This window comes from Canis lupus, chromosome X (genome assembly GCF_003254725.2).
Source record: "Canis lupus dingo isolate Sandy chromosome X, ASM325472v2, whole genome shotgun sequence".
Lineage (NCBI taxonomy): Eukaryota > Metazoa > Chordata > Mammalia > Carnivora > Canidae > Canis > Canis lupus.
In genome coordinates this window covers 74986585-75044773 of record NC_064281.1, presented here as the reverse complement: position 1 = coordinate 75044773, position 58189 = coordinate 74986585, and the positions used below count along the sequence as shown (strand labels likewise).

General features: G+C 40.6%; 1 protein-coding gene across 1 annotated transcript; it reads left to right on the top strand.

Annotated features, from left to right (window-relative positions):
• The first annotated feature begins 19999 nt into the window (after positions 1-19999).
• XKRX (XK related X-linked) lies at positions 20000-37304 on the top strand. Its single transcript, XM_025431722.3, has 3 exons — positions 20000-20345; positions 24489-24757; positions 31830-37304. Exons 1-3 carry the CDS (start codon positions 20011-20013, stop codon positions 32573-32575), a joined length of 1350 nt encoding a protein of 449 aa, XP_025287507.1. The 5' UTR covers positions 20000-20010; the 3' UTR covers positions 32576-37304.
• Positions 37305-58189: the final 20885 nt, after the last annotated feature.

Genomic DNA, 58189 nt, shown 5'->3' with positions numbered 1-58189 from the left:
TACCATGGGAGTAACTTTTTAAAGAAATATTTTATTTAAATTCAGTTTGCCAACATATAGTGAAACACCCATTGCTCATCTGAGGAGGGAATATTTGAAGTAGACCCTAAAGAATAGGCATGATTTATATGTGCAGAGAGGAAATGGAAAAATGTTTCAGGCTGAGAGACTGGTATATCAAAGGCTGCCATTCACAAAAATGGGAAAGTTATGTTGTGGTGGTACAGGAAGATGAAGTCAGTTTTATTTATTTATTTATTTTTAAAGATTTTATTTATTCATGAGAGACACAGAGAGGCAGAGACACAGGCAGAGGGAGAAGCAGGCTCCATGCAGGGAGCCCGATGTGGGACTTGACTCTGGGACTCCAGGATCACGCCCTGGGCCGAAGGCAGACACTCCACTGCTGAGTCACCCAGGTGTCCCATGAATTCAGTTTTAGACGTGTTGAGTTTTGGATTATTATAGGACATCCAAAAGGGAAATACCCTGGAAGTCATTGACCCTCATTCAGTGATAAACTAATGGAGTTTAGCTTTGTCCAAACAGTAGTCTGTTTTCCTGGCTTGGTCAAGGTTCTGGTTTGGATAGTATTTTGGTTGAATATATGTGTCAGAGATGGTATACCAGATATCTTCTGATTACCCCTCCAGATCCACTCTCCACCTACTGTCTGCCCTGGGAGAGACTAATCTACATGGATTATATCAGTGCGTTTCCATCCCTTCTTGGCTTCTGGTAGGGTTTAGGTGGTAGAGATACCTGGCCTGACATCAAAGGGAGGGAAGAAACCAAGGTTAGGGTTTTATTCCTGGCTTCTGCCTTGGAAGATTGCTGTAGGCTGAATGCTCTCTTAACCAAAGCTCACAGTTTCTCTCAAGAGGACCCCTTCTGTGCCGCATTCTTCTTTTTCCTGCTATCTGTCCCTTCCCTTCATCATTTTGGGTGTATCGGTGGTAAAACAGCCCCAAGTTACTGTGCTCTGTATCCCTGTTGGTTTTCCTACACTCTGCCCATACCTTTGTAGACAGTCCTTTTGTTAAAATTTCCACTAATTTTACTAATTTGAGCATGCCATCTGTTTCCTGCTAGGACCCTGACTGATACAGATGAAGTCTCAACTTTCAAAGCCTTAGAATACAATAAAATAAGCCTAACATAAAATATTACTAAATATGATTCAGTCTGTCTTTCTCTGATTAATCTAGGCTCTTGTAGTGCTTCCAGATAATCATTCTGAACCCCAGTCCGCAGAGTATCATAGATGTGTAGAAGTGCCAGTTCATGGAATATTAACAATAGCTAGCACATATTAGTTACTTATTCTTTCCATGCACTGTGCTAAACATGTTTTACATGTATTATTTTATTTAACCTACTCAGCAACCCTATGAAGTAGGTAATGATTTTTTAAAAAAAGTCTTTTTATAGGCGAGGAAACAAAAGCTCAGAGAGATTAAATAGCCTGTCAAAGATTTCACAGCTAAGAACACCACAGCCCAGAGAGCTGGGCTGTAAACTCAGGTCTGTGTGACTCCATGGCTCATGTTCTAAACTCAGAGTGTGATCCTTAGATCAGCAGCATCTGAGAGCTTGTTAGAAAAGCAGAATCTCAGGTTTTACCTCACAACTCTTGGATCAGAGTCTATTTTAACAAGATCCCCAGAGGATTCACATGCACATGAAAGTTTGAGAAAGCAGCACTCTAAACCATGTTCCTCTGCAGCCTGACTACTGTAGAAAGTCATATTTTACTTGTGCTGAGCAGAAAGAATATTTACTCCAAAAAAGTGTGTGGGATACCTGGGTGGCTCAGTGACTGAGCGTTTGCCTTTGGCTCAGGGCGTGATCCCGGGGTCCAGGGATTGAGTCCCACATCGGGATCCCCATGGGGAGCCTGCTTGTCTGTCTGCCTGTGTCTCTGCCTCTCTGTGTGTGTCTCTCATGAATAAATACAATCTTTAAAAAAAAGAAACCAAAAAGGTAACTGTGTGAGGTGACAGATATGTTAATTATCTTAGTCGTAGTCATCATTTCACAATGTGTGTGTGTATATATATATATATCTCAAAACATCATGATATACACCTTAAATATATATATATATATATAAAACTTTATTTTGTCAATCATACTTCAATAAAGCTGGAAACAAAAGAATATTTCCTATTCTGCACTCTTTAATACTGCTTTCCTGGGATGCCTGAGTGGCTCAGTGATTGAGCGTCTGCTTTTGGCTCAGGATGTGATGAGGGGTATAGGGTTTGAGTCTCGCATCAGGCTCCTTGCAGGGAGCCTGCTTCTCCCTCTGCCTATGTCTCTGCCTCTCTCTCTTCTGTGTCTCTCATGAATAAATAAATAAAATATTTTTTAAGATTTATTTATTCATTCATTCATTCATTCATTCATTCATTCATGATAGAGAGAGAGAGAGGCAGAGACACAGGCAGAGGGAGAGAAGCAGGCTCCATGTTGGGAGCCCGACGTGGGATTCGATCCCAGGGCTCCAGGATCGCGCCCTGGGCCAAAGGCAGGCGCTAAACAGCTGAGCCACCCAGGAACCCCCAAATAAATAAAATCTTAAAAAAAATAATACTAATATCCTATTGTCTTCTAGCCAGAGTCTGCAAAGCCATTGCTATCATTTTGATGGGTGGCATTGAGATCCAGTCGGAACCTAACCTGGTGAGAGATGGCAAGAAGCAGCTGGAACTGCTGCTGTTGTAGAAACGAGTGTTTGGACATAGGTTGCTGCCAGGATTCTTTTATAGTTGGACTTCAAACATGTTTTACATATACTTTTATGTGTGCCTTTACAGCATCTGTGGCTGCTGTTCTGAAGAGACTCCTGAATCTGTATATTCTTGGCTGGTCCTCAGAAAAACTAGTCTGCTCAGAAAGTCTGATTTAATGCCCTTAGGTTCTCCTTTCTACAGTGTTTGCTTCCCACCCCCATCCCTTAGTCACCACCCAATGTCTTTCTTCTTATCCCTTTCTTGTCCCTGTCAATATCTGCTTTAAGAAAGCCTATCAGATCATAAACCCATGAGATGTGCTCTATCTCATTAATTATCAAGGAAATTCAAATTAAAACCACAAGATGGTGCACCTGGGTGGCCCAGTCAATTAAGCATCTGCCTTTAGCTCAGGTCATGATCTCAGGGTCCTGGGATGGAGCCCATGCTAAGCAGAGAGGCTGCTTCTCCCTCTCTCTCTGTGCTTGCTCTCCTTCTGTGTACTCTGTCAAGTAAAAAAAAATAAAAATCTTAAAAAAAACCCCACAAGATATGACTACACATCCATCAGAGTGGCTAAAATGAGGAAAGACTAATAGTACCATGAATTAATGAAGATTTAGATCGATTGGAACTTTTGTCCACTATTGGTGGTAATGAAAATTGGTGGGGCGCCTGGGTGGCTCAATCAATTAAGTGTCTGCCTTCAGCTCAGGTCATGATCTCTAGATCCTGGGATCAAGCCCCACGTCAGGCTCCCAGATCAGCAGAGAGCCTGCTTCTCCCTCTCCCTCTACCCCTCCCCCCACTCATGCTCTTTCTCTCTCTCTCTCTCTCAAATAAATAAAATCTTAACAGAAAAGAGAATTGGTACAACTACTTTGGAAAACTATTTGGCAATATCTACTAAAGTTGAACTTATGAATGAATGCCCTATGACCAAGTAATTCCACTTGTGGATTATTTATTTATTTTTAAAATTTCAAATATGTTATTTAAAAAATCTTTACCATCATTTACAAAACCCTAGATACATTTCAAAACATCTTTTAGGGACACCTGGGTGGCTCAGCGGTTGAGCATCTGCCTTTGGCTCAGGACGTTATCCCTGGATCTGGGATTGAGTCCTGCATGGGGCTCCCCACGGGGCAGGGGCCTGCTTCCCCCTCTGCCTGTGTCTCTGTCTCACTTTCATGAATGAATAAGTAAAATCTTTTAAAAAATCTTTTAATTGCAGTACCTAGAGAAAGGATTTTACCATCTTGCCTCACTAGTGATACAGACTGTCATCAACAAAGGTCTCATGGTTCACTCACGGATTTTTTTAAAAGATTTTTTATTTATTGTTTTGAGAGAGAGATAGAGACAGAGAGAGCACAAGTAGGGGGAGTGGCAGAGGGAGAGGGAGAAGCAGACTCCCTGCTGATCTGGGAGCCTGACGTGGGGCTTGATCCCAGGACCTAAGGATCATGACCTGAGCTGAAGGCAGACACCTAACCATCTGAGGCACCCACGTGCTGCCCACTCATGGATTTTTAATCGAGAGAAACTCTCCCACATGTGCCCATGCATATACAGATGTCCACTGAAGAATTTTATTTGTAATAGTAAAAAAAAGGAAAACAAACTAAATGACCATCAACGGAATGAATATATAAATTATGGTGTATTCATCTGATAGATTTCCACAAAGCAGTTAAAATGAATTATAACTACATGTAGAACGTAGAACTCCAGCAAAATTTTATCAAAAGCATACTGTTGAGGAAAAATTAGCATAAAACTCCATATTATTATATTTATGTCAAATATAAGAACACAAAACAATATCCTAGAATGTTTATGGTATATGCAATAATAAAAAGAGAAAAGTCCTCACTAAATATTTGCATGTACACCCCCTACCTACCGCCAGAGCCATTTACTTGTATAACTAGGATGAGAAGCCAGTATTCCTTCTGCTTTTTCCTTTTTTTCTCTTTATTTAAAATTTTATTTGTAAAAAAAAATTAAAAAAACCTTTATTTGTAAAGCAACTTAATGTTCACAGTAAAATTGAGGGGAAGGTACAGAGATTTCCCATATTCCTTATTCTTCTTTAAGTTAAGTAATGGAGGCCTCAAACTCCAAAGGATCTATAGTTAATAACGTAAGCTCCCTGTCTCCAATAGCTAGGCCTTGTGTTGCTGACACTACATTATGGGAGCCTAGTGAGTTTGAGAGATCTATAGGGTTGACTATCTCTTAATCCATGAAGGCAGGGAACAAAGTTGCAATAGGTTTTTTCTTCTGCATCCTCACCCTCTGTCTACTGGCCACAAGTGCTGAGTTTGACCTGCTTAAGGGTATCAGTAAACAGCGTAATGTGAAACACTAATAAGTAGGTGACTGTTCCAACCTCAAGCCGAACTCCTCCAGCATTTTACTTGCCTTATTTGACTAGCTCTGGCAGTAGCTACTGTACACAAAACCCAATCCAGAGAGCAGAAAAGCTATAAATACTCTCCAGTGTAATTAAAATGAACTATTGACAGAGTACTTGAATCAAAATCGTAAGGCCTGAACAACACAGGTTTTAATAGTAAGAGCTTACAGGGTATTTAGGAGAAACAGAATTCATGAAAATGGAAGGCAGTACCTGGTCCCTGTTCTCCCTGACCTACTGTGGTTACTTTTTTTCTCAATTACTTAGTAATTGGCTTTAAATTCCCCAGGCTATTAAGACCTTGAAAATCTACCAGAGGGGTATATGAGATAGAATAAGATAGAGTTTTAGAAGGGCAGGGAAAAAAGAAAAGAGGAGACTCTTGAGTAGGTTAATTTCCATTCTTTGATGTTGGAATTGACAGTCTGCCCTGCCTCTTTTGGGTATTTGATCTAGTAATCTTAAGAAGAGCCTTAAAAGATGTGGTTGGGTTCTAGTCCCATCACCACCACTTACTAGCCTTGTATCCTTGAGCAAATTAATTTCCTTTGAACTTCAAGTACCTCATCTATAAAATACTACTGTTTACTTAATATGGTCATTGAGGTATGTAAAGTGCTTAGCTTGGCCCATGGTAAGAGCTCAATAAATTAATGATGACCATTCTTGTTCTGACAGCGTCATGGAAGCAAAGGAGGAGAGCATTTCTTGTAGGAGAGGGAGATCTGCCCTATATAATGCCAAATGCAACAGAGAGGTCAAGGAGAATGAGAATTGAGAAAAGCCAAGGATTTTGACTATTAGAAATGCAGAATTAGGGACACCTGGGTGGCTCAGCGGTTGGGCATCTGCCTTCGACTCAGGGTGTGATCCCGGAGTGCTGGGATTGAGTCCCACATTGGGCTCCCTGCATGGTGCTTGCTTCTCCCTCTGCCTATGTCTCTGCCTCTCTCTGTATCTCTCATGAATAAATAAATAAAATCTTTAAAAAAAAGAAATGCAGAATGACATGTACACTTATCTTCTGAACTCCTTTTACTCAAAATGGGAATTAGTTTAAAAAGGAAATCTATCACTTTTTGCAGTCTGGATACATATCTACTTTAACTTTAGAGCAAACATTGCTTATAGGGAGAATATATAAGAAGGCAGCTGTGACAGCCATAAGCAGACTCTTGCCATGCTGTCCATTAGAGTTTTCTGTGATGTGGAAATGTTCTCTGTGGCTGCTGAACACTTGAAATGTGGCTAGTGTAACTGAGGAACTGAAATTTTAACTTTATTTAATCTTAATTCGTTCCAACTTAAATAGTCACATGTGGACAGTGGCTGCTGTCAGTCTAATTGAGGAAGCAAGGCATATACTCTTGAAACCATTAAATACCAAAAGGATTGTGGCCAGACAGTAGAGACTTAATTATTCAACAAGAGATTGATACCTTTCTGGGATGGAGAATTTAAGGAGAGTCTTATAGAGTAGGTGAAACTTGGGCTTGACCTTGAAGGATATATAGTATTTGGATAGTAGCAGGAAAGAAGGCAGGAGGTCACTCCAGATGGGTTGGAGGGGGTAGGCAGAAATTTAGAGTTAGAAATGCCTCCTATATGAGAAGTTGGAGGACAGTGGCTATTCTACAATAGAGCTTTTATATTAGGAGTTAGGTGGGTTTGGGCCAGGTCATGGACAGCCTTGAATCCTATAATAAGGTATGTGGGCTTTGTCCACATAGGCCAGTGTTTTTACAAAGCTTGCTTAAAACATGGATTCCCAGGCCCCACCCTGACCTACTAAATCAAATTTTCAGGGTTTCAGCTTAGGAAATCAGTATTTTAAGCAAGCTCCTCAGGTGTGTATGCTGCACATTCAAGTTTAAGATCTATTAGGTAAAAAAACAATAAAAAAAATAAGATCTATTAGGTAGGCAGAAGGGAGCCCTTGGGAACTTTTGGTCAAAGGAGTGATGTGATGACAGAGGTATCACAGGAAGCTTGATAAGGTGGGAAAGTGTAGGATATAGAAACTAAGTAAGGAAATCAGTTAGGTGACTGTTAAAATAGTTCAAATATGAATTTCACAAATGCAGACTTCTTTCTGGCTTGTATCTTTGGAACTGTGAAATTGATCCCTAATATTTCCTATATTTGAATTTTCCACACAATTTGTTTGCTGTTTGAAATGACTACGGCCCAGGCATCAGAGCCTGACTTCCTGGGTTCAAATCCCAGCCCTAAAACCTAAGCTGTTTTAGCTTAGAGACACTCCTTAATTTCTCTGTGCTTCAATGTCCTTATTCATAAGCTGGAGATGATCTTAGTGCCTATATCATAAGTACATTGTGAGTATTAAATGAGATCATAAATAGCTTACAACAGTACCTGGCATATAGTAAGCACTCAAAGTTGGTGTTAATATTATTTAAACTAAAAATTAGCTCTTTTAGTTTATTATGATTTGTATAATAGTTAAAGCCAAACAGATGCATCTCACAAAAAAGTGTCAAATTTGCCCACTTACAATATTAAAACCAAGCCCTACACTTTTTGATTATTGAGTTGTATTTCAAAGCTTCATTCTTCACTTAATTTAACATATGGTCATCCTTCATAAAATAAATCTAAATAGATGACAAATTGTTCTTCTCACTGAATGTGTTAATCTATGGTTAGTTCCTGGCTATGAATTATATATATCTTTTTAATCTTTGTACTTTTTTAAGTCGTTGCTAGCTTTCAATGAATGCTGTTTATAATATTTTTTTTTTTAAAGATTTTATTTATTCATGATAGTCACAGAGAGAGAGAGAGAGAGGCAGAGACACAGGCAGAGGGAGAAGCAGGCTCCATGCACCGGGAGCCCGACGTGGGATTCGATCCCGGGTCTCCAGGATCGCGCCCTGGGCCAAAGGCAGGCGCCAAACCGCTGCGCCACCCAGGGATCCCTGTTTATAATATTTATTTGAGAAAAAGAATGACCTCTATTTGTTCTTCTAGGGGGCTGATGATTAAAATAAAATTTGGTTTCTTGGGCAGCCCAGGTGGCTCAGCAGTTTAGCACCGCATTTGGCCCAGGGTGTGATCCTGAAGACCTGGGATCGAGTTCTGCATCGGGGTCCCTGCATGGAGCCTGCTTCTCCTTCTGCCTGTGTCTCTGCCTCTCTCTGTGTGTCTCTCATGAATAAATAAATAAAATATTTTTTTTAAAAATTGGTTTCTTGTCTGGGTATATGGCCTAGTATTAGTGACCCTATGATGTACTGTGACATGCAGCAACAGCTTTTTGAAGGAATGAGAAACTCTTATGTGCCTTACTTGGTAGTTTGTGAACTCCTGGCTACTGTGAACTTCTGGCTTCACTTTTCTTTCAGGCCTCACCTGAACAGAAGCTTCTCCTAGGCTCTCCAGTTTCCTTTGACAGTTAGCTGCTTGAAGCAACTCTCAAGATACACCTTCAAGTCTTGAGGGCAGAGAGGGAAGCAAACAGTAAAGACCCGTGATAACCACCTAAACACTTCTGAGACAGACTGAGCAAAAAAATTGCCTTCGACTCTTCTTTTTTCTTTCAGAAACAAAGTCACTCCTAACTTTGTTCACTTAAATTCTGTTAGATGGTTGAAAAAGATAGGTCTGGGCACATGGGTGGCTCAATCGGTTAAATGTCTGCCTTCAGGGATCCCTGGGTGGCGCAGCGGTCTGGCGCCTGCCTTTGCCCAGGGCGCGATCCTGGAGACCCGGGATCGAATCCCACATCGGGCTCCCGGTGCATGGAGCCTGCTTCTCCCTCTGCCTGTGTCTCTGCCTCTCTCTCTCTCTCTCTGTGACTATCATGAATAAATAAATAAAATCTAAAAAAAAAAAAAAAAAATGTCTGCCTTCAGCTCAGGTCACGATCCCAGGGTCCCGGCATCAAGTCCTGCATCGGGCTTCATGCTCAGCAGGGAGTCTGTTTTTCCCTCTCCACCTACCCCCTGCTTGTGCTCTCTCTCAAACAAATAAATAAAAATCTTAAAAGAAATAAAAATAAATTTAAAAAAAAGAAAAAGATGGGTCTGGGACATGATGGGCTAAGGTTCTTTTTGTGTTTTGAACAGATAAATACATTTTTTTCTCTATCTCCCTAGTTGTACATTTCCCTTTCCTTGAGTCAGTCAATGCTACCAGTTTTCTTGTGTATCCTCCCAGAGATACTCTATGTATATTTGTTTACACACACCCTTAATGTTTATACAAATCATACCATACCATAAATACTATTCTGCACCTTGCTTTTTTTCACTTAACCTATAGAATACTGTTTCATAACAGTACTTAAAGAGCTTCCTATGGCTGCATGACTGCACAGTATTCCATACTTACTGTAGATATAGCAGAATGTATTTAAGCAGTCCTTTGTTGGTAGATGTTTAGGTTTCACTCAGTCTGTGGCTATTATAAACATGCTTATATATATTATATTTCACATGTGAGAGTACATCTCTAGGACTCTAGGAGAAATTGGTCAGAGCACTTTGGTCATTCATTGGCTTGTTCAGTTGCTTGATAGCTACAAAACCACAGTACTGTGTGTGGAATCAGAGATTCTAGGAGGCCTAGCCATGCCTAACTACACCAGTGTCACAGGATGGTAAGCTAGAAGGGATCTTAGAGATCCTAGAGAGCGCCAAGATCACACAGAGATTTAGAAGCAGATCCAGAATTAAAACCACAGTTTTTGACTCTAGTCCATAATGTAACTCTTTTTTTACTACACACTGCTGTCAGCTTTGGCATGGCCTGATTCCTGTCCTAACAGGCAGGACTGTGCATTATCTGGCCCTCTGTGATTTCACTAGCCTGTCTTTACCTGACTTCTCTTTCCAGGGTCTGACATTGCCAGCCTAATTTACCCTACTTTTCCTGCTGCTGTGACTTCTTCCACTAATAATAATTCCATCTTATAAAAATTTTTAATTAGAACTAAAGTTTTTTTTATGGTTTGGGGACTCTTTAGAAGTAAAGCCAAGTAGGAGAAGCAAGAGTGCTGGGAAGGTAATCTGGCAGTGGCACTAAAGATTCATGATCATAACTGTTGCTTTCTGCTCTTAGCTTGTCCATTGACTCATCATATAGTCTGAGGTGGGGGGCTCTTTCTCCTCTTGGCCCTGTTGGAATATCTCCTTTCCTTGGCCATAAGGTTGAACCCTTCAAGGTCCAACAAGTGCATAATGTGCCCAGTAAGAAAGAAAATGAAAGTGTATGCAGATAGTTTAATTTTTATTGAATTGTACTAAGGAGCAAACTACAGGTGAGATTTTTGTTTACATGTAAGTACCATATGATACAGCATTTTACTTACATATATGTACCCTATGTGAATTAAAAACACAGGTTTATGCAAAAATGTGTATATGAATATTCCTAGCTGTACTATTCATACTAGCCAAAAAGTGAAAATAATCCTATGATGGTTAATTTCACGTGTCAGCTTGGCTAGGCTATGGTGCCCAGTTGTTTGGTCAGAGAGCAATCTAGATGTACTGCGAAGGTATTTTTTTTATATGTGATTAACATCTAAACCAGTAGACCTTGACTAAAACAGATTATCCTCCATAAGGTGCATGGGCCTCATCCAATCATCTGAAGGCCTTATGAGTCTGCCTTCAGATTGCAACATAGGAATTCTGCCTGTTTCTTTGAATGACACACTGCCAGATATATTTAACAGATATATTCAGAACATTCCATCTTAATACAGCAGAATACATATTTTTCAAGTGCACATAGAGCATTCTCCAGAATGTTCACATATTAGACTACAAAATAAGCTTCAACAAATTTAAAAATATTGAAGTCATACCGTGTATCTTTACTGACCACAATGCTATAAAATTAGAAATCAAGCACAAGAAAAAATCTGGAAAGACCACAAATACATGGAGGTTAAATAACATGCCACTAAACAATGAAGGGGTCAACCAAGAAATCAAAGAAGAAATAAAAAATTACATGCAAACAAATGAAAATGAAAACACAATGATCCAAAATCTTTGGGATGGAGCAAAAGCAGTTCTAAGAGGGAAGTTTATAGCAATACAGGTCTACCTCAAGAAGCAAAGAAAATCTCAAATAACCTAACCTTACACCTAAAGGAGCTAGAAGAAGAAGAATAAACAAAACCCAAATCCAGCAGAAGGAAGAAAATAATAAAGATTAGGGCAGAAATAAATAATATAGAAACTTAAAAAACAATAGAACAGATCAGTGAAACCAGGAGATGGTTCTTTGAAAAAGATCAACAGAATTGATAAACCTCTAGTCAGACTCATGTGAAAAGAGAGAAAATCATCAATGAAAGAGGAGAAATAACCAATACTACAGAAATACAAATAATTATAAGAGAAAATTATGAAAAACTATATGCCTGGGCATATAGTTGGGCAACATAGAAGAAAGGGATGAATTCCTAGAAACATACAATCTACTAAAGCAGAAGCAGGAAGAAGTAAAAAAAAAAATTGAAAAGACCAATATCCAGCAATGAAATTGAATACATAATTTAAAAACTTCCAACAAATAAAAGTCCAGGAGGAGACCGCTTCACAGGTGAATTTTACCAGACATTTAAAAAAGAGTTAAAAAAAATAAAAAATAAAAAAGAGTTAATACCGGGATGCCTGGGTGGCTCAGCGGTTGAGCATCTGCCTTTGGTTCAGGGGGTGATCCCGGAGTCCCGGGATCGAGTCCCACATCGGGCTTCCTGCATGGAGCCTGCTTCTCCCTCTGCCTGTGTCTCTGCCCCCTCCCCTGTCTCTCATGAATATAAACAAACAAACAGTTAATACCTATTCTCAAGCTATTCCAAAAAATAGAAGAGGAAGGAAAACTTCCAAATTCATTCGATGAGGCCAGAATTAACCTGATTCCAAAACCAGATAAAGACCCCACAGAAAAAGAACTACAGGCCAATATCTCTGATGAACATGGATACAAAAATTCTCAACAAAATACTAGCAAATTGAGTCCAAAAATACATATAAAAGAATCATTCACCACAATCAAGTGGAGTTTATTCCTGGGATACAAGATTGCTTCAATATTTGCAAATAAATCAATGTGACACATAATAAGAGAAAGGATTAAAAATGATCATTTTAATAGATGCAGAAAAAGCGTTTGATAAAGTACAACATTGATTCATGATAAAAAAAAACCTTTCAACAAAGTAGGTTTAGGGGAATATACCTCAACATAATAAAAGCCTTATGTGAAAAACCCAAAGCCAACATCATCCTCAATGGGGAAAAACTGAGAGCTTTTCCCCTAAGGTTAGGAACAAGACAAGAATATCCGTTCTCACCACTTTAATTCAATATAGTGCTGGAAGTCCTGGCCACAGCAATCAGACAAGAAAAGAAATAAAAGGCATCCAAATTGGTAAGGGAGAAGTCACACTTTCACTATTTGCAGATGACATGATACTACATATAGAAAACCCAAAAGACTCCACCAAAAACTGCTAGAACTAGTAAATGAATTCAGTTAAGTGGTAGAACACAAAATCAATGTACAGAAATCTGTTGCGTTCCTATACACCAACAATAAAGCAGCAGAAAGATAAATTAAGAAAACAATCCCATTTACAATTGTACCAAAAATAAGATACCTAGCCAAAGTGTAGGTGTACAGTGTAACTGTACTCTGAAAACTACAAAACACTGATGAAAAGAATTAAGATGACACAAAGAAATGGAAAGACATTCCATGGTCATGGATTGGAAGGACAAATATTGTTATAATGTCTACACTACTCAAGTAATCTACAGGTTTAATGCAACCCCTGTCAGAATACCAACAACATTTTCCACATAAGTAGAACAAATAATCCTAAAATTTGTTTGGAACCACAAAAGATCCTGAATAGCCAAAGCAACCTTGAAAAAGAAAAGCAAAACTGGAGGCATCACAGTTCCAGACTTCAAGTTATATTACAAGGCTGTGGTAATCAAAACAGTATGGTACTAGTACAAAAATAGACCCATAGATGAATAGAACAGAATGGAAAACCCAGAAAGAAACCCATGCTTAAATGGTCAATCTATTACAAAGGATGCAAGAATATTTAATGGGAAAAAGTCTCTTCAACAAATGGTGTTGCAAAAACTGAACAGCTACATGCAAAAGAATGAAATGGGACCACTTTCTTATACTACACAAAAATAAACCCAAAATGGATTAAAGACCTAAATGTTGAGATCTGAAACCATAAAAATCCTAGAAGAGAACACAGGCACAGGCAGTAATTTCTCTGACATCAGTTATAGCAACATTTCTCTAGATATGTCTTCTTTTTTTTTTAATTTATTTTTTATTGGTGTTCAATTTACTAACATACAGAATAACACCCAGTGCCCGTCAACTGGTGCAGCCACTCTGGAAAACTGTGTGGAGGTTCCTCAAACAGTTAAAAATATACCTGTCCTACGACCTAGATATGTCTTCTGAAGCAGGAGAAATAAAAGCAAAAATAAACTAATGGGACTACATCAAAATAAAAAGCTTCTGGTCAGTGATGGAAACAACAAAATTGAAAGGCAACCTACTGAATGGGAGAAGATATTTGCAAGTGACAGATCCAATGAAGGGTTAATATCCAAAATATATAAAGAACTGATAACAACTCAACACCCAAAAGCAATCCAATTAAAAATGGGTAGAAGACATGAACAGACATTTCTCCAAAGAAGACACCTAGATGGCCAACAGACACATGAAAAGATGCTCAGCATCACTCATCATCAGGGAAATACAAATCAAAACTACAATGAGATAGCACTTCAAAGTGCATTTGTCAGAATGGCTAAAATAAAAAACACAAGAAATGACAAGTGTTTGCAAGGATGTGGAAAAATAGGAAAACTTGTGGGATGGTGGGAATGCAAACTGGTATAGCCACTGTGGAAAACAGTGTGGAGGTTCCTAAAAATGTTAAAAATAGAAGTACCCTATGATTCAGTAATCACACTACTGGGTATTTACCCCCCCAAAACAAAACAAAGACACTAATTCAAAGGGATACATCCACCCCAATGTTTATTGCAGCATTATTTACAATAACCAAATTATGATAGCAACCCAAATCTCCATCATAGATGAGTGGATAAACACACACACACACACACACACACACACACACACACACACACACACTGGAATATTACTCAGCCATAAAAAAGAATGAAATCTTGCTATTTGCATCAACATGGATGGAACTCAAGAGTATAATGCTAAGCAAAATAAGTTAGAGAAATACGCGATTTCACTCATATGTGGTATTTTAAAAACAAAACAAATAAGCAACAGAAAAAAGAGAGACAAGCCAAGAAGCAGACTTAACTATAGAGAACAAACTGATGGTTACCAGAGGGGAGGTGGATGGGGGGATAGGTGAAGTAGGTGATGAGGATTAAGGAGTACATTTCTGATGATGAGCACTGAGTAATGTATAGAATTGTTGAATCAGTATATTGCACACCTGAAAGTAATATAACACTAGGTTAACAATACTGGAATTAAAATTAAAAACTTAAAAAAAAGGTCTGCCTGTTTGCAGCCTTTGTACTCAAGACTGCAACATCAACTCTTTCCTGAATTTTGCATCATGCTGGCTTGCCCTGCAAACCAGCCCTTATAATTGTGTGAGCCAATTCCTTAAACTATCTCCCTTCCCTGTCCTCCCCTCCCTGTTCTGTTTCTCTGGAGGACCCTGACTAATACAAACCCTGATGTCCATAAACTGATGAGTGGATAGACAAAATGTGATATATCCACAAAAAGGAATATTATTCACCATAAAAAGAAATGAAGTGATAATATATGCTACAAGGTGGATGAATTTTAATAAAATTATGCTAAGTGAAAGAAGCCAGATACACAAAAGGCCATTATATGATTCCATTCACATTAAATGTCCAGAATAGACAAATCCAGAGAGATGGCAAGTAGATTAGTGGTTTACTAGGGTTGGCGGTGGGGAGGGGGAATGGGTAGTGAGAGCTTAATGATTATGTGGTTTCTTTTGGGGGTGATGGAGATGTTCTAGAATTAGGCAATGGTAATCTCTGCACAACTTTGTGCATTCTCCCATGCTAGGGTAACCAACTTATCCTAGCTCAGCAAACCTAGCTCCTACACTGAACTGTACCCTTTAAGTGAGTGAATTGTATGGTATGTGAATTATATCTCAATTTAGCCATTATTTAAAAAAACAAGACTTAAACCAAAAAATATATACTATCCATCACAGTCCTATCTCCTAGGACTGTCTCTCCTCTCTACAAGGCAATGTATTTTTTTTATTTTTATTTATTTATGATAGGCACACAGTGAGAGTGAGAGAGAGGCAGAGACACAGGCAGAGGGAGAAGCAGGCTCCATGCACCGGGAGCCTGACGTGGGATTCGATCCCGGATCTCCAGGATCGCGCCCTGGGCCAAAGGCAGGCGCTAAACCGCTGCGCCACCCAGGGATCCCTACAAGGCAATGTATATAGAGCTTTGCCATCTGCCTGGCAATACTCATCATCCCCAAATTCCATGCTGCACTTTGCAATAGCCCTTCTTTTCCTTCAATGCTAATTTAGATGATCATTTCAACCAGATTTTTAAAAACAAAGATGCTAGGGATAAGGGCTGCAGGGAACTCACTTGTGTTTTGACTCCAGGCCCATATCCCTCCTATGGATATTACTGATGAGGGAGTGGTTCAGAACAGGATAGGAAAAATTATTCGTCCTCAGGTTGCTTTGCAGTGAAAGGAGAAGGCCAAGAGACTGCATAACTGATTTTGCATTCAATATCTTTTAAAGATTCTAACAGTTCAAATTGAGCATTCTATAGAAGGAAGCCATTCTTTCATCCTAGCTATTGATTCTCTGGGCCTTGCCTATCATCTCCTACCAGCTAGTGTTCTGTGACTACTTTCAGCCACTTGATGCACATTTCACTCGTTCCTCTCCTCTTCCTTCATGCAGGCCAGTACCTGTTACAAGTCAGCTCTGGCTTCAATCCCTTGAAAACTTAAACCTATCTTGGGAGCTGTATAGAGTTCAGAGGTGTTCTGAATGCTAATAAAGATGTCAAGTGCTTTTAGATTCATTCTCTATTCTGCTGAGTATGGGGTTGGAGGTGTTGCAAGAGAGAGTCAAATCTTGGGTCTCCCTCTCCTGCAGAACTTTGGTTCTGCAAGAAGAAGAAATTGAACCTGACACTATCTAGTATTCAGGGGGTAGCCTAGATATATCACCTCAGTTGACTAGTCTTTGAGAGATAAGTGGTCTTTAAAAAAAAAGATTTTATTTAAAGAGAAAGAGGGGGCAAGTGGGGCAGGGAGAGAGAAGGTCAGAGGGAGAGAGAGAACTCGAGCAGAGCCCAACTCAGGACTTGATCTCAAGACCCTGAGATCATGACCTGAGCCGATTTCAAGAGTCAGACACTTAACCGACTGACCCACCCTGGCACCCTGGGAGCTGAGTGGTCTTAATGAGGAAAGGGTTCCTAGAGCTTCAGTGGTCTCACAACTGTCAACATTTCCAGTGTCTCTACTAAGACGAGTCAAGGGCTGAAGCCTCAAGATTGCCTGAAAGAGGAAAGAGAGTTGGACAGAAACAAGGCAAATTCTTGGTTTCTCCCAGCAGGGCAAAAGGAACAGGGAAATAAGAGACCACAGGATTTAGTGACCTAAAGCGCCAGAGAGTCCTAGGGCTGAAAACAGAGAAGCTGGTAGGTGAGGGGGATCAGATGGCAGGAAAGTTACAGGTATGTATCAGCCATGGGGGAGTTCAAAAAAAAGTGTTAACGGTAGGGGATCTGCCTTTAAGGAGCTCGTGGTAGGTAATGTAGCTGTGGAAGAAAAGGTAATACACTTGAGAGAGTTTGTAATTTGGTGCTAAATTATGGTATTGACAAAAAAAATAAACACGTGCCGTAGGAGCTCTGAGAAGGGACATACCATGTGGGCTGGCATCCTCTGTGAGCTGAATGATTGACTGAGGAGGTGGGTGTCCCAAAGGACTTTATGCCCCAGCTACAGTGGCTATAGCTTTTCTAGAGATGAGTGTGCCTGAGTCTTGCATAGCTTCCTGGAGGAAGTGTGGGGGAGGAAGCTTCATCACTGTCACCATTTTTTAATCATTACTGTCATCAACAAGAACCACAGTAAACATTAATTGAACATCCCTCCCTGAGTCTACACTTCTGTGAGAGCGTGTGCCAGTAGCACAAAGACAAGGGTTGGGGAGGTGAAAGAAGGGTTCTTGGAATAGGTAGTGCTTGAGCTGACCCTTGAAGGAAGGTTAGGGTTTGGACTAATGGAAAAAGAGTGAAGGACACTGTAAATGACCTCCACAAGGCACAGAGGTGGAAGTGCACAAGGCCAGTATAACTAATGAGAAAGTTTGCTGGACTGGAGCAAAGGGTGCGTGGTGGGCTAATGCAGATGATGAAGTTAGAGAGGGAAGTAGTGTGGTGATCATAGAAAGCCTTTAATGAATGGCATCCAGAGGGAGCCGTTTAGGAACAAAGTAGGAAGGCCTTGTAGATAGATTTGTGTATCTGGGGAGTGCCGAGGGCAGAAAGGGAAGGGAAGAAAGGCTAAAAGAATTGGGATTCTACGTTCTTCTTAGCTTCATTCTCCCATGCTAGGGTAACCAACTTATCCTAGCTCAGCAAACCGAGTCGGCTACTTGAGATCCATCTTGAGAACAGGTTCCTAAGAAGCCCTGAGAAGTTCTCCACTGTTGGTGGAGAACCCTGTGCTAGCTGAAAGCCCCAACCAATTAACACCATTGTGTGAAGTGTTCTCAGACAGTGTTGACCTGCCTTGTGAAAAGGAAAGGAAGGATAAGCCTGCTAATGCAGCTACTAGCCCGGGTGCAGATTGAGATAGTGTGCCTGCTTTAAAGGCAAGAATGTTTGGAAGTTGATTTGTCACTGCATCAGCCATGGGGAAAGGAGGCAGCAATTGCTGGAATCCGAAAAATCAACACAACAGCAAGCCTAAGTCTTTCTCCAGGCCGTCATTTTGCAGGCTGCTGGTTGGCCACTCATCACATAGATTCTTTTTACTGACTTCCTGCAGCAAAAGGAGATTGGCACAAGCTCTGCTACATTTATATTATTACCAGGAGGCAGATGTTTTCTCTTTTTCTCTGGGGGTTAGAATTATGCAAATGAAGGCATGAAAACAAAAGCTCAGTGAGGTGGGGGAGGATTGATCTTAAGAATCCTGGCAATTTTCTGAGCTCTTTAAGTTATCCCTCTCAGTTTTTACTAACAGCTCTCTTGGCTTCTCTCCAGGCTATTTAGAATTTGGCACCTCTTCTGAACCTTCCAGCCAAAGACCTGGAAGTTCACTCTAAAGTTCCTATCCTGGCCTCATTTTGCAAGTGGGGAAATCAAGGTATATAATAAGAGCCTTCAGTGCTGACCTTGAATCTTGACACTCCGTGCCCCGCATCCTTTTCTATCTTACCTCTGCTGAATACAGTCTTGTTTGGAAAGGAAACTATGGCCCAATTGCCTCTCAGGTCTCCTCCCCCCCCCACCCCCCCCGCCCTGGTAATTATCTGGAGGGCAATAGGACCTAGGTAAGTTCAACCCTGAGGCCGAGGGAGACATACCTGCCTAACCGCGTGGGTTGAGCAAGGGTGCCAGCTAGCTCGCTCAGGAGGGCGGGGTACAAGTGGGCGTCTGCTTCTTTGGGGGAAGAGGAAAGCTGTGGCTTCCTCCGGGATCCTGGGGTCGTGGTGAGAAGCCATTCCGGAGGCTAGCCCAAGCTTCTTTGTGTGGCGCCCCCCCGCCGCCCCCACGGAGCATCTTGGGGCTGCCAGCCTTGGAACCCGCAGGCTGGGTTTGTTTGGCCCCAGCCGTCCCTCCCCTCTCGCCCGCCCCGGTCATCAGTGCCTTAGTTCCTGAAGCCGCCCGACCTCTCTCGCAGCTGGAACTGCAGGCCGGGGAGGACCCCAGCAGCAGACGACGTCTGCCTTTGCCCTCCCGGGCTGGCGCCCCACACGTCGTGCTTCTCGCTAGCAAAGTTTCTCTGTGGAAAACAAGCCCCTCTAGCTTTCTCTGGCTCCGTAACGCGCGGGCGCGCGCTCCCGGCCGGGGCTGTGCCTTGGCTCCTGCCCCCGGCCGGCGGCTGCGGTGCGGGCGGAGCTTGGGGAATCCAAGCCGCCGGCTCGAGAACCCGCGCCTCTGCGTGGGCGCGGAGGGAGCAGCGGCGAGCCGGCGAGCTCGCAGCCACAGCCTAACGACAGCTAGGGGACCTAGGCACCGGAATGAGCCCCCGAAGGGACGCTCAGGCTCCACCCCCTCTTCTGCCCTAGTTCAGTTTTCGGCAGGGGTGAGAGGGCATCGTGGTCAGGACTCCTCGGAAGGTGCTGCTGAGTGTTGGTGCCCGGGTAGAGGGGCTAACCCCCTTCTTGCGGCGGGGGGGTGGGCATCCTGCGAAAGGGGAAGCGGCCAAGGAAACAGCTGTGTCCAACCTTTCTCGTGCCTGAAACTGGACTCCAGACCGAGCGCTAAAATGCTTGCTTTGGCCCTGTCCAGGTTTCACAGCACGTATATTGACGATTGGAATCCTGGGCCAATGAAGAGTCAAGTTCAAAGTGGTACTCCTGGGCTCCCCATCCCATACTCCAACAAGTGTAACTGGAAACTAGAAAGAGGGGGTCTCCTGCTCTAACTAGCAGATCTCCGTTCTGGAATTGTACTTGACAGCTGTCTTCACCAATACTTGGACTGCAGTGGCTATAGGGTTCTCTTGGGGGTGGGTGGGGGTTGCCCTGAAGACCAGACTCAAGCACTCAGAACCTCGACAATGGACCGAGTTTATGAAATTCCGGAGGAGCCTAACGTGGATCCAATTTCATCTCTGGAGGAAGATGTCATCCGTGGGGCCAACCCCCGATTTACCTTTCCATTTGGCATCCTCTTCTCCACCTTTTTGTACTGTGGGGAGGCTGCATCTGCCTTGTACATGGTTAGAGTCTATCGAAAGAATAGTGAAACCTACTGGATGACATACACCTTATCCTTCTTTATGTTTTCATCCATTATGGTCCAGTTGACCCTGATTTTTGTTCACAGAGATCTGGCCAAAGACAAGCCGCTTTCATTGTTTATGCATCTAATCCTCTTGGGACCTGTTATCAGGTGAGCAATTTTTAATTTCTACTTCACCCCCCCCCCCCACGGTTTGTGCAGAGAAAGATGAAGCTAATATTTACAAGACTGATAATGTGTCTCTAATCAATTCTCCCATTCCCTCCCACTCTTGGGCTTACTTGCCTACCATCCAAAAAAATCTTATCTTAAATATTTATTGCCACCAGAGTGAACATGTGGCATGTACTTGTGTTCTAAAACCATATATGGTACCATTGATATGCCTTCATTACTCAATGTTTGCTATTTGGATTCGAGTTGTGAAAATTGCTATAGGACCAGCTTATGTGGTGAACTTGTGTAAACAGGACATAACTTCAGAGTGTGTTATTTTGATCCTGTCTTTTGGACACTCTATTAATTGGATCTCACATTTGGTTTCTTTACACTGAGCTGCTTGGGCTGGTGGTGGTGCCATTTTCAAATTTTCCAGAGTTCTTTGACATCTGGAAAGTATTTTAAGCTATTTGTGGTCATTCAGTACCTCAATCCATCGTAGTTCATTTTCTTCTTTTGGTTCATCAGTCTCCTGTTTATCTCTTTGTATCTTTCTGCAATAAAGGTACAAGGTTAGAGGGGGCAAAGGAAGATAGTCCATCTCTCCATCTGGATGCTGTAGCACACTGTAATTAAATATCAGTTCTTTCCATTCAGATTGCCTTGAAAGGATGAGAATGTGCCTTATCTTAGGGAGACAGGCATCTGTGTCAGCGGTCTTATCTGGACACTGTGGGATTTTCAAGTTAGGGAGATGTTGCAAAACTTACAAAGTCAGGAGGAAGGAATGGACCAAGTTTGTCTTCATTGCAAGAGAGGCAGATGCACCTGCAGTCAGCTGAAGAATATGTGTCAGAGTGTTGATGTTGTAATTGCAATGGGGTAATATTTATTCCTTAGAGAAATAACCACAGTCTGAAACTGGTTATTTGAGGACAGAACTCCCCTGCCTTAAAATTTTTTAAATCAATAAGTGTTCAAACAAGGAGGGATTGAGTAGGCTCCATTGGAGAAAATATGGGATATCAGCAAAAACAGCCTGGAATTCCAGTGGCCTGGAGTCTAGTCCTCCCTCTGTCATTGACTAGTTGCTGGGCTTTGGTGAAATCTATGAAGATGTCTTGGGCCCTAGTTTCTTCATCTGTATGATAAGTGGGTTGGGCCAGCTCATGGGTCTCAACTCAAACGCAAACGCTTACAGCGGCCAGGCAGGTCTCATAAATGAGTGAAGCGGGCCAAGTATGAGAAAACCAGTAGCTTCATGTGTGATGATAAATGAAAATTAAGTCTCAGTGTTAGAGAAATGATGGAGAGTAGTGAACAGTGTGGTAAGCTAGAGTCTGCATGATTTGCCTAAAGGAGGCAACTACTCTACAGTTCCAGCCCATTGTGTCACTCTTGGAACTCAGACCCAGTATTGCCAGATTCCCCAACTTTTCAACAGAAGCTTCCAAGACAAGATTTGATATGATATATCATTTAAAATTTTGGCAACTTGACTAATTAAATAACACAACTTGGACCAAACAAACCACAGCTGTTGGTCAGATGTGACTCAGCTGTTGGTCAGATGTGACTCAGCTGGCCTATATGCAACATTTGGACCAAGTAATCTAAAAGTTCTTTCCAATTCTAAATCTTTGAAGTTAAGCTGTAAAAGAAAGACCTCAAAAAAAAAAAAAAAAAGAAAAAAGAAAAAAAAAAAAAGAAAGACCTCATCTTGAACTTGGAACCAAGAAATTTAGAAACATTAGTGTTCCTGGGTGGCTCAGTTGGTTAAGTGTCCAACTCATGATTTCAGCTCAGGTCAGAGTCCTGAGATGGAACCCGAGTGGGTTTCTGTGCTGGGTGTGGAGCCTGCTCAAGATTCTCCCTCTCTCACCCTTTCCCTCTTTACCCCTCCCCACTGAGTGCATGTGCATGCTTCTGCTCTGTCTCTGGAAAAAAACAAAAAACAAATTTAGAGATGGCATCAGAGGAACAAGGAAACCATTCTTCTCTCCTTTTTCAAAGGTGGTCTGTTGAGTTAACAGATCAAACACTCTCAAGATGCAAATTTCAGCATGTACTGCCCCAATCCAGAGTTTAGACTTCCTTTGCTTTGTGGCCTCTCGAGCCATCTTTGATTTGGACCCATCATATGGAATAATGAGAACTATATTTCATTTTTGTTGTTTAGCTTCCACTAGAAATGATTGGAAAGCATTTATAATAGCTAACCTGACAGCAGGGAAGAAATAATTAAAAGCTCATAAATTATATCCTTGATATGCTTATGTTCAAGGCAAATTACTTTTTAGAGAGGAAGGAACTTAATCAGTACTATTAGCTACATGAAGATGTTTGGAGGGCCTGGCTCCCTGATATGAGATACAAAGACACTTCCGAAAATGAAAATGTACCCTAACTTTTTTTTTAAGATTGATTTATTTATTTATTTATTCATTCATTCATTCATTCATTCATTCATTCATTCATGATAGACATAGAGAGAGAGAGAGGCAGAGACACAGGCAGAGGGAGAAGCAGGCTCCATGCCGGGAGCCCGACGCGGGACTCGATCCCAGGACTCCAGGATCACCCCTGGGCCAAAGGCAGGTGCTAAACCGCTGAGCCACCCAGGGATCCCCAAAATGTACCCTAACTTACTAAAGCTTATAACCAAGTCAAACACTCTTACTTAAATCACTAAATAGCCTTTAGAAGCATAAACAGAATTCTTCCTGCCACTACCTCCCCCAGTATTTTATTTAGCAATAGCGCTGATGGGCCCAGGTTAAAATCTAAAATATTTTGTTGGAAATGCACTTAGCTTTTTTCTTCTGTGTTCTCTCCTCCTTCCACCTTTTCCTCTCCCAGGTTTTAGAGTTTGAAACATCCACTTTCTAGGAGGAAGCTGCATGCTTTAGACTGGCACATATGCCCCACTCTCAAAGGGATCCTGTGGAGAATAGCAGGCAGCACATGTTCCAAACCTCAGAACCAAAGGCCTAGGAAGCATATAAATCTCTGAGCTTGTCTTTAGCCTATTTTTCCATTAAATTACATTGCCATTATTATTATCCTCTCCTCCCATCATTTCTCACCCTGTATTCTTCCTTTTTACTCTTTCATTTACTCAGAAAATATTTATCAAATACTCACCATATGATAAGGATGGTGGGCAAGATAAATACAACCCATACCCTCAGTCAGGAAAGATGGCTTAATTTTCACCACAACTGTTTTTACTTATTATAATAGTCCACAGTTTCCATTCATGTCAGGGTGAGTGGAGGAAGTGGTAACTCAGGTGTTCCAAAACAAGATGTTCTAGTTGCTTCTCTTCTATTCACCACATCAGAACTGCTTAAAGACTTCTGATTTATATGGGAGAGATGGGAAGGATACAGCAAGAAATGTGGTCTTATCACTATTTCAAGGTTGGTAAAGATGTTTTCCTCTTTGTAAAGAAAGAAGTTTAAAAGGCTGTTGGCCCCAAATAGGTCAAGAGGTCTCCAAAACAACTTTTAGAGAGATCTTTTGATATTCCCTAGGTATGTAGCACATTCAGTTCTGAGTTGTCAAGTCTTTAAGTACCTTTGTTATTGAATGGCATTACTGTATAGATGTGAGGTTTTTTCTAGATCCCGTCCAAGACTTTTTGGCAAGACAATTATAGTTGTGGGCTTTGTCCTGAAAAAAGCAGAACTCAAAAGCCCCAAGTATAGAGCTAAATGCTTTGCATACAGATTGCTTTACCTCAGGAACTTGAGGTGTTATGAAAACCAGGGCCTTTAAGAACCTTCATCATTTTCTCTCAACACATTATTTAATGTCTTTGTGTTCAAGGTGCTTTTCTACCATAGGCTTATTCTTAAGGAGACCAAGCAAATTCCTTAAATCCTCCAAGTAACACTATGAAATGGTGTTCTCAGGTCAGTAGATGACCGACCAAACAAAAAAGGATTTAGACTCAAGTAACTTATAGCAGACATAACTATCTCTTTGACTTACAAGAAATGAGTAGAATGGGAATTAAGGAATGGCAAAAAGTAGCACAAACTCCCTGAATTGTATTATTATCCCCCCCTTCCCCAACCTTCTTTCCCAGGACAGCTTTAGTTAAGTACCCATGATGCTTTATTTCTGCAGATGTTTGGAGGCCATGATTAAGTACCTCACACTGTGGAAGAAAGAGGGGCAGGAGGAGCCCTATGTCAGCCTCACCCGAAAGAAGATGCTAATAAATGGCGAGGAGGTGCTGATAGAATGGGAGGTGGGCCACTCCATCCGGACCCTGGCCATGCACCGCAATGCCTACAAGCGTATGTCACAGATCCAAGCCTTCCTGGGCTCAGTGCCCCAGCTGACCTATCAGCTCTATGTGACTCTGATCTCTGCAGAGGTCCCCCTGGGTAGAGGTGAGTGGGTCAGGAGGGGGGAGGGCTCCATTTAAATCAAAGGTCTTAGAAATCCAGACCTGAGCTGTCCAATACACTGGTCACCAGCTTCATGTGGCTATTTAAATTAAAATGAAACATGAAATAAAAAATTTACTTCTAGGGTCCCTGGGTGGCTCAGTCGGTTAAGTGTCTGCCTTCGGCTCAGGTCATGATCTCAGGGTCCTGCGATCAAGCTCAATGTTGGGCTCCCTGCTCACCAAGGAGCTTGCTTCTCCCTCTCCCTCTGCTGCTCCCCCCACCTTGTGCTCTATCTCTCGCAAATAAATAAAATCTTTAAAATATTTACTTCCTTAGTCATACAAGCCACATTTCAAGAGTTCAATAGCTGTGTGTGGTGAGTGGTTACTGTACTGGGCAGCATGGTATTACAGAACCTTTGGACAGTGCTGGTAGATAAAGAACTAGGGGAGCCAGACATCTTAGGCCTGCCACATTTCTTAACTGGGGTAAGCTATTTAAGACCAAAACTGCCACAGATGAGCCTTTCTGGGCCCAGAGAAGATGGTAATACCTTCAGTCAGTAGGACATTTTCCCTAGACCAGAGTGTTTAAATTATCCTGAGGACTTTCCATTTGTTTTGGTGTAAGGATGGTCATCTTTTAATAAGAGGTTCCCAAATATTACTGATCATGAGAAAACCTATTACTGGGTGAAAGCTCCTTTTTAAAAACTTACATCTCCTACTCAGACCTCACTCAGTCTGAGTGTGGGGAGGCCAGGAATCTGTATTTTTATTATTATTTTAAAATACCCCCAGTTGATTCTGATCAGCCACGTTTGGGAACCACTGGTTTAATCACTTCTCTCCAGGGGGGAGAAAGAAATAGGGTGAATAGGGAATGAATACCAATGAGAATGAGGTTTGGTCCCAATTCTGATCTTTTTTTTTTTTAAAGATTTATTTATTTATGACAGTCAGAGAGAGAGGCAGAGACACAGGAGGAGGGAGAAGCAGGCTCCATGCAGGGAGCCGGACGCGGGACTCGATCCTGGGACTCCAGGATCGCGCGCCCTGGGCCAAAGGCAGGCGCTAAACCGCTGAGCCACCCAGGGATCCCCCCAATTCTGATCTTCTGTGTGATTGTTGAGGGAAGTTACCCAAGAGGTCACAGTCTTAAGTTCCCACTTGTAAAAGACGGATCCTTGGATGAGTAAGACCTCTAAGAGAGGAGAAAATGTGAGTCATGTTTTCAAAGTCAAGATAAAGTACGGTTAATGAGTTTTAACAGCTCAAGATTAGCCTCATCTGCTTGGGCTGGAGCTGATACAGCTGTGGGTACACAGCTGCTTGCAAAGCCCCATGTTGCAAATGAATATAAGGAGGGAATTTGTGCCCTTTGCTCTTTTCCTCCGCTAAGAATTGTTCATGACATTCTGTTGGTCTTAAAGCTTTTTTACCTACCTAGAATTGACAGTGATGTGAAGAGAAAGGGAAATGTTGATGCTTTTCCTCCTGAGAATTTTGAAGGTCATCAAAGTATCTAATTAAAATATGTATACTTTACAAAAGTAATGCATGCACAAGCCATTTGGCCTACGAGGAATTGTATTCGTATCGAAAATTTCTGGAAAGATATATCAGAAACTATTTACCTCTGGGGAGTGAAGATGAGAAGTCTGTAGACTTTTGCCTTTTACCTTATACCCTTCTGTATGGTTCGAACTTTCTATGGTTTAAAATGTTTGTTATGATCATGTATTTCTATTTTTGGCCATTATTTTTTTAATTTTAAAAATCAGACATGGTTATGGCAAAGATTCAAAACCACACAGAATGTATATTAAATAGGAGATGTAATTTTACTCCCCAAAAGTAATCTCTATTAACTATTCAGTGTATATCCTTCCAGACTTTTTTGACTATGTAAACATACATACAATATATATTTATTATGTATTATGTATTTTTGTAAGAAAGGGCTGTATTAAACATTGTGTTCGGGCAGCCCGGGTGGCTCAGTGGTTTGGCGTCTGCCTTCAGCCCAGGGTGTGATCCTGGGGACCCGGGATCGAGTCCCGCATCGGGCTCCCTGCGTGGGGACTGCTTCTCCCTCTGCCTGTGTCTCTGCCTCTCTCTGTGTGTGTGTCTCTCATGAATAAATGAATAAAATCTTTAAAAAAAACATTGTATTCAACATGTCTTTTTCAAAAGTATGCCAATATATCTTTATTCAATGGTTATTTATATATGCATACTTCATAATAATAAATGATAAATATATAATATATATTTTCCTTATATGAACTGGACCATTCTTTCTTATTTCTCCAATCTTCTATTGGTAGGATTAAAATTTGTTTCTGATTTTCCCCTTCAAAAAAGTTTTTTCTAATTACAAACTATGCTCCAGTGAACATCTTTCTAAGTATCTGTGTACTAGAATGAGACTTTGTAGCTAAATTCTTAGCAATAGAAGTGCTGGGTGAAAGGATATGCATGTTTGGAATTTTATCAGTACTGCAAATAGCCCTCCCAAAAGGTTGTATGAATTTATATTCCTAAGGGTATGAATATCCTTTTTCTTTGTATATTAAGCTAAATATTATTTAGTTGTATAATTATAACTGATTACTTAAATAATTTGTTTTTAATTGTGAAGACAGCTGAACATCTTTTCATGTTTAGATATTTTGTTCTTTAAAGTGCTTATTTGTAGTGGGTTGTCTTTTATTAATTTGTAAGAGCTATTTTCTTCTGGTATTAATCCTTTCTCTGCTGTAGATAAGTGTGTATGTATACATTTGTATGTTTTGTATGTGTATACATTTTAAATGTGCATGAACACATGTGGAACATACCATATATAAGATACACAAGATAATTTTATCTTCTGGCTTTCTGAAGTATTAAATTTTTATGTGCTTAAGTTCTTTATTGCTTTTAGATCTTGTGAACTTCTTACAAAGGCCTTTCACAGCTCCTATCTGATAGGGCAGTTTAGGTTCATCTTCCAAATAGATGCATTTCCACAATCAGTTTGTCAATTCCCCTGCCAAAATACAAAACAAGGCAAAAGGGTAACAACAAAAAAAGAAAAAAAAAACCACTGAGATTGTGTATTGGTAATGCATTAAATTACTTAGGTTATTTCGGAGGGAATGTGTATCTTTGTAGGACCAATCAGCTTCATATTACAAGATGACATCTCTCTCCGTTTCTTTAAATATTTTTACATCATTTTATTGAAGTATAATTGACAAAAACCTCTACCTATTTAACATATCCAGCTTGATGGGTCTGGAGATAAGTCTACATCCATGAACTATCCCCATAATTTATGTCATAAATGTGCAAGGCCTGGAACAAGGAAACTATACAACTTTATTGAAGTACATAAATATTTCATGAAATGTACTTCAGTAAAGTCGTATAGTTTTCTTGCTAAAGGTCTTGCACATTTTTGTAAGGCTTATTTCTAGGTATTCTATTAGTTTTTATTTTATTTTTTAAAGAATTTATTTATTCATGAGAGACACAGGGGCAAAGACATAGGCAGAGGGAGAGGCAGGCTCCCTGTGGGGAACTTGATGTGGGGCTCGATCCCAGGACCCCAGGATCACAACCTGAGCCAAAGGCAGATGCTCAACCACTGAGCCACCCCGGCATCCCTGTTCTATTAGTTTTTAAATCACCTGACTTCCTAAGTGTCAGGGTAGTGTCTAAGTAGGAGGAATGCATGTACTACACTTTTGGAAATAGCGAATGATGATGATGATAGGAGCTAGCAGATAGCATTTGCTATGTTCTGAACATTTCTCTAAGTCCCTTGCATGTAATTATTTCACTTAATCTTTACAAGAACCCTGTGATGTAATTATTATCCCCTTTTTAGCAAATGAGGAAATAGAGGCACTGAGAAGTAATAGATGGCAAGATTGGATTGGAATCCAAGAGGTCTGCCTGCAGAGCCCATGTTTCTAACTATATCACCATACAAAGGATGTAAGGGAAACCTTTTCCAAGGCCTTGTTTTTAGTTCTTTGGCAATTTCTCCTATTAAAAACTTCCTGAGAGTACCATCTCAAAGTCTTGTAAGTGATTTTCTGGGTTAGGTTTCTTCATTTTCATCCACTCTTCTTTCTCCTTGCTACCTCTTTTCTAATCGCTTTTTCTCTTGGAGACCATCTGGATCAGTCTAGATGAGCAAATTCACTAACAGCATTATGATCTCTTATGACATGAATCTATTTGTAGGGAGACAGATGGAAGGTGTTTTTACATTTATTGCATCAGGCTTTCTTTTATTACACTACTATCAATAAATAAGTTCTTTTTTTTAAAGGAAATTTTTTTTAAGATTTTATTTATTTATTCATGAGAGACACACAGAGAGAGAGAGAGAGGCAGAGACACAGGCAGAGGGAGAAGCAGGCTCCATGCAAGGAACCCGATGTGGGACTTGATCCTGGATCTCCAGGATCACACCCCAGGCTGCAGGCGGCGCTAAACTGCTGCGCCACCAGGGCTGCCCAATAAATAAGTTCTAATTCAAGGGAAAGCATCACCACATGTGGCTAAATGTATATACCCTCTGATGTTCCCAACTACAAGCGTCAGCACTTAAGGATGGGACTAACAGTGGTTTATAAAGCTAAGAGTGTATCAAATCATTAAGTTGTACACCTTAAACTAATACAACATTATACATCAATTATATCTCAATAAACATGGAAAAATAATAAATAAACATCAGGCTAAGAGTAAACAGTTCAAGAGAGTCTCTCATTCCAGTCTTTGAGATTCCAAGACTCTACTTAGAGCTGAAAAGGATCTTGGAAGCAAAGCTGTGCTGCTTTTTGGGTTTCCATGGGGAAGTCTTCACTTTCCTTGCAGATTAAGTTGACATCTCTATGGCTCCAGTTCCCTGGAGCTAGTATTTTTATGGGAACACAAAGTTCCAGCTTTTTTTTTTTTTGGATGATTTACCCCTTAGGCCTCTCTCACTTTTTTAGTAATTGGTATTCTTTGATACAAAGGAATAAAAGGAAAGGGACACTGTGTGATCTATAGTTGAGATTCAATGTAGCAAGTTATAGAGCACACTGACCCTCCAGGGACCAAACTCTATACAGTGGTATGGATGTTATGGGCTATGAAGTAGGGTGTAAAATTTTTGTAAATTAATATTAATTTGTTTTATTATTTCTTAAAACTTTATTTGTATTTATTTATTCATGAGAGACACAGAGGCAGAGACGTAGGCAAAGGGAGAAGCAGGCTCCCTGTAGGGATCCTGATGTGGGACTCGATCCCAGTACCCTGGGATCACAACCTGAGCCAAGGGCAGATGTTCAATCATTGAGCCACCCAGGTACCCCTAAACATTTTTTTTAAACAACTCTGGTAGAAGTTTGGAGATTCCTAAAATATACCAAAGCAGCTGGGTGATAAATTGATATTGCGATGATTAATGCAAGCAATTCTAGAGATCTCAGTGAATTGGGGAATTAAAGCACATAGATATTCAGTGACTTTCACACAGCTTTCACAGAGCTGAACTGAGGGCTTTTAATTGTAGATATTTTATGCTGCCTCTGTAAACTCAGAATTCCTCATTAATTCCACAAACATTTATGGATCACCTATTATATTCCAGGCAGTGTGTTTGGCTCTGGGGATACAGCAGTGAACAAAATAGACATGGTCCTTTCTGCCTTCATGGAATTTTCAGTATACATTCTGACACATTCCTGACATACATACAAGATTAATTTCTTAAAGAAGATACATGTCAAAGAAGGGACTTTTTAAAGATTTTATTTATTTATTTATGAAAGACACACACAGAGAGAGAGAGGTAGAGACACAGGCAGAGGGAGAAGCAGGCTCCCTGCAGGAAGCCCGATGTGGGACTCAATCCCAGCACTCCAGGATCACGACCTGAGCCGAAGGCTGACGCTCAAGCACTGAGCCACCCAGGTGTCCCAAAAGAAGGGATTTCTTTATCTATCTATCTATCTATCTATCTATCTATCTATCTATCTATCTATCATCATCTATCTATTTTATTGGTGTTCAATTTGCCAACATATAGAATAACACCCAGTGCTCATCCCATCAAGTGCCCCCCCTCAGTGCCCGTCACCCAGTCACCCCCACCCCCCGCCCACCTCCCTTTCTACCACCCCTTGTTCGTTTCCCAGAGTTAGGAGTCTCTCATGTTCTATCTCCCTCTCTGATATTTCCCACTCATTTTTTCTCCTTTCCCCTTTATTCCCTTTCACTATTTTTTATATTCCCCAAATGAATGAGACCATATAATGTTTGTCAAGAAGGACTTCTGTAACCAAAGGCGTTACCTATGAATTTCCTAGGACTGGATTTTTTCAGAATTCCTTCTGCCTCCTTCATTGTTTGCTCAGAAGCCTATTTCATCAAGTGGGTGCTGCCTTATCTCTTTATATGTGTTCTTTCTGTGTTAGTGACCTCTCAACATTAGTTCTGAGATCCACTCTTCTTAAAATAGTGGAAAGGAATAAAGGGGAAAGGAGAGAAAAATGAGTGGGAAATATTGGTGAGGGTGACAGAACATGAGAGACACCTAACTCTGGGAAACGAACAAGGGGTAGTGGAAAGGAAGGTGGGCGGGGGGTTGGGGTGACTGGGTGATGGGCACTGAGGGGGGCACCTGATGGGATGAGCACTGGGTGTTAGGCTATATGTTGGCAAATTGAACTCCAATAAAAAATATACAAAAAAGGTTCATTTTGGATGTTTATATGATTATTAAAGTTAAAATGTGTGTTAATTGTGGGAAATTTAGAAAACAGAAACATAGAAAATAAGCTTTAAAAAAAAACTGGTATAATCCCTATCACAAATATATATATATTTTTAGTTTATCTAATTCCATTTTTTTCTGTGCATGCTGTTTTCTGTGCTAACACAGCTGTGTTCATACATGAATTTTCTCTTCACTGGGCCCCGCAGGTCTCACCTATCATCTCTCTGGACCTCTGGGTCAGAGTTCAAGCTTTGCTAACATAGTCTGATTATCTGTTTTTTTTCTGTTATTTTTTTTCTTACAGCTGTGCTAATGGTCTTTTCCCTGATATCTGTCACCTATGGGGCTACCCTCTGCAATATGTTGGCTATCCAGATCAAGTATGATGAATACAAGATTCGCCTTGGGCCGTTAGAAGTCCTCTGCATCACCATCTGGCGGACATTGGAGATCACTTCCCGCCTAGTGATTCTGGTGCTCTTCTCAGCCACCTTGAAATTGAAAGCTGTGCCCTTCTTATTGCTCAACTTCCTGATCATCCTCTTTGAGCCCTGGGTTAAGTTCTGGAGGAGTGGTGCCCAGATGCCTAATAACATTGAGAAAAATTTCAGCCGGGTCGGCACCCTGGTGGTGCTGATTTCCATTACTGTCCTCTATGCAGGCATCAACTTCTCTTGCTGGTCAGCTTTGCAGTTGAAATTGGCAGACAGGGACCTTGTTGACAAAGGTCAGAACTGGGGACATATGGGCCTGCACTATAGCTTAAGATTGGTAGAGAATGTGATCATGGTTTTGGTTTTCAAGTTCTGTGGAGTGAAAGTGTTATTGAATTACTGTCATTCCTTGATTGCTTTGCAGCTAATCATTGCTTACCTGATTTCCATTGGCTTCATGCTCCTTTTCTTCCAGTACTTGCACCCATTGCGCTCACTCTTTACCCACAACGTAGTGGACTACCTCCATTGTGTCTGCTGCCACCAGCACCCTCGGGGCAGGATTGAGAACTCAGAGCCATCCTGTGATGCTGAAGCAAGGCCAAGCATTGTCTGATTCTATCTTCTGGGTATTTGGGGATAGGTTGGGGTTTGCCAAGAGCAACTTTGAAATTGAAGGAGAGGATGAGGCTCTTAGGTGAGTACTCACTAGGATATTTTCTTGAATTTTCTGGTAAGCCTATAAGAAGAAAGAACAGCTCCCAAATAGGTTTTATGTCCTTAAGATTGGTCTGTTTGGAAAAGGGGGTAGCTACTGTATACCAAGAAGGATCAGAGATATGGTGAACACCCCCTCCCACCCAGGGAAGCTGTGGCTGCCCGAGGGGATAATTTACCTCCAAGCACCTTAAGCTCTCTGGGTGTGATCTTGTAGCTCTGCTCATTTGCTTGAGGCATTACTGAGTTTTCCTAGGGCTGAGATGAAGGCCCAGAATTCCACCAGAACATATCTGGACTGATTAGAGAGTATGACAACTTGCTAGTTATGGGTACCTCCCAGGAACCTGGCTGGTTAATGTGGAATTGTAACTGTAAGCATGGCTGGTTGTTTTTTGTTTTTGTTTTTGTTTTTTTGTTTTGTTTTTTTTAATTCCAATGAGAAACTCTGGTTTAAGAAGAAAACCCCCACTATTAAAAGAGCTGCTCCCCAAACAAGTTAGCTTTCCATTAGGGTTTTACTAGTGATCTTTCATCAAAGACCTCTCTTTTCAAGCAGCCCTTCATAGGCACACTCTGAGGAGGGAGTGCTGACTAGGATTCCTTCAGGGCATAAGCCAGAATGACTCTTTCTCAGGGACCTGCATGGGCACCAGCTTGTGGAATGGAGTGGTTGAGGAAAATCTCTCACTTCATGCCTCATTATCAGGAATTCCCTCCAACCTGGTTTTTCTGTGCTCTTGGCATTTGACTACTTGATATAGATTGCAGAGAGGCTGAACTGTAATTAAAAATGTTTTTAATGTAAGGAAGAAATGAAGATTGCTTTGCATCTCCTACTATTCTGAGTATTTTGCTGGGGTTTTTTTTAGGGGATGGAGAAGGTAATAATAGCTGGAATATTACCTTCATGCTGTTTGGGGTTTAGATGGCAGCTACTACTACTACTACTACTACTACTACTACTACTAGGGAAACGAGATTACATTAACTCATCATTGGTACTGGTTTTTGCCTACAGGATTTTATTTTGCAATAAGGAATGTTTATCAACCTTCTGCTCATTCTCATACCCCCAGTGGATGAATACATATCTCCTTTTTTCATGTATCTCATATCAGTTGGGTATTTTGATGGGAATGTCAGCTAGATGCCTCTAAGGTAACCAAGAAATTGAGGTTAGGAGGGCCACTGCCACCTGGGACCCAGTATCTCAGTATTTGAGAATTCCTAGTAGCATGTACCAACTGTTGCTACTGCAAGGTTTTGAGAAATTGTGAACAATCTGACCTAAAGCTTCTCATTCCCATGTGATGCCCACCTAAAGATCACATTACTCTTGAGATCACATTAAGAATTTTAGCCATTTCCCTTCCTCTTATCCAGTGTCATGACTTTATGGTAGAGGTATTCCCTCTTTTTAAGTAGCGGGGCTCTTAGCCAGAATGGTCCTATTTCCTGGTATGTCTAGTGTGGGTTTTCCCATCTTCAACCGCTGTTTGGGGCTAAAAGGATTGGATAATTGATTTGGGGAAGAGTAAAGTGACTCGCTTTGGAGCAGTGAATATTTTCTTTTCCAGTCCAACTCCCTCATTTTATCTTTGATGATGAGACTTAGGTTGATGTCATAAAAAGCTCATACTCTTGTCTTCTGACTATGTAATTTAAGGTGAATTTGAATGAATCTATTAGGCCTCCAGAAGAACACACTGTCTCTTGGAATTCAAGCAATAATTTCTCCCTAGTGGTTAATATGCCCTTCTATTAAAATCAGAAGCAGCGTGGAACTGTAATTTAGTCCGTAAAAGGCATGTGAATCAGCTTACTTAAGGTACAGGTGTGATGAGAACACAGTGACACACACCAAGCCAAGCAGGCCAATTAGAGCTAGAGTGGAGATACACAGGGCAGAAACCATGTGCCTTGGCACTAGACCGGGTGTATTTTTCCCCCCACATAGCCTCCCCAGCCTCCATGACTTAATATCTCTGGAATGCAAGGAGTTCAGGGTGAGGGGTATGGAGCACCTTGGGACCTGAAAAACCTGCTGCCCTTTCCTTAGGAGAAGAGAGTCTAGCCATACCTTATGCAAATGAACTCTCAAAACCTCCTCTAGGTGGTGGCCTTCCTGTTGCACAGCAGTATTCTAGATACACAGGAAAAGGAGAAATTTCAAAATACGATGGTAGGGCAAGGGAAGTGCTCCTATCTGCATACACCTCTTTAACTGCTCTCTTTTTTGCACTTTGAAATCTTAAAGCGACACAGGGTACTTGTGTAGGGGCAAGTCTTAGTGGGAGAGGAGGCAGAGATGGGGCCAGCAAATGGGTCTTGGAAATGGAAGGCAGAACCATGAAGTTTGGGGGAAAGAGAGGCTGATGTAGCAACAGCTTTTTTTCATATTATTGGAAATTCGGTAGGCTAAGTATGGGCAAATGGACCTGTTAAGGAAATGTATTAAATAAACTAATAGTTGTCAGTTTCATTTGTTCCACAAATACTTTGAAGGCTATGGGGCATAGAACTGTGAGGCACTGTAGGAGAATTAAATAATATCTAATATTTATAAGCATTTACTGTATATCTGGCATGGGTGCTTTATATGCACTATTTCTTTCATTCAGTCCTCAAAACAACCCTCATGAGGTTGGTACTATTAATCCTTCATTTTACAGATGAAGATTCTAAGGCCTAGAAAAGGGAAGTGACCTGCCCAAAGCCACAGGTCATATCAGAGCCAGGATTCAGTTTTAGGCACTCAGGCTCCAGAGCTTCCACTCTTAATCATGACACAAGCCTCTAAATCCTCTTAGGTCCTTTGTGGAATTATTTTAATATGTTAGCGGTTCCAGGAATATTTTCTGGGCTATCGTTGGGTTCATCTCAAGCATTCTTACAAACACTCGTAATCAAGAGGCATCACTCAACTTACCCTAGAGGAAAAAGGTCAAGTCCTAAAAGGCCTGGAATGAAATTGAGTATGTGTTCACATGTATTTATATGTACTTATATTTATGTTTACATGTAGTTATATACAGGGAGTGGGAGAGTAGGGTGAGGGATAGTGGTAGATGGACCCATTTCCTTTCTAATTTCAGGATTTTGTTTCCTGTGTGTTCTTAAACCTTCTAGACCCTGTTGTGGTAATAAAACTGGAGGGAGCAATTCGTACTTAGGTTTGTAGGACTCTCCTCACCCCCACCACCTCAAACAACCAATCACAGCAGGGGAGTGCTGAAGCCTACTCTCTTATACTTCCTCTTAGCAACATTGTCCTTACACCTCCTGAGAAGCTAACTCCTAGTTCTTTTTTTTTTTTTTTTTTTTTTTTTTTTTTTTTTTTTGCTAACTCCTAGTTCTGAAGCAGGCCAGGGGATATGAATGTTGAAGAATAATGCCCCTCCCTCAGCTGTCACAGTCCTGAGAGCCTAAGTCAACATTCAGTGCTCTCTCAGCTAGCCTGCTCCCGCCTACACCTCACAAGGTCATGTTCATCAGCTTTCAGAGTTGATTGCTACTTCCAGGGTAAAGGTGGTGTGAGCAGCTGAAGGGTAGAACATCCCACCAGGACATTCCATCTAAACCCGTGGAGTTCTGGGATGCCTGGCTGGCTCAGTCCATGGAGTGTTGCAATTCTTGATCTCAGGGATGTAAATTTGAGCCCCACATTTGGTGTAGAGATTATTTAAAAATAAAATCTTAAAAAAAACCCCACAAAACCTGTGGAGTTCTGTTTCTGAAAAGCCGTATGCATAAAAGCAGATGCCTTGGGGCCCTCCAAAAGATTTACCTACCCAAGAGTGGGAATCCTCATTCTTTGAAACTTTTGCTATTAGCCTTTATTACTGTCTTAAGGGGGGCTACACATGTCCATAATCTTATGCCTTTTCTCTTGGAGGGTTAGCACCATTAGTCATACACTTTAGTCACAGACTTTAGAACCTCTGGTGTGCTCAGTGAAAGTATGATATGAATCTTGACAATAAAGCATGTGAAACTTTCCCATGTGAAACTGGGAAGTAGCAAGGCTGACCTGTGTGAGCTAAGGGAACTAAATGTGAAAACAATACACTTTCATGTATGGAGATAATAACATCTGAAGAGCACGGTATTATATTCAAGGCACATTGACACATATTAGCTCTGTTACCATTGTATCATTCATTTTGGGGACAAGCCCTCTGAGTTGTACATGTGAATTTGCATTGTTCTAACCTTTAATTTATTAAAACAGTTATTAAACTCATTTTGTGCCAAGGAAAAGCTAAATGGATATTTCAGAGTGCTCTATAGATGCTGAAAGACTCAAATGTGAATCCCAGATATTGAATTTAAGTGATATTGGAGATAAATAGACACTGGTTCTCATTACTGGCATGAGAGTGCAATATTGGTGCAAATTTTTGGAAGGCAATCTGTCAATATATGTCAAAATTAATCAGGCATACTTTCTGCCTCCAAATTTTAACCTCTAGGAATTTTTCCTATGGCAACCTGGCCACACTTGTGCAAAGAGATATGTACAGGAATGTTCATTACAGCACTGTTTGTAACAGTGAAAAATTGGTAACAACTTAAATTTCCATCTGTAAGAAAATGATTAAATTCTGTCAATTCTATAATTGGAATACTGTCCAGCCATTAAAAAGATGTATGCACCACTATGTTTATTATAGCATTATTTACAATAGCCAAGATATGGAAGCAACCTAAGTATCCAACAATAGATGAATGGATAAGATAGGTGTGTGTGTGTGTGTGTGTGTGTGTGTGTGTTGTGTGTCTGTATAAGATGGAATATGCAGCCATAAAAAGGATGAGATTGTGTCATTTGAGACAACATGGATGGGCCTAGAGGGTGTTATGCTAAGTGAAATAAATTACACTAAGAAAAACAAATACCATATGATTTCACTCATAAGTGGAACCTAAAAATGCAGAAACAAAATGCAAAATTAAACCCATAAATACAGAGAACAAACTGATGGTTGCCAGAAGGGAAGGGAGTAGAGGATTGGGCCAAATGGGTGAAGGGGAGAGGGAGACACAGGCTTCCAGTTATGGAATGAAGAAGTCGTGGAAATAAGAGGCACAGCATAGGAAATAAATCAGTAATATTGTAGTAATGAGGTATGGTGTTAGATGGTAGCTATTCTTGTGAACAAAGCATAATATGTAAACTTGTCAAATCACTAAGTTGTATACCTGAAACTAATGTAGCTTTTTTGTCTACTAAAAAAAATGGGGTAGATGTATACAGTATGAAAAAAAGCAAGTTGAAAACACAATGTATAGGCCAAGATTATGAAGAATTATTCAAAACTTGGAAACCGGGAAGAATAGATACAGGAAGAATAGTGCCCCCTCCAAGATCTCCACATCCTAATCCTCAGAATTTGTGAATACATTATGTTATCGGTAAGGGGGAATTAAGTGGGGGATTGAGGTTGCTAACCAGCTGTCCTGGAAATGGAGAGATTACCCTGAATTATGTGGGTGTGCTGGATGTAATCATAAAGGTCCTCATAAGAGAGGAGGTGAGGTGAAGACGGAAACAAAGATGTTGAAGATGTGACGCTGTTGGCTTTAAAGATAGAGGAAGAGGCCATAAACAGAAATGCACCCCTAGAAGCTATAAAACACAAGAAGACATTCTCTCATAGAGTGTCCAGAAGGAGCAGGTCCCCGCCAACACCTTAATTTCAGCCCAGTGAAAGTGATTGTGGACTTCTGACGTCCAGAGCTGTAAGAAGATAAGTGTGTGTGTGTGGTGTTTAAGCTATAACAGCTTGTGATGATTTATTATATTAGCACTAGGAAACTAATACAAAAGGAAAAGATGATTACTTGCTGCTTTATTATTTTTTTAAAGATTTTATTTATTTATTCATGAGAGGCACACAGAGAGAGGCAGAGACACAGGCAGAGGGAGAAGCAGGCTCCATGTGGGGAGCCTGATGCAGGACTCGATCCCAGGATCTGGAGCTGAGCCTAAGGCAGACGCTCAACCGCTGAGCCACCCAGGTGCCCCTACTTGCTGCTTTACTGTCACATTAAGAGCATTTTCTAACGGGCCCAAGAGTCATCTGACTCTACGCCCGGAGAATTGTAATTTAGCACAAGTGATAAGGGTTCGGTCATTTTACAAATCTGTAAAACTGACAAAATGCAACAATATTTTCTATCCACCTAAAGAAGGCAGCATGATTTTGGTTGTTAGTACCCCGTAGGACATTAATCAGCTTTAATTCTACCTTAGCAATATGATTTTAGCATTTCTTTGTTTTTTTAACTGACTATAAAATACTAGTTCTCGGGACACCTGGGTGGCTCAGCGGTTTGGCGCCTGCCTTCAGCCCAGGGCGTGATCCTGGAGTCCTAGGATCGAGTCCCACGTCGGCTCCCTGCATGGAGCCTGCTTCTCCCTCTGCCTGTGTCTCTGCCTCTCTCTGTGTGTCTCTCATGAATAAATAAATAAAGTCTTTAAAAAATAAAATAAAATACTAGTTCTCATATCCTCTTTCGAGTTAACTTTGCCGTCTTGCTGGTTTCCTCCTTTAAGAATTAAAATTAAACTTTGACACATGTACACTCTATTTGTAAGAAACTTTTAAAAAAATTCTGAGTCTCCATACTTTAACAGTGATCCTGTTTTTGTAAAAAAAAAACAAACAAAAACAAAGCAAACAATATAGTAGCTGGGGGAGCTAGTTAAAAATGTTCCAAATTCTTTACAGCATTTCTGGGTTGGAGGGTTCTGGGGGGGATGTCTTCTGTGTTAAATAGTTTGTAAAATTTAAATTTTGTATAACTTTACATGGTATTTGCAATGAGTAAAAGATATTACTTTAAAAAGTAAATACATGGGGCAGCCCGGGTGGCTCAGCGGTTTAGCGCTGCCTTCAGCTCAGGGCCTGATCCTGGAGTCCCGGGATTGAGTCCTGTGTCGGGCTTCCCGAGGGGAGCTTGCTTCTCCCTCTGCCTGTGTCTCTGCCCCTCTCTCTCTCTCTCTCTCTCTCTCTCTCTCTCTCTGTGTCTCTCATGAATAAATAAAATTTAAAAATCTTAAAAAAAAGTAAATACATGTAAAAAATAATTCACAGTGCTTTCAAGTTTAAGATCTGCATAGAGACCTGTATTGCATATGACTAACCAGAAATATGAGGGCAAATTATGATAGGTGTCCTTGAAAGAAGTGGGCTGTCATCTGTTGAGTGCTTATTAGATACCAAAGTCCACGTTGGCTCATTTACATAATTTCATCATAATAATGATCCTCTGAGGTAGATGCTATCTCCATTTTTCAGATGAAGAAGCTGAAGCTAAGTGACTACACAAGGTCACACAACTAATAAGGGGGAAGAAGAGCCAGAACTTAAACTCTGGGCTTTTTTTTTAAGATTTTATTTATTTATTCATGAGAGACAGAGAGAGGCAGAGACATAGGCAGAGGGAGAAGCAGGCTCCTTGTGGGGAGCCCTATGCAGGACTTGATCCCATGACCGTGGGATCACGACCTGAGCTGAAGGCAGACACTCAACCACTGAACCACCCAAGTGACCCTAAACTCTGGTCTGATTCCAAAGCTCATATTCTTTTCAGTCTACCACACTGCCTCTCATAGATGTTGGGCTCCATAATCTAGACTGGGTAGGACTGAAGAAGGCGGGTATTTTATACTCATCTTTGGCTCTTTATTTTTTTATCTTTGGCTCTTTAAATGGGGCAAGTGCATTCACATTTAACACAGAAGGGAATAGGCAAAGGTCCCATATCTCTAATATTTACCCAACTAGCCTATGGCTTAGCCTGCTCTAACATGGTTCCCAACCATCCACATGTGCTCATTTTCTTGGCTTTAGGTTCCAGTCCCTCCTTACTCTCTTGACGTAATTTGGCTCTGCTTCTCTGGTTTACCAACCTCTGCTTGCCTCACTTGACTCTCCAATTTGCTCTTTTGCGTTGGATTGGCTCACTTACCAATGCAATGAGACACTCCTCCCACCAGCCTCAGCTCCAGGTACCCACACCTGCTAGGCAAGCTCCCTTGTCTTCCAGCCAGGAGAGTAGGATTGAGTAGGCATAGGTCAGAAAGCTAGACCATCCCTGGGAGTGGCATGGAAGAATCATGTGCTCAGAGGCCAAGCCAGGAATTCAGCGCCAGAGCAGAAAAGCAGGAATGTATTTGACAATGAAGTTTAAGCTGGGGTTTGAAGGATGGGGAGGTAAATAACAGGGAAGGTCTAAAATCTACAGGTGGGGATGTCAGGGTAGCTCAGTGGTTGAGCGTCTGCCTTTGGCTCGGGTGATGATCCTAGAGTCCTGGGATCGAGTCCCGTGTCAGGCTCTCTAAAGAGAGTCTGCTTCTCCCTCCGCCTCTCTCTCTGTGTCTCTCATGAATAAATAAAATCTTTTTAAAAAATAAAGTCTGTGCTGGTGTAACCTGGCCTGGAAACCAGTGGGTCATTGGGTACCGAGGAGAGGAAAGAAGGAATGCAAATGCTTGATGCTAAGTGAATACTTCTGAGCAAGGTTGGGGGTTTTATTGCCTAATCATTGGAGCACACTTCTGCCTGGGCTTTACTTTATAACACTTGGTGGTGTCAGGCAATGAGATCTAAGCAAAGTGCTGTGGGAGCATTGAGGAAAGAGAGATTTAATTCTGAGGAGCTGAGGAAAGGTCCACAGAGGATGTGAGATTTGAACTAAGCCTTGAAAGATAAGTAGGGTCGCCATTGGTGGACATACATTTTAGCAGAGGGAACATTGCAAGTAAAGACACACAGGTATCAAGGTTCACATATGGCATATATGTTCACCAAACAGCAAGCAGTTTAGTGTGCCTGGAATATAGTGAGCATTGGGGGTGAGGCTCAGTAAGAGATGAGGGTGGAAAGGTAGCCTGGAGAGCCATGGAGGACCTTATGTTAGCTAAGTGCTGAATTTGAATCTATGCAATGGAGAACCATTGAAGACTTTCCAAAAATTATCACATGGAAAAGTTGACATCTTGGGGGTAATATACAGCTTTATGAATTTTAACACATGTAGAGATGTATGTAACCACCACTACAGTCAGGACACAACAATTCCAATACCCCCAAAGAATTACCTCATACTACCCCTCTGGAGTCACACCGTCCCAACACCTCTAACCCTTGACAACCACTAATCTGTTCCCTGTCTCTATAGTTTTGTCTTTTTGAGAATGTCATATAAATGGAATCATACAGTACATAACCTCTTGAATGCTTTTGAGCAGAGCAGTGACATAAGGGTATTTCAGGAAGATCACTTTGGTGTTTGTGTGAAGGATGGATTAGAGTAGGGTAAAACTAGAAGCCAGGAGACCAGCTGTAAGAGTTCAAACCAGAGATGACCATTCCTTTGGCACATGTAGTACATATTCATTAAAAGGCTGATTGTAGTTAATGAAACAGCTGTGGGAAGAAAATGGCACTAAACTAGGTCATGTTTTATATCTATAATGTTTTGATGTACTTTGATATGATCACCCAAAGGATATAATAGTACACACACACACAAAAACAAACAAAACAAGAACAAGCCATGAAAGAGCACATACAGTATTGTTCACATGTCTCTTTTTAAAGACATGCATATATTTTCATAGAAAAATGTCTAGAAGGTGTAGAATATACGCTAAAAGCCTCAATTTGTTATGTCTGCAGGGTGGAAGTAGAGGTGATACATTTTCTTCTTTATATATTCTACATTTCCAAAAGCCCTGTTTCCTTTCCTCCTGCGCCCCTTCCCCCACCCTGATGCCTTGAGAATAGGTAGGATATGTAGTTTTTTTGTTCCTTTGTACTACTCGGTATAATTCTAGGTATGTGGCAAACATGATAAATTTTAATCAGTTATTATTTCTGAATTATGAGGAGAGAGTTGAGGTACTGTAATGAAGTGACTTGGCCAGAATCACACAGCTAATTAAGGGAAAATCAGAATGGAAGCCAGGGCTCATACCCCTCCTGGTCCAGATTAAACAACAACAAAAAAAAAACCCTTTCTATTATGAAAGTGTTCAAGCATTAATAAGAGAAAATAATATATTTCCATATACCATCACACAGCTTTACCAATTATCATTTTGCCATTCTTATTTCATCTAGCCTCCAATCTTTTTCCAACTGGCTGGAGGATTTTATTTTTTTAATTATTATTTTTATTGAAGAATAATTAATATATAGTGTTCTGTTAGTTTCATATGTACAATATAATGATTTAAAATGTCTATACATTACAGCTCTTAGTCACCTCTATCTGTTTCACCCCTTTCCTCACCCATCTCCCTTCTGGCAACCACTAGGTTGTTCTCTGCATCTAAGAGTGTTTTGTTTTTCTTTTTTTCCCTTTGTCCATTTGTTTTGTTTTCTTAAATTCCACATATGAGTGAAACTATATAGTATTTGTCTTTCTCTAACTTATTTTACTTAGCATTCTACCCTCTAGATCCATCCATGTTGTTGCAAATGGCAAGGTGTCATCTTGTATAACTGAGTAATATCCCATTGTATGTATGTATGTGTGTGTGTGTGTGTGTGTGTGTGTGTGTGTATAATTCATTCATCTATGGATGGACAGTTACTTGGGTTACTTCCACATCTTGACTATTGTGAATAATGTTGCAAAAAAAATCGGAATGCATATATCTTTTGGATTAGGGTTTTTGTTTTCTTCAGGTACATACCTAGTAGTGGGATTACCTGATCATATTGTAAGTCTATTTTTAAGTTTTTTTTTAATTTATTTTTTATTGGTGTTCAATTTACTAACATACAGAATAACCCCCAGTGCCCGTCACCCATTCACTCCCACCCCCCGCCCTCCTCCCCTTCGAACCTCCATACTGTTTTTCACAGTGGCTGGAGGATTTTAATGAAAATTTTACAGTAGTTACTTTGGTATATAATCTGTAACTGAGAAGGATATCAAGAAATACACATAATCATATACCAACATCATATTCAACACCATTGACATTGATTCCTTAATTCTTAGTTCATATTCAAATTTTCTCAATTGTTCTTTTTTAAAAAAGATTTTATTTATTTATTCATGAGAGACACAGAGAGAAAGAGAGAGGCAGAGACACAGGCAGAGGGAGAAGCAGGCTCCATGCAGGGAGCCTGACATGGGACTTGATCCTGGGTCTCCAGGATCATGCCCTGAAGGTGGCGCTAAACCGCTGAGCCACCCGGGCTGCCCAAATTTTCTTAATTGTTTTTAAGATGTCTTTCTATACTTGACATATTCAGATCAGGATCTGAACAAGACCCACCCACTGCACTTTTTAAAAATAGACTTCTTAGGTCTCTTTTATTTTATAATAGTTGTGGGACCCAGGAAATTGAACAAAATCCCCTACCCCTGGACAAGCAGAGCAGGACTGACTCTATTTTGGGCTGCACCTGCCTTGTGCTGACCTGCTTATTACTTAGGGCACTGCCCCGCCCTAATCAAAGACCAGGACACACCCTAATCGGAAATCCGGCTCAGCGGACCAGCACGACTGTGCAACTTTTCTGTGTATCCCATTGGCCACTGGCCCCTATAAAGTTGCTAAGCCTCTTAGTCTCGGGGCTCAAGTCCCTGCTCCGCTGCGTCGGGTATACTTGGGCCCAGGCTCGAGCTTGTAAATAAACCCTCGTGTGATTGCATCGGTGTCGGCTCCTTGGCGGTTTCTCGGATTCGCAATCTTGGGCACAACAATAGTCTATCCTCCCTTTTTTTATGTCACTGATTTATGGAAGAAACTGGGTCACTTTTTCTGTAGACTGTCCTGCACTCTGGATTTGGCCAATTGCTTCCTTATGGTATTGCTTAACTTGCTCCTCTGTTCCCTATATTTCCTATGAACCAATAGATTTAGAGGTTTGAGTAGATTCAATGTCTTAGACAAGGATACCTAATGGATGGTGCTGTTTTCTTCCTACTACATCACATGAAGTGCATTGTGTCTGCATATCTCATTTTGATTGATACTAAAATTGGTCAGTACGGTTCAGATGATGCCAGCTTATCTCCCCATTCTAAGGATTTCCATCAGCCTTTTACCTAATAATCATCACCTAGATCTGTTCCTTTCATTATGGAGTTGCAAAATGGTGGTTTATTCTAATGCTAACATTTCTTCGACATTTATTAGCTGGAATTCTTCTATAAATAAGAATTTCCGCTCATCAGCTATTGCTTACTCTGAGATACAATTTGTACGGGACAGGCAGGATAAATGCTGCATTTTTTTTCTCTTCATCAGCTTTCTGAGTAATAAGTTGATGCCTTACCAATCTCCATAGTGATCGATAAAGGTTTTTTGCCTTTAGCATCATTATGAATTCATGTATTTTATATGTTTGTTATGCTTCAATCCAATTCAGTCATCTTTTTTTTAAAGATTTTATTTATTTATCCATGAGAGACACAGTGAGAGAGAGACATAGGCAGAGGGAGAAGCAGGCTCCCTGCAGGAAGCCTGATTCCGGACTCGATCCCAAGACCCCAGGATCACGCCCTGGGCCAAAGGCAGACGCTCAACCGCTGAGCCACCCAGGTGTCCCAATTCAGTCATCTTTTTAAAAAGTTTTAATTTTAGACCAATTTTAGATTTACAGAAAATTGCAAAGATAATACAGAGTTCTCATATACCCCTCACTCATTTTCCTCTATTGTTAACGTCTTATCTTACATTGCTGTTAATACATTTGTCACAACTAAGAAACCAATATTGGTACATTGTTATTAATTAAACTCCATAGTTTATTCCAATTTCAGTAGCTTTTCCCTAATGCCCCCTTTCTGTCCCAGGATCCCACCCAGGATACCTTATTTATTTATTTTTTAAGATTTTATTTTTTTATCTGACAGAGAGAGAGAGAGAACAAGCAGTGGGGGGAGCAGGCAGAGGGAGAGAGAGAAACAGATTCCCTGCCCAGCAGGGAGCCTGATGTGGGGCTCTATCCCAGGACCCTGGGATCATGACCCCAGCCCATGGCAGACCCTTAACTGACTGACCAACCTAGGGACCCCACCACATTACATTTAAGTATCACATCTCTTTAGCCTTCTCGGTTTATGACAGTTCGGTTCCGGACTTTTCTTTTTTGGGAAGATTTTGCTGACTGATTCAATATCTTTACTTTTTATAGGTATGTTCATATTTCCTATAGCATCTTGAGTCAGTTTTGGTAGTTTGTGTGTTTCTAGGAATTTGTTCATTTCACATATGTTATCTAATCTGTTGCATGCAATTGCTCATTGAATTCTCTTATAATTCTTTCAATTTTCTGTATAGTTGGTTGTGATGTCCCCGCTTTAATTTGTGATTTTAGTGATTTGAATCTTCTCCCTTAGTTTTGTCAGTCTAACCTAAAGGCTTGGCAATTTTGTTGTTTTAAAAGAACCAACTTTTGATCTTGTCAATCCCCTTCATTGTTTTTCTGTTCTCTATTTTGCTTGTTCACTCTGACCTTTATTATTTCCTTCCTTCTACTAACTGAGTTTAGCTTGCTCTTCTTTTTCTAGTTTCTTAAGGTGTAAAGTTAGGTTATTGATTTAGAATCTTCTTTTTAAAAATTTAATCACTTACAGCTATAATATTTCTGCTTTGCATTGTATTTGCTTCATTCCATAAGTTTGGGTAGATTATATTTTCATTTGTCTCAGGGTATTTTCTAATTTCACTTATAATTTTTTTGACTCATTTGTTGCATAAGAGCATGTTGTTTAATTTCCAAATATTTGTGAATTTTCCAGTTTTGCTTTTTTAATAACTTCTAGTTTCATTACATATCTGGTTAGATAAGATACCTTGTATAATTTCAATTGTTTAAAATTTATTGTGACTTGTTTTGTGGCCTAACATATGGTCTGTTCTGAAAAATGTGTACTTGAGAAGAGTGTGTATTCTGCTGTTGTTGAGTGGATGTTCTACATATTTCTCATAGGTTTTGGTGGTTTATAATGTTGTTCAAATCCTCTGTTTCTTTATCTCCAGTCAAGCCATTATTAAACTCAGGGTATTGAAGTCTCCAACTATTATTGTAGAACTGTCTCTTTTCCCCTTCCATTATGGTAGTTTTTGCTTCATATATTTTGAGGGCTTTATTATTAGTGCATAAATGTTTATAATTTTTATAGCTTCTATATGTGTCAATCACTTTGTTAATATATATTGTTCTTTGTGTCTTGTAGCAATTGTTAGTCTTAAAGTCTCTTTTGTCTAATATCAGTATAGCTTTGCCAGCTCTCATTTTGTAATTATTAGGGTGAAATATCTTTTTCCATCCTTTTTATTTCAGCCTATTTGTGTCTTCCAATTTAAAGTGAGTCGCCGGCAGCCCCGCTAAACTCAGCGGTTTAGCGCCACCTGCATCCCAGGGTGTGATCCTGGAGACCCTGGATTGAGTCCCATGTCCGGCTCCCTGCATGGGGCCTGCTTCTCCCTCTGCATGTGTCTCTGCCTCACTCTCCTCTCTGTGTATTCTCATGAATAAATAAATAAAATCTTTAAAAAAATGGTTAAAAAAAAAGTGAGTCGCTTGTGGGGCACCTGGGTGGCTCAATTGGTTGAGTGTCCAACTCTTGATCTCCGCTCAGGTCTTGATCTCAGAATCATGAGTTCAAACCCCATGTTGGGCTCTGTGCTGAGTGTGGAGCCTACTTGGAAAAAAAATTGAGTCTTTTGTAAACAATATATAGTTGGATCATGTTTTCTTATCCACTCTGTCAAACCCTACCTCTTCATTGGCGAGTGTATTCCATTTATTTTATGGATATTGTGTTGGATATTTTTTAGTATACCAATCTGATTCTCTTCTCACTTCTTTTTCTGTATTTTGTTTTTTATGTTTTTTTTCTTAGTAGTTATCCTGGGGATTACAATTATCATCTTTATAAAAAACAAGTTTGATTTAATACTAAGTTAGTTTTTTTTTTTTAGTTAGTTTCAATAGTATAAAAACTCTGCTCATATACAGCTTCACCATCCCCTCTTTATGTTGTTATTGTCACAAGTTATATCTCTATACATTGTATTTTCCTCAACATAGATTTATAATTATTGTTTTATGCATATGTATTTTAAATCATATAGGAAAAAGCCCAATATCTAAATAATAAATGCTCTAGTCACAGAGAAGACGAGATCAGGCGCGTTCAGGGTGGTATGGCCGTAGACTAGTCACAGAGAAGAAGAGAAAATGAAGAGAACAAAGTCTTCAATATATTAATTCAAAAAACTAAAAAAATAAATTCAAGCAACTTCCTCAAAACGGAGGATCATGAGTTTCCAGATTGAAAGATTCCCATGAGCAATGAAAATGGACCCACACCAAGATATGTCTTCATAAAATTTGTCCACATTGGGTTAAAAAGAAGATCCTACAAGCTCCCAAAAGTAAAAACAGATCACATATAATGGATCAAGAATCAGAATGGCTTTGGATTTCTGAATATTAACAATGTAAGCTAGGAGATTATTTGAAATGCCTTCAAAATCTTGAAGAAAATTATTTTCAACCTTGAGTTCTATATCAGCCAAGCTGTCAATCAGGTGTGAGGATAAAGACTTTTTCAGACAAGCAAAGTCTCAAAAATTTAATCTTCATGCATCTCTTGTTTATTTTTCTTTTAAAGATTTTATTTATTCATTCATGATAGACAGGGAGAGAGAGGCAGAGACACAGGCAGAGGGAGAAGCAGGCTCCATGCCGGGAGCCCGATGCAGGATTTGATTCCGGGACTCCAGGATCGCGCGCCCTGGGTCAAAGGCAGGCGCTAAACCGCTGAGCTACCCAGGGATCCCCAGCATCTCTTGTTTAAAACAAGATTCCAAAACCAAGAAAGAAAGGTTTGGTTTACTGGGGAAAGGTCCAGCATAAGAAAGAGGTAAAAGGGAAGCTCCAGAATGATGGTGAAAGGAGGTTCCAGGATGACAGCTGCATATCAGGAAGAAATAGATGGGGGGCTTCTGGGTGGCTCAGTTGGTTAAGCGCCTGCCTTCAGCTCAGGTCATGATCCCAGGGTCCTGAGGTTGAGCCCTGCGGGCTTCCTGGTCAGCAGGGAGTGGGCTTCTCCTTCTCCCTCTGCCCCTCCCCTCACTCATGTGCTCTTTTTGAAATAAATAATTTTTTTTTAAGAAAGAAATATGGCAACCAGCTCTACTTTTGAAAGTATCAAAAGAGATATCTTCAAGCTACCTGATATACCTGAACACAATGAGAGGCGATAGAAGTAACTGATGAAGAGTTTAACTCTGAATTTCTGCTAAGTAAATAGAAAACTATTTAAAGAAAAACAAAACAAAACAAATATTAGCTCCAGAAAAAAACCACTAAGTTGTGTCAGTAAGGAAATGTTATTTGTGATACTTCATGGCTTAGCTGTGAATAATGTTTACTTGGCCAACTGTAAACACTGAATGGTGGTCCAAACAAAATTATGCCTATATTGTAAGAATATAGGGATAGGAAATGTCTTTGGGTGAGGTGGGGAGTAGGGTGTGGGTAGGTAGGTCAAAAGACAAGGTCAAAAATTTAAAAGTAAGGAAGTAGCAATAAAATAATGTTACTTAGAGAACCAAGATAAGTATCGAAAGAATCAGCTAAAAGAATTGAAAGCTCGGGATGCCTGGGTGGCTCAATGGTTGAGCTTCTGCCTTTGGCTCAGGGCATGATCCCGGGATCCGGGATCGAGTCCCATATCTGACTCCCCACAGGGAGCCTGCTTCTCTCTCTGCCTGTGTCTCTGTGTCTCTCATGAATAAATAAAATCTTTAAAAAAAAGAGTTGAAAGCTCTTGCCCCTCTGAGGAGTGGGAAATTATGGGGAAGGAGAAAGAGAACACTGTTTTCATAAGAAAACTTACAGAATGATTTGACTCTGTAGATGATGATAATTTATAACTGATAAAAATAAAATATAAAAGTAATGCATGCTCATTATAAAATTTCAGAAAATTCAGAAAAGTAAAAATTAAAAAAAAATCACCAAGAAACTCACTTATCAATAGTCACACTTAATCCGTTGCTGTATTTCCTTTCAGGTGTTTTACATTCCAAATTTTACATAATTGTGATTATATTGTATCTTGGTTTATTTTTTTCTCCATTAACTTCAGAGCATATGCATTTTCCTGTTACATTCTTTTAAATAGCTCTGTAGTGTTCCACTGTGTTGATATACTGTAATTGATCTATTTTCTGCTATTGAGCATTTAGACTGTGTCCTTTTGATGGGGGGGCACTATGGCAAATGCTTCAATGAACAATGAACATCTCTATTCATAAATTTTTTTCTGTGCTTCAAATTATTTCCCTAGCATATATTCTGAAGATTGATATTGTTCTAAACTGAATCATGTGCCCCAAAATTCATGTTGAAGTCCTGACCCCTCCCCCAATGCAACTGCATTTGAGATAGGGCTTCTAAGAATCCAGTAGGGCTGGTGTTCTTATAAAAAGAGGAAGAGACTTTACTATAGTTCTGTCTCCCTGTCTCCTCTAGCTCTCTTTCACACTCTGTTTCTGTGCACAAAAAGGAAAGACCCTGTGAGGATGCTACAGCGAGAAGGCAGCTTTCTGCAAGCCAGGAAAAGAGCTCTTGGCCAGAAACCAATCCTGAGGGCCAAGGGACTTGGACTTCTAACCTCCAGAACTGTGAGAAAAGAAATTTCTGTTATTTAAGCCACCCAGGCTGTGCCATTTTATAAGGCAGCACATGCAGACTGATACACAAACTTACTTTGTATTTTAAAGCACCTATGTCAGGGGGCGCCTGGGTGGCTCAGTCGGCTAAGTGGTTAAGCATCTGCTTTGGCTGGGTCGGTGATCCCAGGTTCCTAGGATCCCAGAATCAAGCCCCGCATCAGGCTCCTTGCTCAGTGGGGAGCCTGCTTCTCCCTCTCCTGCTTCCCCTGCTTGTGCTCACTTTCCTTCTCTCTCCTCCTCGGCCCCCACTCCCACCATCAAATAAATAAAATCTTAAAAAAAATTAAAGCACCCATGTCAGATTAAGGGTTATTCTGTATGTTAGTAAATTGAACACCAATAAAAAATAAAAAAAAAGAAAAAAAAAAGGAAGGCAGTTGTGATGAACACTGGGTGATGTAGGGAACTGCTGAATTACTATATTGTACGCTTCAAACTAATGTTACACCGTATGTTCACTAAGTGGAATTTAAATAAAAACTGAAAAAATAAAACACCCAAGTCAAAATGTCAATGTCCAAGGAGAAAGCTAACACAAGGGGTTGTTGTCAGACATTCATGCCCTAGTATTACTTAGTTTAATATGCTGCTTTCCATACAATGAAGTGAAGTGAAATACTGGCACCTGGAGGTGGAACCAGCTGCAGCTAATTGGGGATTGGCAGAGCTTCTGGAAATCACAGACGCTCCACGGTACTGAGTTAATAAATGCCAAAAGAGAGGCACCCGGGTGACTCAGTCTGTCTTCAGCTCAGGTCATGATCCCAGGGTTTTGGGATGAGCCCTGGGTTGGGCTCCCTGCTCAGCGGGAAGTCCGCCCCTGCCTCTCCATCTCTCTCTCTCTCTCTCTCTCTCTCTAATAAAATCTTTTTTTAAAAAGGGCAAAACAACCATTAATAACTCTGGGAATTATTCAGATACCGTAGCAATGTTTTATTTTGCTTAGTGAATTGTAGAATTTATCAATGTGAAAAACATTGCTGGTTCCTTCTGTTCAAAATATATCCTGAATCTACCCTTTCTTCCTACCTTGACTGCCCTGACTCTAAACCAAGCCACTCTGGCACAGCCCTCTCCCTCATGATTTGTTCTTTGCATCAGTACAATACTTATAAAAAATGGAAAACAGATCCCATCTCTTCCCTGCTCAAAATTGCCTTCTATCACATTTAAAATTCAAACTCCTGGACATGTTATATTGTACATATGCAGTGTTTTATGTTGTCTATGACTTACTTCAGAACGCTTCAGTATTAGCTGCACAATATACCTTATTTATTCTAAGATGCATTTTCAAACTTTTAATGACCCCTGATGTGGGGCTCAATCCCTGGACTATGGGATCATGACCTGAGCCAAAGGCAGATGCTTAACTGATTGAACCATCCAGGTGCCCCTGTGGATTAGTTTTAATTCACACTCTGGGGGTGATTAATTAACATTTAAATTATCCTATTCAGGGATATACACTCAGGAGTGGTTAGTTAGCACCTAAAATATCCTACTCAGGTGTCCTTAACCGAAAGAAAGATAGCTACACCCAGATGTTCACATTTTCCTCTCTAAACCTGGGCTAAAGCAGGAGTACTTAAACTTTCTTTGTGCCATGGGACCCTTTGGCCAATTGGTGAACCCTTTACAGAGATGTGTTTTTTTTTTAAATACTAAATTTATTTTTTTTTTAAAAAGATTTTATTTATTTATTCACGATAGTCACAGAGAGAGAGACAGAGAAGCAGAGACACAGGCAGAGGGAGAAGCAGGCTCCATGCACCGGGAGCCCGACGTGGGATTCGATCCCGGGTCTCCAGGATCGCGCCCTGGGCCAAAGGCAGGCGCCAAACCGCTGCGCCACCCAGGGATCCCCTAAATTTATTTTTTATTGATGTTCAATATGCCAACATACAGAATAACACCCAGTGCTCATCCCGTCAAGTACCCCCCTCAGTGCCCGTCACCCATTCACGCCCACCCTCTGCCCTCCTCCCCTTCGACCACCCCTAGTTCGTTTCCCAGAGTTAGGAGCCTTTATGTTCTGTCTCCCTTTCTGATATTTCCCACACATTTCTTCTCCCTTCCCTTCTATTCCCTTTCACTATTATTTATATTCCCCACATGAATGAGAACATACAATGTTTGTCCTTCTCCGATTGACTTACTTCACTCAGCATAATACCCTCCAGTTCCATCCACGTCGAAGCAAATGGTGGGTATTTGTCGTTTCTAATGGCTGAGTAATATTCCCTTGTATACATAAACCACATCTTCTTTATCCATTCATCTTTCAATGGACACCGAGGCTCCTTCCACAGTTTGGCTATAGTGGCCATTGCTGCTAGAAACATCGGGGTGCAGGTGTCCCAGCGTTTCATTGCATCTGAATCTTTGGGGTAAATCCCCAACAGTGCAATTGCTGGGTCATAGGGCAGGTCTATTTTTAACTCTTTGAGGAACCTCCACACACTTTTCCAGAGTGGCTGCACCAGTTCACATTCCCACCAACAGTGCAGGAGGGTTCCCTTTTCTCCGCATCCTCTCCAATATTTGTGGTTTCCTGCCTTGTTAATTTGCCCCATTCTCACTGGTGTGAGGTGGTATCTCATTGTGGTTTTGATTTGTATTTCCCTGATGCCAAGTGATGCAGAGCATTTTCTCATATGCATGTTGGCCATGTCTATGTCTTCCTCTGTGAGATTTCTGTTCATGTCTTTTGCCCATTTCATGATTGGATTGTTTGTTTCTTTGGTGTTGAGTTGAATAAGTTCTTTATAGATCTTGGAAACTAGCCCTTTATCTGATACGTCATTTGCAAATATCTTCTCCCATTCTGTAGGTTGTCTTTGAGTTTTGTTGACTGTATCTTTAGTTGTGCAAAAGCTTCTTATCTTGATGAAGTCCCAATAGTGCATTTTTGCTTTTGTTTCTTTTGCCTTGGTGGATGTATCTTGCAAGAAGTTACTGTGGCCAAGTTCAAAAAGGGTGTTGCCTGTGTTCTCCTCTAGGATTTTGATGGAATCTTGTGTCACATTTAGATCTTTCATCCATTTTGAGTTTATCTTTGTGTATGGTGCAAGAGAGTGGTCTAGTTTCATTCTTCTGCATGTGGATGTCCAATTTTCCCAGCACCATTTATTGAAGAGACTGTCTTTCTTCCAATGGATAGACTTTCCTCCTTTATTGAATATAGTTGACCGTAAAGTTGAGGGTCCACTTCTGGATTCTCTCTTCTGTTCCATTGATCTATGTGTCTGTTTTTGTGCCAGTACCACACTGTTTTGACGACCACAGCTTTGTAGTACAACCTGAAATCTGGCATTGTGATGCCCCCAGATATGGTTTTCTTTTTGAAATTCCCCTGGCTATTCGGGGTCTTTTCTGATTCCACACAAATCTTAAAATAATTTGTTCTAACTCTCTGAAGAAAGTCCATGGTATTTTGATAGGGATTGCATTAAACGTGTAAATTGCCCTGGGTAACATTGACATTTTCACAATATAAATTCTGCCAATCCATGAGCATGGAATATTTTTCCATCTCTTTGTGTCTTCCTCAATTTCTTTCAGAAGTGTTCTATAGTTTTGAGGGTATAGATCCTTTACCTCTTTGGTTAGGTTTATTCCTAGGTATCTTATGCTTTTGGGTGCAATTGTAAACGGGATTGACTCCTTAATTTCTCTTTCTTCAGTCTTATTGTTAGTGTATAGAAATGCCACTGACTTCTGGGCATTGATTTTGTATCCTGCCACACTGCCAAATTGCTGTATGAGTTCTAGCAATCTTGGGGTGGAGGCTTTTGGGTTTTCTGTGTAGAGTATTGTGTCATTGCGAAGAGGGAGAGTTTGACTTCTTTGCCAATTTGAATGCCTTTTATTTCTTTTTGTTGTCTGATTGCTGAGGCTAGGACTTCCAGGACTATGTTGAATAGCAGTGGTGAGAGTGGACATCCCTGTCTTGTTCCTGATCTTAGGGGAAAGGCTCCCAGCGCTTCCCCATTGAGAATGATATTTGCTGTGGGCTTTTCATAGATGGCTTTTAAGATGTTGAGGAATTTTCCCTCTATCCCTACACTCTGAAGAGTTTTGATCAGGAATGGATGCTGTATTTTGTCAAATGCTTTCAGAGATGTGTTTTTATAAATAAATGTTTATTTGTAAATAAATAAATAATAATTTATTTATTTGACAGGGAGAGGGAGGGAGGGAGGGAGAGAGAGAGAGAGAGTGCTCAAGTACAAGCAGGGGGAGCAGCAGGCAGAGGAAGGGGGAAAGGTAGGCTCCTGGCCAAGCAGGGAGCCTGATGTAGGGCTTGATTCCAGGACCCTGAGATCATGACCTGAGCCGAAGGCAGATGCTTAGCCGACTAAGCCACCCAGATGCCCCCAGAGATGTGTGGAGTTTTTAAAAAGATTTTATTTATTTATTCATGAGAGACACACAGAGAGAGAAGCAGAGACACAGGCAGAGGGAGAAGCAGGCTTCCTGTGGGGAGCCTGATGCAGGACTCGATCCCAGGACCCCGGGATCATGACCTGAGCCAAAGGCAGACATTCAACCACTGAGCCACCCAGGCATCCCCAGAGATGTGTTTTTAATGCACAAGATAAAACACATATAATTATAATTAAAACCAATTGTGTTGTAAAGCAATTGTCAAAATATTAAAGATATAGTTTTGACATATTAATATGTGTGCTTCTTTATTAGCCCAGCAAATAACAAGAGCCAGCAGCAGGTCTCATAATTACCATAATTTTGAAATTGTGATGAACATAAATGAACTTTCTGAGATATAGACAACAGCTGTAATGTGATGTGAAAATATTTTTGATATGTATTGATGATAAAGTCCCAGATACTGCTAATAAGACTGGTTTGTTGACTATATTCAGTTAGAAATTGATAAAAATAAAGGCATAATTTTTCCCATCAAAGTCCACAGTCGTCCTGAATTCTACCCACAGGACCAACAGAAACCTTGCACCACAGACTCCACTAACAGCATAAGAGATGTAAAAAATATTTCATTTGTTAAATGAATTGTATTCCAAATACATGGAGTAGCTAGGATATTGTATAGGTCCTGCCGCCCTTGCATGAAAAGTCTAAAAATCTGGCCAACAACTCCACACTCTTCAGAATGGCATTCAACACATCAGACTCTTGGAGTCCTCTATCCTGCTATGTCATAGCCAGCCTGCCAGATGGTCCCCTTGTGACTCCTTCCTTGTGTAGTTCCTTCGCACATTGAATAGGGACAACTGTGGAACCACTAGAATATTATGGAAATGCCAGAGTGTGACTTTCAAGGCTAGGTCAGAAAAGACATTGCAGCTTCTGTCTTGCTCTACATTGGATCATTGCTCTGAGCATGCATATTCTTATAACATGTGGTAAGGAACTGAGGTCTCCTGTCAACACCTAACACTAACTTGTTAGGCATGTGAGTGAATCACCTTGGATGCAGATACCCCAACCCATTCAAGCCTTCAGATGACTTCAGCCCGAGACATCATCTTTTTTTAAAGATTTTATTTATTTAAAGATTTTATTTATTTATTCATGAGAGACACACACACACACACAGAGGCAGACACACAGGCAGAGGGAAGACGCCCCATGCAGGTAGCCCAATGTGGGACTCGATCCTGGGACTCCAGGATCATGCCCTGGGCTGAAGGCAGACGCTCAACCACTGAGCTACCAAGGCATCCCAAGATTTTATTTATTCATGAGAAACACAGAGAGAGTCAGAGACAGGTAGAGGGATAAGCAGGCTCCCTGTTGGGAGCCCAAAGTGGGACTCGATCCCAGGACCTGGGCCAAAGGCAGACGCTCAACCACTGAGCCACCCAGGTGCCCCTAGACATCATCTTGACAGCAAACCTCATGAGAAACTCTCAGTCATAATCACCCAACCAAGATGCTTCCAGATCCATGAACATAGAAACCATGTGGGATAATAAATGTTTGTTGATTTAAGGCACTAAGTATTGTGGGTAGTTTGTAACACAGCAATAGGTAACTAATATATACCTTTCAATAGAAGATTTTCCTGCAGGGGCACCTGGGTGGCTCAGTGGTTGAGCGTCTGCTTTTGGCTCAGAGAATGATCCTAGGGTCCTGGGATCAAGTCCTACATCAGGATCCCTGCAGGGAGCCTGCTTCTTCCTCTGCCTCTCTCTCTGTGTCTCTCATGAATAAATAAATAAAATTTATTTTTATTTTTTAAAAAGATTTTATTAATGAGAGAGAGAGAGAGAGAGAGAGAGAGACAGGCAGAAGGAGAAGCAGGCTCCATGCAGGGAGCCTGATGTGGGACTCGATCCTGGGTCTCCAGCATCACGCCCTGGGCCGAAGGCAGGTGCTAAACCGCTGAGCCACCCAGGGATCCCAAAATTTATTTTTTATTTTATTTTATTTATTTTTTTTGAGAAGAGCAAAGACTAGGGTTTATTTTATATTTTTACAGGGATACATTCTGATACAATTAACAAAGAAAAGCCAAAAAGAAATCACTGGAATTTATGTGGCTTTAATTTGCTCATGAACTTTAGGTCACACTTTAGAAAAAATAATCAGGATTCAAGAGATATAAACACTCTCTTATACCTCTCCTGTGGGAAGAAATTACTTGTAAGTGTGAGAAAAAATATTCATACTTAGAACATTTATCTATTTACAGCTGTCACTTTTGGGAGAATCTCACTTAAAGAAGAGAAAATATTTATGTACTCAGTTTAAGGCTTCAAGGACATATTTTTGCCTCATATTTGTGAAAGAAATGGTCTCACTCCAGCAGTTTTGACTGCAAACCAAGTTAAACATTTCAATATACAACAATTTAGGACTATTGTGAGAGCAAACTTCTGGGGGAAAAAAAAAGATCAAGATCCAAAAGATATCTAGTTGAAGACTTCTTCCTGGTGCAACAGAGTGTAGATAATTTAGAGATATTATAATGGCTTAATAAAGCTTTAAAAAATCGCCTATGAGCTTAAAATTCAAACTTTACACTTTATAATTTGAGGCCCATTAATGAATAAAAGGACCACTTTATGCTGATTTTGTGGGCAATACTTGTTAAATTACCTATGTTGAACTAGTTAATTCAGGTTCCGGATAGGGTATGAATAAGGGGAAATTGATATTAAAAAATTAAAAAATTACATTCCATATGCATAGACTACATTCAACTGGTTTCCCTAGGTCAGGTCGCTGAGTAAATTAGGGCTTCTGAACCTTGACCCACAGTCATGGTGCATGGTGACAGCTCTGAAGTGAGTCTTTGCTTTTCTTTTAATTTATTTTTTATTGGTGTTCAATTTACCAACACACAGAATAACCCCCAGTGCCTGTCACCCATTCACCCCCACCCCCCGCCCTCCTCTCCTCCCACCACCCCTAGTTCGTTTCCCAAAGTTAGGAGTCTTTATGTTCTGTCTCCCTTTCTGATATTTCCCACACATTTCTTCTCCCTTCACTTCTATTCCCTTTCACTATTATTTACATTCCCCAAATGAATGAGAACATATAATGTTTGTCCTTCTCCGATTGACTTACTTCACTCAGCATAATACCCTCCAGTTCCATCCACGTTGAAGCAAATGGTGGGTATTTGTCGTTTCTAATGGCTGAGTAATATTCCCTTGTATACATAAACCACATCTTCTTTATCCATTCATCTTTCGATGGACACCGAGGCTCCTTCCACAGTTTGGCTATTGTGGACATTGCTGCTATAAACATTGGGGTGCAGGTGTCCTGGCATTTCATTGCATCTGT

Coding starts and splice junctions, on each gene's coding strand:
- XKRX (XM_025431722.3), top strand. CDS start 20,011: ATGGACCGAGTTTATGAAATTCCGGAGGAGCCTAACGTGGATCCAATT. Junction 20,346..24,488: donor CTCTTGGGACCTGTTATCAG/GTGAGCAATTTT, acceptor TTATTTCTGCAG/ATGTTTGGAGGCCATGATTA. Junction 24,758..31,829: donor AGAGGTCCCCCTGGGTAGAG/GTGAGTGGGTCA, acceptor TTTTTCTTACAG/CTGTGCTAATGGTCTTTTCC.